Here is a 69591-nt window from a genome sequence, read left to right as displayed (position 1 = left end):
AACAAAATTTACTCAATTTTGATATTCACAATGTTTTCAGGCAAAGTACTTTGAATATTCAATTATTAGTTTCTTAATTAATAGTGGTAGAATTTATGATAATGTTGGTGTCACACTCATTTGCACAAAACCATCTTATTAAATGGTTGTGGCTAAGAATCAAGTTCTTACACTAATAAGAGTCACAATCAAATAGATCTATATACGTTTGCTTGTTGAAGTTAATGACTAATAAGATAAGTAGTATATGACACTTACTACGTATTAGGGCTTTAACAAGGACTTGATACTCGTCCCTTTTAACCTCTTAGCAGCCAAGTATGCAATATTCAGAAGAGGAAAATATGAGATCCAGAAGGTATTGACTTTGTTCACCCCAAATATCTAAATTAATGTGTAAGGGGTACAATTTCATGGGCCCCTACTCCTAGACAAAGAACTACAGGCTACTAATGACTGCTGTAGAAAGGACAATTAGCCACTCCCAGGGATGAGCCCCTTACTGATTGTCCAGTGCAGAGCGGTCATCCTTGAAATCATATACCCACAAACAACCTAAGCAAACTCAATGGATTGTATGTATGTGTGTATGTGTGTGTGTGTGTATACATATATGTGTGTGTGTGTGTGTGTGTGTGTGTGTGTGTGTGTGTGTGTATGAAAAAGAGGCTATGAATTTAAGAAGGGCATAAGAGAGGTTCAAGAAAGGGTAGCTGGGAGGGGCAGAAGGGGAGAAAGGTGGGGGTGAAATGATGTAACTCTTTTTCAATTAAAAACATATTTTAAAAAACTAACCCAGAAAAGCTTTGATTTAGAGACTTTGCAGCCAAGAGCTTTACTACTGTTTATACTAGCCTCCTACTTCAGTAGGAGGATACTGTTCTCAGAGAATATTTCAGTCACTGATTAAAAAGATAATGAAGAGATACGATTCTCATGTCCTATTTAAGGCACACATATACTTCAGTAGCACACTCTTGTGATTCACAAAACACTACATAGATATCTTCAATACTTTCACAAATATGTTTTAGAGAACAAATTGATATTCTAAGTCTACAAACTATTCAATGGCTTATCTACATGGTTATATAATCAGCAAATATTTTTATAGTTCTTCTTTTACAGTTCTCAATATGAACATAACAATGAAATATTTCAGGGTATAACCGGAGGCTACCCAATCATTTTAAATGTCCACATATTAGACACAGGCACAGAATCTATGCTGGAAAGACAGCTCAGCGGTTAAGGCCACATAATGCTCTTGCAAAAAAAAAAAAAAAAAAAAAAAAAACCAAGTTCAGTCCCCAGAACTCTAGGGGCTTACAACCACCTGTAACTCCAGCTGGTAAAGGGCAACACAACTATAAGGCAGTCCATGTACTCTACCTTCCTCTTCCTATAGGTGAACTGAAACACCAATGTATATGTAACTATTCGACAGGCTGTCATATCTGTCCAACCATACACAGGACTTTGTGTGAGTGTCAAAGTAAAGGCAAGGGAGTGATGTCATGGAGATACTTAGGCAACTCATCACACAGGAGGTGATGATGGCCCCTCTGGCCTTTTTGAACATCTGCACTCATGTGCATAAACCTACGACAGAGAGAGAGAGAGAGAGAGAGAGAGAGAGAGAGAGAGAGAGAGAGAGAGAGAGAGGAGAAGCATATTTAAACAATAAATCTTTTAAAGGCACAGATTCAAATTCCCTTTATTCATTTGTGAACAGTCACTTGTGTAATTTTAGAAACAACATAGATTTTCTAGTCTCTAGCTAAATGACACAGCATGGAAACTGTAATCAGGCAATAAAGGACTTCTTTAGGAGGGCTTAGGTGCATGAAATGTCTCCTAATGCCACATCCCAGAATCTATATACAAGATAGACACATGGCAGTCAGGAAACTGTTGAAGAAGCTATTGAACCAGAAGCCCTACTAGAAGAGCTCCGTGAATCCTGATTACACTTCTGCTGTGATCCACACAAGCAAGTCACCAACGGATCTCAGTAAGCATTCCATAAAGTCATCTATCTGTCTTGGACTAACAACATGTTCCATGCAATCCCAATGACTGGCATTGTATTGCACAAAGTAAATTACTAGCTCTGGTTGTGCTGTCGAATGCAGATCCCACCGCCAATGTGAAGGCGTGCAAATGGCCCATAGATTACAATGCTTTGAGAAATATGGCCACCGGGTAAGCAAAGTGAAATTCAGATGCAGTCAGTGTTCCAGTATGAACGAGTTGTGCTGCTTCTCCATCATGAAAAGGACCTAATCTAAGGAACCTGCTGCTGGACGGCTTTCAGAATTCAACTAAGTACACTACAGACTGATCAGCCTGCAGGGCATGGGCCAGAGGGAAGTAGAGTCCACACATCATTCCTATCCCTGACACCATGGTCTGCTCTTCATTAAACTCTTAGTCTGGTGTAAGTGACAGCAGCCCCAGGGAGTGTCATTTTGTTTACATGGCGGTTGAAAATCTCCTGTAAAGGAATGGTTTTCAGATTCACATGGAACCTAAACAGTTCTACCGTCCGGGATTATCCTTAGAGGACTCTTCATACAGTTCTCTAAAATCAGGACCAAGTCCCAAATCATGATTTTCCCCAAATTACTGGATCGATATCGCCAACCCACTGGCTTCTACTGCAAATTTATACAGATCCATGTTTGTTGCCATCTTTCCGAGAAAGATAGAAACAGAAAATATACTTGTAGTGGGTAGCCATTCCAGCTTTGATCTGGAAGTTCCAACCCCCACTGAGACTTCGGCAACTGTCATGCCTACAAGGCAGGGCCAAGGGAGGCGCCTGGAGACCTGAGATCTGGATGGGCGGCGCACTCACTTGGTTGCGGGACCTTGGAAGGTGAAGGTGGGCCAAGCAGAGCTCCAGAGAACACCGCTGGACTGCGATACACCTTCCCCAGACCCCGCGACCTACCGATCCCTTAACTTGTAAGTTACGCCATTAAATAAATCTCCTTTTAACTATGTGGAGTGGCCATAATATTTACACCAATATATACTAGTCAAATTTATGCCCACTGCCATTAGCCTCCTGGTCCACCTCTCTATGGAGTCAAAATACTCCAACAGGGAACTTGTACAATGCCGTGCTGTTGGCTAGAGCCACATGCAAATAAACCGGAACATTATTCTTCTCCAGCTGGTTAGGGAAACTGAATCTCAGGGCCACGTTCATGGCAATGTTGAGGCAGTTCTATAGCGGGAGTAAATATTTAGGAAATAGAAATCACTCATTCTTATAATTTATTATTACACATAACACCGACTTAGGCCTAGTCTTATATATGCCATTCCTATCTGATGGATTGCTAAATAACTCAGCAATTATATTATTTGCTGAATGGCACGAAAATAAAATGATATCACTGCCTAGCAGGGCAGAAAATCTCCAAGTCATTATTGGAGTCTGGGTTTATATGATCAGACAATCAATGTCTAACAGGGCATAATGGCAATTTCAGAGCCATTTTTTAACAGTATATTTCTTTCTTTTTTTTTTTTTTTTTTGGTTTTTTGAGACAGGGTTTTTCTGTATAGTTTTGTGCCTTTCCTGGGACTCACTTGGTAGCCCAGGCTGGCCTCGAACTCACAGAGATCCACCTGGCTCTGCCTCCCGAGTGCTGGGATTAAAGGCGTGTGCCACCATCACCACCCGGCTAACAGCATACTTCTTAATTCTAATTTCCACAACCTTGTTCTGATGCCCCTCACATTTCACTTTGTTCAGTGTGTGTGTGTGTGTGTGTGTGTGTGTGTGTGTGTGTACATGTTTGTGTGCATATGTGTGTTTCCTATAGAGACCTTCTAGAAGGTACTTGTAGCATCCCAAACTGAAATGAGTTCTTCCAGCACAACGGGATCTGCTGGGTCACAGGGACTGAATTGTAAAAGCCTTCCATACATTGTTGAAGAGTCACAGTGGCTTCCTTTATACTTGGCCCCACTAAACCCTAGGAACTCCATGACTTCCCTCAGTAAATGGATCAGAGCAGATTCCTCAAAAGGACCCACTCAGCATTGTGCCTCCCAGTGAACAACTTCGGAGAGACAATCCTCTCATCCTACAAATCACTGGTCTCCCAGAAACTTCAGCAGAATGGCCAGCCCTGGATTTTCATGAGATTTTTCTTCTGTTCTTGAATCGATGTTTTTTGGTTTGGTTTTGTTTGTTTAGCAGAGCATCTCGGGTGTCTGCACTGCCTCTTTACCAAGCCTTGCCGCCACGTGTGCTGTTGGTACCGAAATAGGTGATCATGCTTTCCTTTGGCATGGTGAGTAACTGAGACTCTGAACATGCTGGAGATCCTGTATCACTTCACTATAGCATCACACTGAGGATGCTGTCTTAGAATAGAAAAGATTCCATACCCACCATTCTTTCTTCAAGATAGACATTTTCTAAGGACCCACCTCTGGGTCCTGACCCTCAGGGATGAGCTCCCTCTCAGGGTATGGGTCGCCAGCTGGGCCAGTCATTAGTTGGCCACTCCCACAATTTCTGTGCCATCTTGACCCCAGCACATTTTGTAGGCAGGATAAATTGTAGGTTGAAGGGTTTGTGACTGGGTTGAAGGATAGAATCAAACATGGATGGGGGGAGGGGGAAGTCAATGAAATGATTCCTAATGATTTTCTGCTGTACTCATAGATTGGTGCCTAGCCCAGCTGTCATCAGAGAGGCTTCATCCAACAACTGATGGGAACATATGCAGAGACTCACAGCCAAACATTAGGCGGAGCATAGGGCATCCTACAAAAGAGGAGGTGGAAGGATCATAGGACCCAGTGGGTTCATGGGTAATACAAGAAAACCCACAGGACCAACTAACTTGGGTCATAGGGACTCACAGAGACTGAACTGACAACCAGGGACCCTGCATGGGATTGATCTAGGCCCTCTGCATGTATGATATAGTTGTGTAATTTGGTCATCGTGTGAGACTTCTAACAGTGAAGGCAGGAGCTGTCTCTGACTTTGGGGACCCATTCCTCCTACCAGATTGCCTCATCCAGCCTTGACAGAAGAGGAGGTGCCTAGTTTCATGGCAACTTGATATACCACGGCTGGCTGATATCCATGAGAGGACCGCCTGTATCTGAAGTGACATAGTGGAGAAAGAGTGGATGGAGCAGAAGAGGTAGGGGGACTGGGAAGAGGGGAGGGAGAGGAAATTTTAGTTGGGATGTAAAAAAAAATAGATATCTTCTTTTAAGATCTAAAATACTATGAAAAACTCCAGTGTATTCTTGAATGTGAGTGTAGGATATCCTAGAAATGAGTATAGTATTAAGCAGCTATTTATACCTAAGTAAAAAGCAACTGGTTATATCTCTTTATAGAAGTCATTAGAAATCACTGCACTAGAGATGACCGGCCACACTAGTGGAAGCCTATGAACTGTGGAATGATGGTTGTGGAGCCACCATGGGACTGGACTAGGTCCTCTGGATACGGAAGATGGTTTTTTGGCTGAAACTGTTTGGGAGTCCCCCTAGTGCATGGGCAGGCTTTTGGGAATCTGGTGCCTGTGGTGTGACACCTTGCACAGCCTTGGTGCAGTGGGAAGGACCTTGGACCTGCCTAGGCTCAGTGTGCCTGGCTCTGCTGACTCCCCATGGGAGACCTTGATTTGAGGGATATGGGGATGCGGAGTGGCTTGGGAGGGAGGGCTGGGGGGTGGGAGGAGAGGGGAGGGGTATCTGTGAGTGGTATGTAGAGTGAGTAGAAAATTTCTTAAAAAAGAAAAATAAAAAAAAAGAAATCATTGCACTAAAGTAAAGAAGAATCTTTGCTATTCTAGACACATACAGATATTATAGCCTGTATCTCTGTTTACCGATTTTAACAAAGCTAAGGTCTCAGAACCCTCATAATATTGAAGAGGGAAAATGAATAGTGATACAAATGTTTTCGAGGGTAGGTCTTTTTCTTGACCTTCATGGGATGAGCATCTCACTAGGGAAGAACTCTGCAGCTAGTGACACAGCCAAAGGAAGTTGAGTCTGTGTTAGCTGAGTGGACAGACACCCAAAACCTGGGGGAAGGGACTAACGTTCAATAGAGGCAACTATCATTTTGCAAACCAAAGTCATCCATGAGCACGGTTCCCTCCTCCCAAAGTCTTTCCCCAAATGCTTGACTTACTTTTTCCAGTTTAAAAAGTAAAGATTTTGGGGGGCTGGAGAAATGGTTCAGCAATTAAGAGCATTGACTGCTCTTCCAGAGGTCCTGACTTCGATTCCCAGCAACCACAACCATCTATAATGAGATCCGATGCCCTCTTCTGGCCTGTAGACAAACATACCAACAGAACACTGTATACATAATAAATAAATAAATCTTTTTAAAAAAAATTAAGTAAAGATTTGGTATTCTTTCTAATTCTTGACATATTAAATGATGTTACAGTGCTGGACCCACATTCTCGCACAGCAACTTGAGGGGAAATAAGTCACCAGCTGCCAGTTTGCGTGAGTTCACTCTAACTCCACCGTGCTCAGCAGTCTCTATTTCTGGCCCATCTTCCCCACTTAAGTAGTTTACAGTTGCTCTTGAAATCATATAAAGTTACTATGATCACCTCAGCCCTACTTAGTTTTCAATGGGACAAAAGACGGAATAGAGGATAAACCATTTATTCTAAGACATCTTGCTGGGCTAAGATGAAGAAACCCCATCTTCCAATTTGTTGCCAGTTGTTTTAGGGATCCATTTTACATGATGGTTTGGGCTTCTTAGAAGAACTGAAAAGCAGTCCTGTTGTATTCAACTATCAGTGCAACAGAATGAGTTATATGTAACTATAATGAACTCCATTTGCTCGAGACACTGAACTACCAACTACTGAACTTTTTTTTCTCCAAATCATAATAGCTCTAATTTGCACAATCCCCACATTTGTCCTGGTAGTTCTTCTGACTCAAATATGCAACAATGTAAGTCACTGCTGCTTGATTTCTGCATACCCTTGCTTTCTGGAAGAGCGGTATCAGGAACCATGACTGTTAATCAAGTTCGTCAAACATTAGCACATCTGTTCCTTCGGTCACAGCTTCATTCTGTTTGTCTTCATTATCCCCCTTTTTCTATTATTTACTTTCTATTACCACTTTGATTTTTCCCATGTACGGTATAGCCCTAAACTATTTTTACCTTTTAATATTTGAAATTTTTACTATTTAAATTTGAGGATACATTCTTATAAACAACAAAACTACATTTCTTCTAGTGAAACAGCCTGTGGCAGTTAAGAGCATTTTACATATTTTAATTATGGTGCAAATGCTAGATCTGCATTTTCATAAGCTGCCTGGGATGGCTAATTTGTGGACCCATTGTCTGAACTAAGGGATAGCTGGGGAAACATCATTTCTGTTTATATCTACGATGGTGTCTTCAGAAGGCATTAGTATTTAATACAGTAAACAAAGAAACAGAGAGGAAGGGGAAATCTTACTCGTTCTTTTCCTTCTGCTATTTCTCTTCCTGCTTCCCTCCCTCTACTTCTTTCCTGGGATTTCTCCATCTTCTCTTCCCCTCACATATCTGCACCCTGATTCTTGGGATTCTGTAGTGGGTAGCCATTCCAGCTTTGATCTGGAAGTTCCAACCTCCATTGAGACTTCGGCAACTGTCACGCCTACAAGGCGGGGCCAAGGGAGGCGCCTGGGGACCTGAGATCTGGATCGGCAGACACGCTCTCGGTTCCAGGACCCTGGATGGTGGAGGTGGACAAAGCAGAGCTCCATAAAACACTGCTGGACTGTGATACACCTTCCCCAGACCCCGCGACCTACCTATCCCTTAATTTGTAAGTTATGCCATTAAATAAATCTCCTTTTAACTACGTGGAGTGGCCTTAATAATTTCACTGTTTACATTTTCACACATATGCCCCACCTTCTCAGGCTTCAGTTAGACCAAATCACACCACTGGCTTTCCTGATTCTCCAATTTCCCAGTGGTGATGAGGAAACTTCTCAGCCTTCACCATCTCATAAGCCAGTTCCTATAACACATTTCCAGGTAGAGAGAACCTGCAGGAAAGGGGAAGTGAAGAGAGAGGACGGGAGGAGGGAGAGAAAGAGGGATTCTATCCTCTTAGTTCTTTTGTCCCTCTGAAGAATCCTCACTAATTCTGTGTGACCTTGACCATGTTACTGCCAAGTTCTAATTGTTTGTACACTAGAATAACACCGTCTACCTCACATCATGAGCACCAAAGTCAAGTGAGATAATAAAAAGCAAAACACGTTGCAAAGCATGAAGAATTAGCCCTATATGACTTTTAAAAATTGCTTCCATATCGAGAACTTCTCATACTGAATAGGAGAGTTCTGTTTTCCAGCTAGTGGACATCTTGCTGCTGATGGCACGGACATCTGTGAAGGAATTATTCCACCAAGACAGGAGCTTTTCTGAGAGTTGATCCTCTGCCTTGGTTCTTTCCTGACTACTGTGCCTAGTATTGTTTCTGTCACTTAACTGGTAAGATAAACTGAAAGCACCACTCTCTAGTCAAATCCTATCTGCCAGGATATTTAGACTCTAGTGGGATCTAATTTGAGCTGGTTCTGGGTAGAAAGAAGAGTCACCCATCATGTCCATAGTGATACATGTATTTTTAGAAGCCAGAGAACAGTCAAAAAGATTTTTAGTAAAATAATTCTGTTCCCTGATTTTCTTGTTGTTACAAGGTCAAATAAAATCCTTTACTCATTTGAGATAAATACTCAACTGTAAAATTTTGAGAACTCATGGTTAGGGTGCACATGGGCCCCGGGGGGGGGGGGGGGGTCAACCTACTATTATTTCTGCTAAATGTACATAGTCTCAAATGCCCTCCAAGTTCATGTTACTATACAAATAGATTAAGTTTTCTTTTTCTCTCAACAAATTTCAATAAAATTAGCAGAGGAATGCAAAATCATTCCACTGATCTAGAAGATGAACTCAAAGCCTTAAAGCTGGTGCTCTGTAAAGAATCATTGTTAGTGCCAATGACGGGGCATCTCTGAATAGAACGCATTTTTTTTTTAAAGACAGTGGTCCAACATTTCACTTCCCCACCCCTTCCTCCTGCTGGCCTTTAGTAAGAAGGGCCCACAGTCCACAAACTTGAATGATGCACCAAACTGAATTCAGAATATGAGTGGTAGCACATCACATAGGACCACCAGGAGAGAAGCCATTCATTCCTGCTCTGTCTACTTGACATTCATTAACAACATCATGCCCCTTCATGTGGGACTGTCTCTAGCACTTACCAGGTCATTGGCACTCCCATTTATTAAGGGTACGATAAGCAAACTCAAATAGAGGGTTTTACCGAAGCTGTGTGTTTCTTGTTCACGTAACACTCACGGGACAAAGCAGTCAGTAGAGTAGTTCTCATAAAATCAGAATCCTTTAAGAACCCACGTTTCCTTCTACTTGGTGGTTGTGAGGCTTATCTGCATGCCCCTACGAGGAGAAAAACAATGGACGAGGCTTCGTGGAAAGCGTGGGCAGAGGAGACATTAAGAGGTACATATGACCTCCGGTCCACTTATTGGCTGTAACTCAGGATCAGCTCACTCAGCTTCTTGGAAAGCCAAGAAATGATAGTCTGATTCTACACTCAGGACAAAGTAAATGAACTTAATGAATAGGTGGAGTTGCTGTCACGTCCCATTTCAGAAAGAGCTTTAAAATAAGGATAATTTTAACAGCTTAAAATGACCAGATAAAGAACATGAATGAGTGGAAAGGGCCTAGCAGGACCATTCAAAACCAGAGCAAGCTCTGTCTTAAGGAGCCTGTGCTATTCCAACATGATAGATAGTCATCATTAAAGAAAAAAATAGGGTGGTTATTGTCATATCTGATTTTTAAGAGAACCAAGAAATCAAGTTTTGCTTTTACTCTGAATACTCTCAATATCAAAGTGTTGCTAATTGTTTAATATTTTAAAGCAACAACATGCAGGTCAGACAAATATTTCTTCAGGCCTGATTTAGTTCAAATTTCTTAAAGCATTTCATGCTTTCAAACCTTAACTAGGTACTAAAAACACAATTAGGTTATATTTTTATAGGACCCCACTTAATGCCCAAATACATGTGTAGAAAGACTGAGCTAATAGACAGCTAAACTTCAGACTAGAAGCATGAGTATTAATTAGCATCTTTAATTAATATTACCTAATTAAGCATAATAGCAATTAGTAACTGAGTTGTACTAATTAGCTACCATGTGACACATAGAAATCGTAACTGTGATAAATCTCCTAAGGTCAGGGACTGATTGTACCTTTTTACACCCTGTAAATAACTAAAGGCATCTTGGAGCATTCTCAATCATATTTCCTAGTTTATTAACTATTTGGAAATTAAGATGCAACTCATTGATTCAATTAACAAATGCTTACTGTATGTACAAGATTGTGTTAGCTGCTGTAGCAAAAAAAATGACTTTGATTAAATCCTTCCCTTGAGAAAATTATTTTATTACCAAAAAAATGTAAGTACATAATTAGATGGCAGCAGTGAGGGGTGGGGGAGAGAACAAGGCAAAAGAGCCACAATGAATTATGACCACAGAGCTCAGTGAAGCAAGAGCTGCTGTCTGGATGATGTGGTCAGAAATGGCTTCCTGGAGAATGACGAAGGCATACAAAGGTAAGAATAATTTGTTTCTTTCAGTAATTTGAAAAATCCTTAAAAATATTCCAGAACACAAATCTTCTAAAACTGTTGCCAACAGTTCATCGAAAGTGGGTAAAATGTTACTGATAGAAAATTTAGTGACTTCAAAATTTTGTTATTGAGGCATGCTGCTTGTTTTCAAGTTCTATTAGGTTGGGTAGCCTTGTGATTTATCACAAGTTGTCCTGCGGCCGCTAGGTCTGCCTAAGTCAGAGTCTCCTGGCTGCGGGCTGCTTCCATTACATCAGTCACCGCCTGTTCAGACTTCCACTAGGTGACATTTGCCTGGTGCCATCTGTCTGATTTGTCTCTTCTTAAGACCATATTGTTACAGTGACATTTGAGAACCTTTGGAATTGTTGCTCCCGCAGACCTTCAATGGTAGAATTTACTCCTGGAGCCAATTTCTTAGGAGAAGCAGTCTCACAATTATTTCTTTGTTGACTTTACATAAATATTTTCATATCTCTTGCCTGGAACTTGGGATTTTATTTGCTTTCACAAGTTCAGATAAATTTGTACTCGAATTCAATTTAACAGTGCCGACCAGAGACATTCTAGCTTTCATCAGAGTTAGAAATGTCCTGATGTATGACAGGCAGCAGAAGGCAGCAACTTTTTAACCGATGCCAAGTGTGATGGATTCTCCAACTCCGTAAGATTCCCATTAGCCATTCTGAAACTACTTCATTCAGCTACAGAACTCTTCCTACTTTGATATCCCTCCACTTCCATCTCTCATCAAGTTTATATCAAACCCACGGGCTACACTAATTTTGCTCCCCTCTGTTATTGAGATGTTTCTATTTAGTGGGACACTTACCAGGCTTATGTTCCTTCAGCTTATTACTTTGGGAATACAAATGTCTGGTCTATGAGGCAAAATTTCTAATCTGATTTTATAGTTCTAAACCATTATATTTATTGCCATTATTTCTTTAGGAATTTGAAATTTTAGTCCTGATACTGTCGATGCTGTGATCATCATTGTTACTATGAAGATTATTATTTATGGCTGCTGTGTAGTGTCTGGCGATTCAATAGCTGGACCTGCACTTCCTAATCCACGGCACAATATGCTGCTTTCAGCACCATGCTGATAAACTAAGTCAGAGCAAACATGCCCTCCTATGTGCTTTTCAACTTAGAAACGGAGATCGTTTAATCAGAAAAGCTTGCAGATCAAGTCAGTGAGGGAAATTTATCAAAGCAAAGGTACAAACATTCCAATTAATGGTGCTTGACATCATACAAATTGCTCATTTTCTAAAAATGATCTGCAAAAATAAAAAGTACTTTAAAGTCCTTTTCATTTATGTGTTCCTCAATTCTAGCCCAGATTTGTCCCTCAATAGCATCTTGATGTTGTCTTCACAAAACAAGGGTACAGGATCACACTCCCCTGAAACAATATGAGGACATATTTTAGCTCCTTATGGCAAAACAAAATATGAACTTAGGTTAGAACATGGTTGTAAGTACTCAGATTTATTTTATCTTTTTCATAGGCTTGGTCATTACTTTTGAAAGTAAAATTGTTGTATAATATAAATATATAGGCTCTTACGACAGCTTCTCATTTTATATACTTTTGGGACAATTCAGTCACTATCTAAAGTTTCGGGAAGCCATGCAGTTCAGAATGATCATTTTTTTTTAAGCAAGAAAAAAATATTGTCCACATCTCATGATATCTCGTAAACCCAATTTTACTGGGGAAATGAATGTCATTTAGCTTAGGCCACATGTACAGAATTTGTCATGTAGATAATGCACACATATGGCACTATTCATAAAATTCTATAATTTTGGACTTATTGGTCATAGTGTCCTAGGCTGTGCTTTGAAGTATTTTCACTGTAGCAATTTATTCATCTTCAGGATGTGCTTCATATACATTCCTAGATAAATACCACTGAGTGGCCTGAATTGATTAGACTTTTGGGTATAAGTTTTCAAGGTATAATGTACATTTGCCAAACTCTATTTATGAAACCAAGTCTGAAAAGTACCTCATTCTCATATTTTTTAAGCTAACATACAATATTGTAGAATTGTTGCAAATGGAAGCCTTCCATGTTCAGTACTTTTGAAAGAACTATAAATATAAGCAATCCAATTTAAGCAATGATAAATGCTGCCTTCCAAATTCCAATCATATCTGTCCTTAGTTATAGCAATTTCAAATAAAAAAAAAACCTTTGGTAATACTCAGGCACATATCATTTTTAAGACCTAGAAATAAAGACCTGGACTCAGGCCAGTCATTTGAATTGTGGGCCTATCCATTCCAAGAATATCTTTTATGGTTATCACCGCTCACTTGTCGCCATGATCTATTAGACCGCCCCAGCTTCCTTACCATTGGGGGGAAAAATCTTTTTATTTTCCATTATTTATCTTATTCTTCTTGCATGCATTCTGCCTTGCTGTAAGGTATTGTTCAACCCATTCTTCTAGGTAAGTCCTTACAACCTTGGTATCAAAATATCAAAATGACCATTGAGGGTTTAGTATTAGTGTTAATATTGAACAACTAACTCTTTCAAAAGTCTAAAACTTAAATAAGTAACTTGACAATCCAGGAAATAACGCAATGAGAAAGGAATTTTCGTACAAGTTAATGATGACTTTTCATTTAACAATTCACTCTCAATTGCTGTATTTTCTTTTCATTCTAAAATGACATCCATCGGCTACACAGGCATTATAAATTTAATAACAGCTTTTTAGGAAAAGACCACTGTACACACACACACACACACACACACACACACACACACACACACATTCCATTTTAGCTGATTGAGCACAGAATTCACTAAGCACATTGACTGACGGAAATACAGAATACTCACTCAGTCTGGGTATATTGGTGAGGAAGAAACAAAGGTAGACAGCCTAGACAAAAAGACCATCAACAGACTTCCTGTACCTGTCAGCGACATCAAGGATCTGCCCCAGAAGCAGAGCGCCACTTTGTCTGGGCTCAAACCCATCTCAAACCAGACATCTATAGATTAAGTAGAGAACTTGTCTAGACAGAGGACACTGCCCGGGAAGGTGGCTTTGGTAGGACTGCTTCATAATTTCTCTGCACTCAATTCTGTTTCTTCTCTTTTCCTTTTGTAGACATTAATCCCTACTAAACATCTAGTACTCCAAACCTGATATCAGCAATTGCTTCTATAAAGCTCTGCCTTTGGGGCTAGAGAGATGGCACAGTGGTTAAGAGCATTAGCTGCTCTTCCAGAGGACCCAGGTTCAATTTCCAGCACCCACATGGCAGCTTACAATTGTCTGTAACTCCAGTTCCAGGGAATCGGACACCATCATACAGACATACATGCAGGCAAAATACCAATGCACATAAAATGAAAGAGAGAGAGAGAGAGAGAGAGAGAGAGAGAGAGAGAGAGAGAGAGAGAGAGAAAGCTCTGCCTTCAGACCAAAAGTGGTCCTTCATCATAATCAGACTCTACAATTGCTTTTTCAGACTGAAGCTATTTGTAGCATAAGAGGAGAATGCTTATCCTTATCATTGTAAAGCATAATCTTGTACACTGTTGTTGGTTTTTTTTTAACTCTTTTGGCTCTTTGGGGGGCCTGCCATCCAGCTCCCAAATAAATACATGCATGGAGTCTTTTTCTTACTTACGAATGCCAGCCTTAACTTGGTTTATTTCTAGCCAGCTTTTCTTAACATAAATTATCCTGTATCTTTTGCCTATGGGTTTTTATCTTTATTTCCATATACCTTTCTTTATTTCTTACTCCATGGTTTGCTGTATAGTTGAGTGGCTGACCCTTGATGTCCTCCTCTCCCTTTCTTGCTTTTCTATCTTTTCCTCCCAGATTTCTCCTCCTATTTATTCTCTCTGCCTGCCTGCCCCACCTATCTTTTCTCTTGCCTTGCTGTTGGTCATTCAGCTCTTTATTAAACAAATCGGGTGTTTTAGAAAAACAAAGTAACACAGCTTCACACAGTTAAAAAATGCAACACATCTTTGCACCATTAAAACAAATGTTCTGCAGCATAAACAAATGTAACTCATCTTAAAATAATATTTCCCAACCCAACAGCACACTTAAGTGATAGTTAGGCTGACATGGTGATGTATGTCTTATTATCAATTTTAGGTTGTGTATTAGGCATAGAATTTGAATCCTTTTCCAAATACCAGAAATCCTTCCCTAGAGCAAAGTTGAGAACTCACAGCAGGAAAGGCAGGGATGAGCTGAGACTTAAAGACACAGTTCTGTCACTCTTTACTGCTGACTGCTGTTGTCGCCAGGAGAGTGATCTGTCCAGTGCTCTCTCTACATGCTCTCACTGACATCTCAACTAACAGATTCACCCATAACCAAGAGAGTCACTTGATGCTGCATTTCCTGCATCCAAACTTCCATCTCATCTCTTTGCAAACAATATGCAGATAATTTTCCCACTGAGTAAAGGAAATCCTGAAATATAAGACAACATAGATGAACCCGAGACCATTCTGCTAAGTAAAATAAGCTAGCTATGCCAGGAGAAAAGTACAAAATAACATGTAAAAGATTTAGCTAAAATCGAGTCATAGAAGTAAAGAAGAGAATGGTAGTTGTCAAGAAGAGTTCAAGGCCAGCCTGGTCTAAAAAAAAAAAAAAGAGGAAGAAGAATGGAAACTGGGAAAGGAAGAAATTGCTCGCCACTGGGCACAAAAGTTTAGTTTTGAAAGAATAATAATTTCTAGGGACCTGCTAACCAACACTATGTTTATGGAACATAAAACTCTGTTCTTTACTTAAATATATACTTAGAGAGGAAATCTCATTTTACGTTTCCTTACAATTAATAGTATGTTAATAATATGGCATACTAAGACATAAAATATGTGAAATTACGATGGGGCCCTATAGATTATATACTAATAACAAAAGGAAATATCGTCTGACCACCGTTGAAACACAGATGAACACTACTTTGGAAGGACATCATTAATAAAGAAGTTACTACTCTGTACTTTATTATATAAATCACTGAGAAGGGAACAATGATAAGTCATCAGCCATGGGTAGGTGACAGTATGACTTAAACTATGACAAGGCATTCAAAGGAGAGGTCTTAGGGGGCACACGCCATGGAGTTCTTAGTGACTCTGACACCCTCTCCTGGAAAGCAGTGGCATGTGTCATATCTCTAGTCCCATTCTACTCTGGGGCATGGAAAAGGTATCCCTGTCATTGGGCCCTGTCCTCAGGCCACTCATTAGACAACTTCTGAACAGCAAAAGAAGTATGGGATGTGACCAGAAGTGGGATCAGGGCGCCTGTACCCAATCTCTAGCTCAATTCTGATGTCCCCCTCCTTTTATAGACTGACCTCCCCTATCTTGAGATTCTTCAGGGGGTTGCTGGCCCCAGAGGACACTATGTAAAGTAGGAAAAATGTTTAACTCATGACATTTCCCAATGATCTGTCAAAAAATAAAAATAAAAAACCCACCAGAATAATGCTTTAAGCGTTGGCTTGATTAGAAAGTGTATCCACTTGCTTTTGCACAAAGCAGAACTGGTACATTTACAAGACAATACCTTAGGCCTATCCCTTCATTAACATCAGATAGCCCTCATTCCACTGATATATTTTTTTGGAGGGGGGACACTTAGGTCTTTTTTTCCTCCCCTCGAGAGTCCTTCTCTCGATCCCTTGTCTTTCCTTTACAAGGAATCTATCCTTGGTGATTTAGAAGTTGAAAGGGAGCTGGGAGCAATCACACATTAATTCACACTAAATAATTCTGATAACACTCACCCTAAAAAGTGCCTGCGAACTCTTCCAAAGGCATGCTGCACTGTTATGGTGGACAGGCTTCTTTTGGCCTCTCTAGCTTCAGGGAGAAGTAATAACTTCTCAGTTAAGTGTTATTGGAAGGATTATTGCTTTCCTTTTCCCAGAGGCCTTCAGAGTAGATTAGCTTCTAGGGTGGCTACATAGCACCCTATCTTCCCTCTTCTAAGGTATTTTCCCACCCTCTGTTAGGTTTTTTTTTTTTTTTTTCTGAAATGCTTGTTGGGAAAGAAAGTTATAGAAACACACACACACACACACACACACACACACACACACACACACACACACACATTCCTTATGCTTTCATTATAAAGCATCTACACATAAACTGGCTACTGTATGTGAACAGGATTCACAATTCTTGTAATCACTAGCAGCAGTATGGGAAAACTTGTTACTGGTACAAACTCTTGCTCTACTCCACAGTCGGGAATGTTATGTGTTCAGAGTGGGGCTGACCAATCACCATGCTTGAGTGACTCCAGGTGACCCTGACACTCATTAGAGATGGAATAATCATTCTAAATTGTAGGCCAGAATGAGCCATATCACAGTAAAAACTAATTCTCCCCTGCAGCAACTGATGAGTCTGGCTAGTCGGATACCTCTGCTTTAATTACCTGTGGAGGTAATTCTCAGGTTCTGCTAAATCTCTAAAGTCTCCATGAATGGCTCAGTATGCTCTTTTTTTTTTATTCTCAGATGGTATATTTTTTAAAGAAATTTTTTTTATTTATTTTACATACCAACCACAGATCCCCCTCTCACCCCTCCTCCCGCTCCCCCCACCTCTTCCACCCAGCCTTCATCCCCTCCTCCAAAAGGGTAAGGGCTCCTATAGGGAGCCAGCAAAGCCTGGTACATTCAGTTGAGGCAGGACCAAGCCCCCTCCCCTTGCATCAAGGCTGAGCCATGCATCCCACCATAGGGAATGGGCTCCAAAAGCCAGCTCATGCACTAGGGATAGATTCTTATCCCACTACCAGGGGCCCCTCAAACAGACCAAGCTGCACAACTGTCTCCCATATGCCAAGGGTCTAGTCTGGTCCCATGCAGGTTCCATAGCTGTAGGTCTAAAGTTCACAAGTTCCTATGAACTTGGTTCGGTTGTCTCTGTAGATTTCCCCATTATGATCTTGACCATCCTTGCTCATATAATCCCTCTTCCCTCTCTTTGACTGGACTCCCAGAGTTTGGTGTGGTACTTGGCTGTGGATCTCTGCATCTGCTTCCATCAGTTACTGGATGAAAGCTCTATGATGACAGTTAGAGTATTAACCAATCTGACTACCAGGGTAGGCCAGTTCAGCAGCCTACAGAATGGGAAAAGATCTTCACCAACCTCACATCTGACAGAGGGCTAATCTCCAAAATATGTAAAGAATTCAAGAAACTAGACAGCAAAATACTAAACAATCCAATTTTAGAAAATGGGCTATAGATCTAAAAAGAGAATTCTCAACAGAAGAATCTCAAATGGCCAAAAGATATTTAAGGAATTGCTCGACATCCTTAGTATTAAGGGAAACGCAAATCAAAATGACTGAGATACCATCTTACACCTGTCAGAATGACTAAGACCAAAAGCACTGATGGCAGCTTGTGTTGGAGAGGATGTGGAGCAAGGGAAACACTCCTCCACCGTTGATGGGAGTGCAAACTTACACAGCCACTTTGGAAATCAGTATGGCCGGTTTCTCAGAAAATTGGGAATCAACCTACCTCAAGACCCAACGATAACACTCTTAGGCATATACCAAAGGCATGCTCAATCATACCACAAGGACACTTTCTCAACTATGTTCATAGCAGCATTATTCATAATAGCCAGAACCTGGAAACAACCTAGATGCCCCTCGACCGAAGAATGGATAAAGAAAATGTGGTACATATACACAGTGGAGTACTACTCAGCTGTAAAAAATCAATGACATCATTATGCTCTTGCAACCGCCAAAGCAACTTTTTTGGTTTTTACATAAAGTCAGGAACGTTTCCCTAAAAGGTGATTTGGGGCACAATGCATCCATTTTCTACAGGTCCTGCCTCCTGAAATTTGACCCTGATTCTCATACTCCTATTATTTACTTCAGTGCACGTGGCTTTAAGAGCGCCAGCCTCTAACGTATCTCAGAGTTGCTGTTCTGGGAAATGATGCCTCCAACACCTTGTGCCAGCTTGAAATGGTTTGGGTCTGCATCCCCAAACTCAGTGCTCTAACTAGATTCTGCTCTTCTGCCCATCCCCCACCGCATACTATTCCTTATTTAATATCATTTCACTCCATTCCACCCGGCAGGTGGCCATATACACTGAATGTGGTGACTGGTCTGCCTTTCCTAAGATCCAGCTACAAATCCAAACATAAGTCTATTAAAGCAAAGGTTATCAATGACCATTATTATGAAATTAATGGTGCCCCCCCCAAAAAAAATCCTCATACATTGAATTGTATTTAGAGACAGAGCCTTCTAATAGATAATTAAGGTTCAGTTAGGCCATAAGAGGAATGCCTATTCAGACAGGGGTGGAGTTCTCACAAGAAGAAGAGACAGCCAAAAGTTCTTTCTGTACGTACTATCACAGAAGAAAGGCCTCACGAGGGTGCAGTCAGGTGAGGGGAGCAATTGACAAGCCTGAACTAGAACCAGAAGCCAGCCCTGATGGCACAGTGGCCTTAGAGATCTCTCTCTAGAACTTTGAGCAATGATTCTCTGTTCTTGAGGACACTCAGTCTGTTGCATTTTGTCATGGCAACCTAAGAAGACTGCTACATCATTCTGACCCAGAATCATTGGGGAAGGTTTTTAAAACTACAAACCTCTTAGATGATTGGCTTTGCCTGAGCTATGGCTCCTCTATTAACATTTTTCAGAGGCTCCTTGGATTATTCTGTGTGGAGTCAAGGTTTAGAAGCAGGGAGACTATTTCTGATTTGGAGAATTCAATTCCTAGACCTGTTTTCTATTCACTAGTATAACTTCAGAGAGAATCTTTAAACTTAGATGAATCTATTTTTCTATTCCAAGGAATCCCCAAATAGATAAAGAAGACATGATTATAGCTTGCCAACTTGAGCAACAGAATATACTGAGCTTTAAATTAAAATAACCTAAGAATAAATTAGTTCCGCATTTTAAGGTAATGCTTTATTAAAGAGCTCTTTGTTTTTCTGTTAAAAGTAACTTTCTAAGAAAGAAGCAAAATGAGTGAAGTAATCATTATCAGCCCTATGACTGTAAATAAGACAAAGTCCAAACCTTAAAGTACATTTGAGATACAATGTCTAAATTTAGTCAAAATTAAAGGAGTTGGAAATGGGCTGTATAATTCAGCGGCTCAAGAACATAGTGCAGGGTAATTAGAAGTAAGTGGAAATTTTGTTGAGAAAGCATGCCACTAATATCTCCAAATTGGATGAAAGGTGTATTGGACAGGGATCAATTGCAGAAAATAAGATCTACCAAGGTGTTACTCAAAGCAAAACAGGATCTAATGTAGGAAATTGTGTGCTCACAAAATTGCGGAGAGTCCAGGAAGGGCAGAATAGAATCTGAACAGCTCTTAGAAACACATAGCCTCTTCTAGGGAAGCCAGTTCTATATGAGCCTGCTGAACTTGGAGCCACATTCTAAGTACCTAGCAGATACACCCAGCACCGCACAGCCTAATAAGCAAGCTGGTGTGCCCACTCCCTAAAAAGCACCCATGTGACTCAATTACTAATCAAAGTATGACAAACCCCCTCAGATTGGTGTACTCTCCACCATGTCCAGAGCTCTAGCTATTGGGGGGGGGTCTGGAAACTATGGTTTAAATTGTTTCTTTTTGTTTGTTTGTGTCAGCCTCTCATTCTAGAAAAAAATATAAAGTCCCGTTCTGTCTACTGAAATCCATCCACATCTTTCCTTGCGGCAAAGCAGCCTTCAAAATGAACAAATCGACTTCATTCTTCTACCGGCAGGCAGTCTGAAACATCCACAGAATTAATTGTGTCTTAAAAACATGCTTATTTCTGTTTCCCCATCATATTTATGATCAATTTTTCCATCAACACAGGATTGGTCTTCTTCACCTAAAATGGCCATTTAATAGTCTTATTATATTGGTTTTGTATGAGTATGTGATACTGAGCCGGGGCCTCACTCATGTTGAGCAAATGCTATATCCCTACACTTCCTACTAAACTTTTTATCCCCTGGAGAATGCAAACTTCTCTTACAATCTTAAGCCTCAGAAGCAGCAGAGCCTATAATTTCAGCAAGAGGAGGCAAGATTTTATAAGTAGACTATTTGGCATAATAATAAGATACCATTCCCAGGCCTCTCACTTTGTTTTCAGGGTCCATGAATTCCAACTATGGGAAAAATATGTTGGAGAATGGTTCCAAGTAAATACCATATCTGTAAGCCAGGACCTCAGTCTCACAAGGTGTTTCTTATATACTGCCGTAACTGAGTCTTCAATAGGCCGTTCCATCATTGGGCATGGGCAATTGCTTCTAGAAGGATATTACCAGTGAATCCCATAAGTACCAACCTAATGCCTCATTTCTTCTGCTATAAAATTAGTTTCTTTGGTCAAAAAAAGTATTGTGTGGAATACTGTGGGTAAGCTATTTAGAAGTCCTCAAATGTTCTCTGGCAAAAAGCATTGCATGCAGGGTAAGCAAATCCAAAACTAGACCGAATGAGCCATTTCTAGCAGAGAAGATGGCTGTCTTCTCTGTGATAGAAGCGACTTCATAAACTCTATCTAACCACTGAGCCATCTCACTTCATTTCTGGCATTTTGGGCACTCGATTGACATGTGACTGTATTGAATATGGTAGGAGAAAATCCACATTATTAAATCAACCTAGAACCTCTACCTGTTCTACCACATGCATGTTGTCCATTAATTTAATGAGAAGACACACAGAGCCAGAGTTTTCTTCCTTGTCCATCAAGTTATGTTTATTGGATTTTGAGATACCCATCTCAGAATACGACTTTTTGAGTAATAGTGATAAATGATGCATGACTCAGCCTCAGAACTCAGCATGAACTCAGCCCCATCAAAAAGTTTCTTCCTCAAACCTGTTAGTCACTAGTCCTCAGAATTCATATATTCCAACCCATAAACTACCAGCTATTGGTGTTGGTTATGTATTTGTGTATATATATATATATATGTATGTATGTATATGTGTGTATGTATTCATCTGTCTTTGATTCTATGAAAAAGAGAGCATTAGCTGCAGTATTGTTTGTTCTACTCAACAGGGGGATTTTCCTTTTCCCCTTTAACCAAAAGCCTTGAGTGGATCTGCAAAGCTTTAGTGGTAGATACACCTCCAATTCACACCATCTATTATGCAGAGCCATCTATACATAGATATGTATCTTGTTTGTTTGCTTGCTTGTTTTTCATGTCATGTGTATCTTCCCATCCTGCCTGTGGTGAGTTGAGGAAAAATTTCAATTCACTAGAACATAATGAGTCTTCTGGCATGTGTTATATTTCCACTTAAGGATGAAGTGCTACTGGATACCCCTGAATATATGTCCCAATGAAATAACCACCACCTGTAGCAGGAATCTGAAAAGGTCTTATTAATTAAATCAAACCTGAGGCCAGTTATTGGGGTGAATACTGGAAGATCAGAGAGAGAGAACAAGCCACAGCTAACCTCACCTGGCTAACTTCTCAGCTGATCTTGTTTTCCTCAGACTGGATGCCTCTGAGTCCTCATCCAGAATGAATCTCAGCTGAACTGTGCTGCTCGAAAGCCTGAAAGCTTAACCAGCCAAATGCCTAACCAGCCAAATGCTTCTAGTTTCTGGTCCTCACGCCTTATATACCTTTCTGCTTTCTACCATCACTCCCTGGGATTAAAAGCTCACTTTCTGGGATTAAAGGCATGAGTCACCATGCCTGGCTGTATCCTTGAACAGATGGATTTCTGCCTCTGGAATGCTAGGATTAAAGGCGTGTGCTACCACTGCCTATCCTAAGTATCTAGTGGCTTTTCTGTTCTCTGACCCCAGATAAGTTTATTAGGGTACACAATATTTTGGGGAACACAATACTACCACAACCACCTGCTTCATGAGAAATAGGTCAGATAGCTGGGGGTTCTATTGTTAACTACTTAGTGTCTGCCAGAGTCTAGAGCAGCCCACCCAAAGGGGGATCTCAAAGGGAAAAATTATTATATATGATAAAGCAAGGCATGTGTACATTCTGTTGGCTCCTGATACTCAAGAACTGCAGGAATTGGTCAGGTGGTGATGACACATGCCTTTAATCCCAGTACTCTGGAGGCAGAGCCAGGCAGATCTCTGTGAGTTTGAGGCCAGCCTGGTCTACAGAGTGAGTTCCAGGACAGGAACCAAAAACTATGCAGAGAAACCTTGTCTCAAAAAAAAAAAAAAAGAATTGCAGGAATTGGTGTGTGTGTGTGTGTGTGTGTGTGTGTGTGTGTGTGTGTCTGTCTGTCTGTCTGTCTGTCTGTCTGTCTGTCCTTAAAAATATACTGAGATATTCAAGATCCCAAACTACATTTGTCACTATAACCTTAAGCCAGACACACACATAAATAGGTGACCAGAGCAGTAGCTCGATCTCCAAGGATTACTGTTATCTCAAAACCATTATCAATAATTACAAAAAAAAAAGCCTAATTATGTTCCATAACCCCATACATTATCTTCTTGGCAGAAGTGCAAGTACAGTATGCTCGTGTGATATTTGGTAGAGTCTTTCATCAAGAATCATTCATTGTGAAAGAAAAGTTAATTGGTCTAATAAAGAAATAACTCATTATCATGGAGAGAAAGAGAAAAAAGAAAACAATGATTCTTAGAGGCCCTGGGCCTGTGCATCACTGGTAAGCTTGGAATTGGTAGTAAAGTCGGGATTATCTATAGACCTTGGAGTGTAAGTGAATGCTCATCTGTGTCACCCCAAGAGCCCCATGATCCATAAGCCACCACTCAGCATTACTGCTATTGTTCCTCCCCTGGAAATCGCTGTGCAGTCTTTGTGCTGATGTTAGTGCCCCATTTGGCCTTACTGCATAGTTTCATCATTCCCCTGAAGCTTTAGTGTTACCTCATGAGCATCGTGTTCTGCTTGCACCTCCAGCCTGTGCCAGACACCCATGCCCACCAAAATAAGTGCCTTAACCAGTGTATTCACCAAAGACTTTGGGTGCTCTCGTGAGACATAGGATGATTGAGCTGATCTGCATGCCAAGCCCCTTCTATCATTTTTAATTCCCTAAAACTGGTGATTCTCCTTTTCTAAAATACTATAGAATTTCTAGTATCCCAATTCCTTCTAGCTCAATCAAACATTATGTCTGGGAGTCAATCAGCCAGAAAACCAAACATAAATATACTCAAGTGTTAAGACTATACATGGAATGCCAAATCTTGGTAGTTTTGTCCATATCAATGACTTTGGCCATAACCTTTGATCTAGTGTCTTCAAACTCACTTCTCACACTTAGTCTCCCACTTTCTCCTATGATAAATTTATTACCAACAGCATTTAGCTCCTTTCATTATAGACCTTTTTCTCTGAGTCTTGACACTGCAAATGTTTCCTGGGATACATGAGGACCTGACTATGACTATGGTATGGAAGCAGTAAGAGTAGCAAATTTGCAAGTATATGTTTCAGGCAAGCCGAGATTTTAAAGAGTCTTCAACTACATCAGATACATGAAAACTGCTTCAGCTAGAGAAGGAGACTTGGCAAGGTTCAAGAGTATATCATATTGCACCTTTATCCAAATCCTCCTAAGTGACATTGTCCATGATGAAGGTCTAGCTGTTTGTGAAGCAATGCTTTTGATTTTTCAAAAACAAAAAATAATAAATGACAAAACTATAAATTCAGCATCCTGTAGCATCATACTTTGCTTCTGATTTCCATCTAAAATAATTATTGAAGCTACAGAACAGAGGAGAATCTTCAAGGGCAGTTGAAGAAATTACTGGTTCTCAGACAGTTCCTACACCTGAAACTTCAAAATAGTGAGTTTTCTTACTTGCTGTTCGCTTGTTCAATTTGAAAAAAGTGCAACCCAATTTGGCGTCCTCTTCTTCCTAGAATTCTCCAGAAGGGTCTATTTTAGTCATTTTCTATTCTGAACTCTTGTCTTCAGCAGGTAATAATATTTCAGATGACCAGACAGGTAAAATTTTAAGTTGTTGCTCACTCCACGTCATAAGAGCCTTAAAACATAATGGTTTTATCGTTTCTGTTTTCCATTGACAACAAACACTTGTGGTGCTAATTACTTTTGTTACTCAGAGCTCAGTTTCACATAACAGAATCCACTTTAACTAGTTTAAACAGAAAGGATTTTATGTAGGGGATTGTCTTCTTTTATAAACTCCAACAGCTGAAGAAGCAGGCTCCAGGCTACATTTCCAGACCCACTCCCAGGCCTCAGAACCTTTCTAACCTCTGTGACTGAGAAAGCAGGCATCACCACTGCAGAAAGATACACACACACACACACACACACACACACACACACACACACACACGCATTGCCGTGACTGCCAACTACAACGTCACCATAACTCTGACATATCTAGGACACCGCCCTCATTATGACAGAAAGCTATGGATCAGGAAGCCACCACCACGCTAGGATCTCAGCATTTTATATACTGGCTCCAGACCCACAATACCTTCCTAAGACCTGTGCCCTGATACTTCATCTCTCTCATCTAGGTCCTTTTATTTAATCAAAATCTAATGTAACACATCTGATTGATGAAGGCTAAATCGTATCTGAAAATGTCTCATGTCTAAGAACATATTTTAGTTTTCCACAGCTCGCCTACTCGAGATGGATATCAACTTAGCCCATTTCACCCACAGCCCCATTTCCTTGTTTCTTAGACATACTCCTAAGTGATAGGCCGTGAAAGGCCTCCACATCATGTTATATGTTTTCTCTGTCCCACAGATTGTAGAAAGGGGAGTCAAATATACTGAAAGCTGTCACAGGAGCCATGAATCCATACCCATAAATCCTGCCATTACCAAACTGCATTGGCACACTTAGAAAAGCCATGAGTCTTCTAAAATACACAGAAAATTACTCCAGAGATTCTAAATCAAGAGGTTTAGGAATAAAGCCCAAGAATTTGCCATGGATACAACATGGATACACTGTTTAATGTATAAATTTAAACCAGATATACAAAAACAATGAATTGCACATCGAGATAGTAAACATATTCATTAGCCTATGAGCAAAATGGAGAAAAGGAGGGTGAGGAAGATCTGCGAATTTGAAAGTGCCCCAGTGAAGCTCTTTCTTGTATGCTAATCCAAAAAAAGTAAAATTTTTCCAAAATTCCTTTGTAATAAACCCTATAGGTGTTTTTTTTAATTTGACATCATTTCAAATTAACAACTCAATCTTACACATGAGAGCAAACTAAACTTTCCTCTTCCTATGCCCCTGCCAAAAGAAAAAAATCAATTATTTATATTTAGTACAAAATCTCCAAGTCATCCATACCTAGAAAGTCCCCCTTATGTTGGTTCAGAGGCTTAGTTCTCTCCCCACTGACCACAAAAATCAATATGACTAGACACACAATACAAAACTTTGGCTCTTAAATGCGTATAACAGCATCCCCGTGGATTCCTAACACCACAGATGTCCCAGAAAATGCAAATCAATATGAAACAATTTTGTTTGCCACAATTGATAACACATACTATTTGTGCTGATACCAATCAGCAACTAAGATGAGCAAGTCATCCAATGCAGGTGCAATTTGCAGCCAATGAGATGTGACAGGGACCACAAATGGAGAGGCAAGAGGAACTAGAAAGGATTTTGTGTCCACTAAAACAAACCAAAATATTTCCCATATTGTGTATAAGAGAAACGATACCAGGGCAGTAGAGAGTTCTGTTCAGACAGCATATAACACTAAACACTGCCAAGGGACAGACAACAGTGCAATAAGCTTCAAATGCAATACCCCAAAACTCTAGGGTTTAGAAATGTGACGTAAATATAAATAGGACAGCTGCTGGAGAAGGGAACCCATTTAACCCAGTGGTTCTCAGACTTCATATGCTTCATAATTACCTGGAAAACTTTGTAAGATACAGAATGCCGGGGCCCACCTCCAAGACTTGGAGTCAAGATATTTAGGTAGAGCAATTGGGGCGGCGGGGGGGGGGGTGTATTTCCAATACATTTCCGGATAACAGCGATGGATAGAAGCTTACAGAGAAAGAACACTCAAAAGAGAAACAGATGCAGAAAGAGGCAGGCAGACAGCCTTGGTTTAATAATCTCGACCTGACTGACATACAGCCAGAGAGAACTTTCGTCAATGGAGGAATAAATTTCAAAGGCGAAAGGGATAAAAGCATGAATCTTATGTAAAAAAATTTTATCCCTTAAAGAAGAAAAACATTAAGTGTGGTATAAAATTAATAGAACGTAGGAAAAGATAATTCAGACAAGGAAAAACACTTAAGAAAATAACCTGTGTGGCTTTGATTTATTCTGTTAAGTTTGATGCCGTCATGTTTCGAGCATGAATGTTTAGAACTGTGACATCCTCTTGATTGATTTTTGATTGATTTTTCCTATCTAGTGTTCTTTCTTATATCTTCTGATGAGTTTTGATTTGAAGCCTATTTTATCTGATATTAAAATAGCCACACCTGTATATCTCTCCATTTCATTTGCTTGCGGTGTTTTTGTTTTGTTTTGTTTTGTTTTGTTTTGTCTCCAACCTCTTATCTAAGGTGGTGCCTGTCCTTGGTGGTGAGATATGTTTCTTGGAGGCAACAGAAAGTTGGATCCTGTTTTCTAATCCATCCTAGTCTATCTTTTTTATTAAAAGACCACTAATATTGGGGATTATTATTGAACAATGTTTATTAATTCCTGTTATTTTGTTATGATGGTTTGTGTTTTGTTCAACCTCTTTTGGTATTGTTTATTTTTTGTATCCATTTGGGTGTGGTTAACCTTCTCTTTAGACTACAGTCTTTCTTCTAGTGCTTTCCCCAGAGCTGGATTGATGCACGGAAATTAGAGAAATCAAGCACTCTGTAAATCAAAACTGCTTTCCTTTGAGAAGTAAAAGGGCAAGGTGTGTAAGGAGCATTTTTAACGAGATAAAGGTTGACTATCAAAGGAGAGACGGGTCCTGTCAGAAAAGAAGCATCACTGGAGGACTTAACTCACATTTTGAGCAGTGGGAAGAGAAAGAGCAAAATGATGATGTGGAGGACAGGTTAGGAAAAGCACATCCTAACAAGAAAAGGGATAATGAAGAAAATTAAATGTAGGTGAATTTCTAAACAGTCTTATTAAATAAGAAACACAGAGCCAAATACAGAGGTAATAGCCAAAGAGATCAGAGAACTAGTGAAGAGCCTTACCACCTCGTCTCAGAGCTTCTTCCTGTCTGACTTGTGTTTTTATTGCCTTGCTGTTCTGCCTTCTCATTGGCTCTAAACCCAGCCACATGACTTCCTCGTCACTGCCTGTCTATATCGACCTCCAAGTCTCTATGGTTAGTACTGGGATTAAAGGCTCATGTCACCACACTTGGCTGTGTCCTTGACCACACAGAGACTCTGCCTGCCATGTGGTCAGATTAAGGGCATGGGCTACTACCACCGGACTTCTGCTTATGACTCGCTATATGACCTCTGATCTCCAGGCAAACTTTATTTATTAACATATAAACAAAATATCACATTTCAGCACAAATAAAATATCACCACAATTAAAGACAAAATGATGGCTATGAAGTAAAAGTCATTTTCATCCTCCTGTTTTCAGGGCTGAGGCCAAATTCTCAGAAAGTTTTCAGCCCTTCAGAATGACTACAACACTCCCCACTTCTCAGCCCTTCAGAATGACTACCACTGCATTCTAGTTAATTGCTCTCTGAAAATTGTGGTTGCTTTAGGAAAGTTAAAGTTCTTTAACTGTCAAAACTATATTCTCATGTTACTTATATCTATAATTTCCCACGAGAAGTTAAGCTGCTCATAGGAACCATTTTGCATTCTTGACTCTTCTACAATGATTGATACACACAGTTAGTTTATAAATGCTGAATAAATTAATACAGTTCTTGTAATTAAGGCCACATAATTAGACTTGCAGGGGGGAAAAAAGAATGATCTAATGTTAGGTCAAAGAATGTATAAGGGTTCTGAACATATTAAAATAGCTGTAAAATACAAGAAAGATACCCAGCATCTAGCAAATGGATTGGCTAGTTGGGAAAAAAAATAGCATCCAATCTCTCATGTGAGTGACTTTTGAAGAGACCAAAGAATGGAAAACAAGCTAGCATAGAACAGAAAGAAAAGACCCGGAAGATCAGATGTACATGAAGTCAAGTTGGTGGCAAGAACTCAAAAAGTGTTATGCGATGTCAGCCACCAGGAGAAGTTTGCAAATACCTTAAGAAAGGCTCCCCTGACATGGAAACAGATGTTTACAGCTCTCACTGAGCTCTGAATAGAGCTAACATATGGGTTACATAAGTAATGGGTGCACTGAAGCAAGAACATAAAGAAGAAAGATGAATAGCTTAAATATACAATTGAAGACTCTTGTAATACCACTAATACCAATGGTAAGAGGTTGGCAAGGGCGACTGCTGTAGTGGGTACAGACCAAGCGTGATAAATACATGTGTGAAACTCCACAGAGAAACCCACGAACATGTATGTTTCATGTGCATTAATAATTACATTTTTTATTTTAAAAAAAATAAAAAGAAAGTTAGGTCCTCTCACAGAAACGTGAGATCAGACTGCTAAAATTTGATTTCTACTGTAACAATGAGGTAAAACCATAGCATTCTTTTCCAATGCAGATGTCCATGTGAATAATATAACCTTCTCCAGTTAATTTGAAAATCACTTTTTCATAGAGCAAGATGTCTGGCTTTAAAACTGTTCCCTTTGCTTCTGAGCCATTTATTTAATTCTGTCTCATTTTAACCCAAGTGAAAAGTTGTCACTTATTTGGTAAATGAGTGTTGTTTTTAAAATACAAAATAACGCTCATGAATCAAAGCTGAAAAGTTACTATAGGACACAGAGATAATCACAAACAGATCATAACAAACGATTCTGCTCTCCCACATATATTGTGTATGTAATCACAGACATGAAATATTTTGAAATTGTGCTTTTACCCATCAGATTAGCAAAGGATAAAAAGACAATACCCAGAGTTTTCCAGAGCAACAGGAATCTCAAATACTGGTACATGGCTCATTTAGAAATACATGTCATATCAGAAAAGTAATGCTTGGTCTGACAATTTAATGTTAAAGAATTCTCCTGAAAAGATAGCATGTAATTGCGCTCTCAAATTAAGCATGTCAAAACCAAAATTATTATATCTCAAAAAAAAAACTCATTTATCTTCCCATTTTCTCCCTATTTTACTAAATTATGTCACCAGATACTTAATTGCCCCCTAGAGAAATTTGGTCAACTCTGCAACCTTTTTCTCTTGTCTGTACTTTCCCCCTCAACTCTACCTCCAAATCTATTTTGAATTTATTCTCTTTTCTCTCCATAGTTCACAGTACTATTGAAACTGCTATTAGATTTTTCTATGTATTCTTATAATAGCTCCTTAAATTAATCTGGTTTCCATACTCATTCTATGAGAACTGATCACAGCCACAGCGACAAAGTCAAAACCAAGACCTTTAACCACAAAGGTTTACGTTTTAAAATGAATGCCTAAATGGGCTCTCAAAAAAAATACTATCAGGGATTGTGTGATGGCTATTCTTGGTTGACAACGTGTCAACAAATTCTAGGGCATAAAACATGGTTAACATGAGACTACTGTGCCATAGATATCTGGTGAATTACACACTTAATAACACGTGCTTCTTTTGTGTTTTCACCAAAAACCAGTACCTCGACACCTTTATACATCTTTCTGTCACTGTGATGAAACACTGATCAAAAGCACCTTTGCTGGAGGAAGAGGTTTATTTGGCTTCTAGGGTACACATTCCATCATTGAGGGAAGCCAAGACAGGACCTGGAGGCAGGAACTGTGGTAACAACCAACCATGTAGGAATGCTGCTTATGGGCTTGTTCTCCGTGACTTGCTTAACCTACTTTCTTACACAACCCAAATAACTTGCCCAGGGTTGGCAGTTCCCACAGTGGGTTCCTCATACTTTAATCACTATTCAAGAAAATGTCCCGAATAATCACGGGCCAGTCTGATGGAAGCAATTGTTCAATTGAGGTTCCCTCCTTGACCCAAAATTGTGTCAAGCTGACAAAAATCTAGCCAGCACAACATCTAAATTGCTCAGATAGCATTTCGAACTTGAGAAAAATATTCCCCTTAGAATAAAATCTAACTTTTATTCATGAATCCATGAATGTCCACGAAATCAAAATCTGCATGCTTTTCCATCACTGACTTCATCTTCCTACACCCTTCCCTGCAACTTACCACCCTTAAGCAACACCATCCATCTTGCTCCTTCTTCAACACGACAAAGTCACCCCAAGTCAGAGCTGAGACAACTACTTAGAAAATTCTCTTTCTAGATCACATTTCTGCTAAAATCTCTTTTCCTGGGAAAGGGCCTTTTGAAGGAGTTGGATGACTTTCTGAGGAGAAATGAACAAATTTCCTTTCACCTCAGATAAAACACCAACCACAGACCACAGAAATGATTCTACCCAAGTCTATCTTGATACATCAGTGAGTTTATTGGAGCATGTGTGATGTGACTCTAGGGCAGCTGCACGCTGCTCCTAGCATCCTGTATCCTATGCCTGGAGTCTGTGCAAATTTCAGGTAGCACCAAAAGAGAGCCTCCTTTCCCCCAACAATTGCTTGTATTTGTACAGCCTTAGAGAGAAGCCTTGTGTATCTTGTGGTGTTTCTAGGATCTCTGAGTTTTGTATGTTTTGGGGTTCAATGTTTCACAAATTTCCTGGGTCTGATAAGCTACCATCCAGGAATGAATGATTCTTAGTTTCTTTTCCTGGTACTGTAAATAAAATACCCTGGATAAAGCAACTTAAAGGACTAGGATTTATTTTAGTTCACAATCCAAGGGGAAATTCCATCATGATAGGAAAGTCAGCCAAGGCAGCATAGATTTAAAGCAGCTAGTCATTCCACAACCATAATCAGAAACAGAGCAATGATTGTGTGCTGATGCTCAGTGCCCTTTCTCTACTTATATAGTCTGAGATCCCAGCCAGGAAATGATGTCATCCTCAGTAGATGGGTTTCTCACACCTCAAGTAATTGATCAGTCAAGACAATTTTCCACAGGCATGTAGAGAGGCCCATCTACCACATGATTCTAGATTCTACGAAGTTGACAATTAAACTATCACAATTATACAACGTAAGACTAACAGTTAATGTTACCTAATGTTCTTGTTCAGTTACCATCACATTTACCTCCTTTGTCTTTTTCAAGCACATAATATTTTGTTATTATCTAGGTTATTTATTTGACTTCTTCTCAAGAATCTAAGGTCAGGGCTAGAAAGATGACTCAGTGGTTGAGAGCACTGGCTATTCTCCCAGATGACCCGTGTTCAATTTTTTAAAGAATGTAAAGTCCATAAAAGCAAAGGCCTTAAATGTCTCATTCACTGCTACATCACCAATTCCTGGAATAATATCTCACATAGAAAATATAAAGTTGTTGAATAAAATATACATGGATTCATATATGTTTTGTCTATGAACCTATGTTATTCTTTTTTTGTTTGTTTGTTTTTGAGACAGGGTTTCTCTGTGTAGTTTTGTGCCTTTCCTGGATCTCGCTCTGTAGACCAGGCTGGCCTCGAACGCACAAAGATCCGCCTGCCTTTGCCTCCTGAGTGCTGGGATTAAAGGCGTGTGCCACCACCGCCCAGCGACCTATGTTATTCTTAAAGGTTTAAAACAGAAAATAATTTAAATTTTATTAAAGTACTTATGAAGTATCTATATATCAAAACTCTTAACCAGTATAGTAATACAAAAATCTTTATTTATTAGTAATAAATAAAGTAGTCATAACAATGACTACAATATTTTAATGAATAAAAAAAGGATTACATATTTTTATCCAATTTTATTAAATATGCTTGTGAATGTATAATTAGATGTCTGGTAAAAAGTATTTGCCAAAATCTTAGCAATTGTTCTCCATAGCGAGTAATGTACATATAGTTTGAGATCATTGGTTATTTATAAATCAATATTATTTATAATTAGTTGCTGTTATTCTGAAGGAAGAAAAACATGGACATTCTTCTTCATGTATGGTCAAAACAACTCTAATCTTACTTTGAAATAACTTACCAATAGCAAGCTAGCTGACTTTGACTTTTAGAAACAAAAGAAATTCTAAAACATGTACTATGTTCTATTTTAAATTACATTGGCTTTTAAATTAAATAATTATTGAACAAACCATGTGTAATTCCTTTTTCCTAATTTATTTTAAATGAAGCATAGAATAACTTTATCATGGCAGTCTTTCGTCTTAGTCTTGCTATGTGAGAAAAAGAACTGTGAAGACTTCTCACCAGCCTTGAATGTTTTTACCTACTGTACATCTTATCATATACATAGTACCAAGAAGATTCAAAATGACTTTGGGAACAAACATTGTCCATTAGCCTCCTTCAGCCAAGACTACAGTCTAGTAAAATGTCACAGTAGTTATCTGTTTGATTTACGATTTTCAAGAAAGTTTTTAAAAAAAACCTAAGTAATCAAATGCTGCTTCTGCTCAAACACTCAATAACAACCATGTAATTACAAAAGCGTTTTAGAAAACTCGGGAAATTTGGGTGAGGCTCTTCTTCTGAAAAGTCATTTGCCCATACACACTGGAATATATAGAGTTGTCTGTTCATCACAGCAGCGACGGAAACCCCTATAAATCATACTGACACACTTTGTTCTCGTCCAGCTCACGAGATAGCTGCTTTCACAAACATCCTCAAATCACAAAATGAGTTGCAGCATGTAGTCAAATTACTTTCCTGACAAACAAAAACAGCATAAAAGAAACCTGCAAGGACAAATTCATGTGAGATTAAAACGTGCTTAGCAGATCAAGAACTGAGAGACCACTGTGATTCCAGGGGGCGCCGGAATATGCCAAATTTGTTTTATGACACTTAGCCATAATTACAGCTAACCACACTGTTGGGGCTCCTATCTTGGCAGGATCAGAGGCAATGAATACGCATGTGTATTTGTGTGTATGTATAAATTAATTTCCTTCTGAAGATATGATTGCTCCACCTGTTATAGTCTGTCTACATCTTAAATTTTCATCCAATATTGCCAATTAGTTCACAAAACAGAACTGAAGGGTGAAAATTAAGGTGCAAAATGCCTGACTTATGGATAAAATTGGCTATGCCCAATTATGTGTTACCGCTTTAAATATTCTGTTATCAAATTGATTAAATAATTAAAGCTGTTACAAACATGTCAGATGGAATTTCACATCAAATTTCAACTAGTGCTTTAGAAATGTCACATATTTTCTAACACTGTGGGATTCTTTCCATTTCAGGAAGGTCACTTGGGGTTCTCACCTTCATTCAAGGAACAGTTGTAGCAGGATGAAAGAATTATAAGAGTTAGAAGTCTTGAGTTTTGTAATTTATAAGTATCATGATCCTGAATAAGAAGCTCACCTCTCTGAGAGTTTTTTTGTCACATCAAAGAAATGGAAATAAGATTTGTACTGCCCATCTTATAAGATATTTTAAACATGAAGTAAATTAAATCATGTCATTTGGGATGCAGTTTGTATGAGACAAATTTAATGTCATTATTATTTGAGAGGAGTCGCTGAGCCAGGAGCCAGTTTGCAGTAACCAGGAAAGAGCTGCTTAGCATTGTCCATGTCTGCTGAGCAGTCCAGGTACTCTCACTGGAAAGCATCTCATATGTTCAAAGACATCCATAACAGTGTCTTTCTCCAACATGTTTACCCTCTGATGAAGACTGCACACCTAAACTAAAAGTATAACAACAATAATAATAATAATGCATACATATGTACATACATAGCAACAAATAAAGTCAGATGATGGACCCTGATGCATAGTTTGGGAGTCAGATTTCACCATGACCTTCAATGGTAACAGAAGTCTTGAGCCTCAGTGGACAGAAATTTTACTTTTTGTTTGTTTGTTTGTTTGTTTGATTGATTTCTTAAGTTTGGGACTCATGTTTTATAGAGTGATAAATGTTTGTGTTTTTCCTTACTCTATGTTGAAAACCAACTAACAAGTACAAGTTGTGTTTAAAGATATGCAGGTTTTAAATGAGTTTTATTGAAAACAAAACTAGATTTTACAATGAAGCAGAGCCTGTTGCCGCCATCATATTCAACTGAGCAAAGTTAGCATTCAACAATATAAATTTAAACAACTGCTGCCTGTAGCTTGAGTTTTCCTGCCTGGCCCACAGTCAGGACAAATCTCTCTCACCTGCCAGTCCCACAGCCACTCAGACCCAACCAAGCAAACACAGAGACTTACATTGCTTACAAACTGTATGGCCGTGGCAGGCTTCTTGCTAACTGTTCTTATAGCTTAAATTAATCCATTTCCATTAATCTATGCCTTGCCACATGGCTTGTGGCTTACCGGCATCTTCACATGCTGTTTGTCATCGTGGCGGCTGGCAGTGTCTCTCTAACTCAGCCTTCCACTTCCCAGCTTTATTCTCCTCCTTGTCCCGCCTACACTTCCTGCCTAGCCAATGGCCAATCAGTATTTTATTTATTGACTAATCAGCAACACATGTGACATACAGAACATCCCACAGCACTTCCCCCCCCCCTTTTTTTTTTCAAAAAGGAAGGTTTTAACCTTAACAAAGTAAAATTACATATAATTTGGGATTTGGTCGTAGCTTCTCTTACTACTTCCTGCTGGAGGGGGGAGCTGTATTTCATGGGGAAACAAAAAAAATTTTAGAATTATGTAGTAGTCCATGAGGGTGTATCGTCTGAGCCAGTTGCCTTGAAACCATTCTGGATGTTGGATCATCTGGGCCATGGTGTCATCGGAGACCTTCAGGGGGTCTTGGTTGGTCAAACCTGATGTATCTTAATCTTGAACAAATCCATAGCCTTTGGCTTTCTGTGGGAACAAAAGCAGAATCTCCTTTCCAAAGCAACATATCCTTACATCCAAATTTTGAAGTCAAGATATCTTTAAAATATGCATATTGGTTTAACTCAGCTTCCTTTACAATCAAATATCTCTCTGAAGTTAAGAATCCCAAAGACAACACAATCCAGATTCTCCGTGTAATATTCATCTTTATGTGGCTTATTTTATATATTAATTTTACTGTCTCTTCAAAGACTTTATTTTTTTAAAACTATATATTTGTTTCTATAACTGTATATATCACCTTTTTTGTCTCTTTCAAGCCTACGTATCTTTTACACACATTGTAAACTATTACATCTGAATCTGTCTTATTGTGAATCTACTCCTTTAAACTGCAGCAGCTGTGGCTGCTGGCTCCACCCACCTCAGCTTCCCAACATGGCGGTGTTACGTTTTCCACCAGCTCTGGGAGCTATCGTGGGTCTATGCCTTTATCCAAGAAGTGTGCAGCCCAGAAACCTCCCCTTTTGCTCTGCACCAGCAAAGGCTAAATCCACCACGCAGCTCAAAGTGCCACTTGCAGAGGCCTCATTCCCGCCATACTGCAGGTCAAGCATGCACGCCAGGAACCCGCCAGTAGCTCAAACCAGCAGCTGCCGCTCATTTGAGAGAGACAATTAGGAAGCTGTTTTTAGCTCTGTTTTAGAATCTTTTTTACTCAGGTTTTAGGTGGAAACTCTTGCCAACACGTTGGGTGCCATTTGTAGCTTGAGTTTTCCTGCCTGGCCCACAGTCAGGACAAATCTCTCTCACCTGCCAGTCCCACAGCCACTCAGACCCAACCAAGCAAACACAGAGACTTACATTGCTTACAAACTGTATGGCCATGGCAGGCTTCTTGCTAACTGTTCTTATAGCTTAAATTAATCCATTTCCATTAATCTATACCTTGCCACATGGCTTGTGGCTTACCGGCATCTTCACATGCTGTTTGTCATCGTGGCGGCTGGCAGTGTCTCTCTAACTCAGCCTTCCACTTCCCAGCTTTATTCTCCTCCTTGTCCCGCCTACACTTCCTGCCTAGCCAATGGCCAATCATTATTTTATTTATTGACTAATCAGCAACACATGTGACATACAGAACATCCCACAGCAGCTGCCACCCTTTTCATGTATTTATTATGGGAGGAATGACATGGATACATGCCAGAGCACACATGTGGCAGTCAGAAGACAAGTTACAGGAGTCAGTTCTCTCCTTCCCCTATGTGGGTCCCAGGGATTGAACTCAAGTCACCAAGCTTGATGGCAAGTGCCTTGACCTGCTGAGCCATCTCACTAGTTAAGAAAATTGATTTCAAAGAGAAATTCTAGAACCAAAAGACTAAAAAGGTCTGATGAATTACTAGGTTGAAACTTTGAACCTTTGCTACTCGAATGATCTCAACTAAAAGACTCTTTGAGGAGGGACATTGAATAAAATGGATTATACAGGAAGAAAGGGCCTTAGTCTTTGACCTCAGTAAAGTAGATATGGAACTTAACATTTATAATACAGAACTGATTTCATGAAAACAGAATTTGAGAAAGTTGATATTTTAGCACCAAGCCCTTGTAGAATAAGCCCTTAGTGAGAATCCAGCCAAGCAATAAGTAAGAATCCTAAGTAAGAATCATCTATCCACAAAATACATACCGTCTACAAAAGAGCACATCCCCGGAAAGTATTTAAGGATATGTAAAAGTAAGATGTACTGGTGACAAATGTAGCATATTTATAGGATTGTAGAAATTAAGATCCTCACAATGAAAACAAAGACTGAACTGTACTCATCTTGGAGCTGCAACTGATGACACATTTTTTAATAAAATACTACTTAGTGGTAGTATACAGATCTCTTTCTCCAGCAAAACAATCATCACTGGGGAATATTACATTTCTAGAAATAGCAATAACAACAGTTTAAAGCCACTGGAAGATAGGCATATAGAAGGTGGAGGGATATTTATTCAAGAAAACACTTAAGAACAGCTTGGTGTGGTAGATGCTCTACTCCAAGCAGGTGCAGCAAGGTGACAAAACCCATCATTTCTCTAACTCCCAGGCCAGGATGATGGCTTCTCCCTGGCAGGAGTCTACCAGTACTGTTCATGCCTACCTTAACTACTGTTACAGAAGCTCTATTCCAACCAAGACTGGAACATATGGTGTCCGATGCCTGTAGCCGAGAAGTCTCTTACTATAGTAGATGACAATGAATGGAGAGGCACTAGCTGGCCACAGTGCTAAAAATAAGTGATGGCAGAGTGCTTGGTCCTCAGGAGGACAGCTGTATGACCCCTTCCAAGGTTCTGAAAACATCAAAAAGGATCAGAAAGAGCAAGTGTAAGAGCCAGAGTAGGAAGAATGTGCAGCTCAAAGACGGCTTCTGAGTATGACATAGTTGTTGCCCTCATGACTCACTGTAGTTGTGGTTTTCTGCACAAGATTGGGCACAAAGCATGGCGAGAGAAGGACCTATGAGACTCTACCTCTCCCAAACCAGTGAGATGGCTCAGCAGGTCAAGGCACTTGCCATCAAGCTTGGGTGCATTGGCAGTTAATGGTCTCTGGGAAAGGAGTATCATTTTCTTTCAGTGGCCTAGCCTTTGATATGTTGCTCTTGCTCCAGTGAACAACCTCCCACCCATTCTTGTTCAAGAAACCTAAATAAACTCAGTGGAACACACACACACACACACACACACACACACACATACACACACATAAATAAGGCATGAAAAGAGAAGGGAGACTTCTTGGGAAGAAATGCTCCAGCAAGAAAGGGAGAGGGGAAGGAATAATAGAGAAAAAAGGGAAATACAAACAACTGAAATTCATTTTATACACACACACACACACACACACACACACACACACACACACATATATATATATATATATATATACATATACATATATGAACAGTAGATTATCGGGCTAGAGAGCAGCTGAGGGAAGAAGAGAGTCAAACACTGGGTCCTGGTTTGTTGGCACTGTTTGGGGAGACTGTGGGACCTTAAGGAGGTGACTCTTTGCTGGGGGAAGCACGTTCTGAGGGCAGATTTGGGGAGTTCATACCCTGGTCCCCACTTTCAGTGCCTGCTCTTTGCTTCGGTTTACAACTGAATATGTGATCTCACAGATTTCTACCCTGACCACCTGCTGCCATGCTTTCCTCCAACACTTCTGGACTCTCCCTCTGGAACCCTAAGCCAAAATAAACTTTTTCTTCCATAAGTCACTCGCCATCATGGTGTTCATCATAGCAACAGAAAAAGTAACTAATATAGGTTAGTTCGTATGAGTTTCTTCCAAGTGTTGAATGAGGTATGCTTTCAAAAGATTATTTATCTAAAAAGGGTTGTTTTTCCTGTAAGAGTCTAATTTAACATGAAACCCTGTGCTCTTCTTTGGAGGAAGGAGAAAACCTTTCGAAAAGAACATTATACACTACTACAACATAGGAATTTGCTGATTGATTTTGGCTTAGCTCCTTATATGAGCAGTTAGTTCTTCATTCTCTTCTTGGCTGGTTTCGTTTGCTTGAGAACAGTATTCCAGCTGGTGATTTACAACTCTTTTTTTATTGACTATTCTGTCAAAACCCCATGACAACCATTGAAATACTTCCTCAGCACATCACTGAGAAAGCTGATGCCCAAGAAAGGTGGACAGCAAAGGTGATTCCAGAGCCAGCCAGCTCCTTAACACACTCAGTCATTTGCATTATGGCTGTGACTAGTTACAATAAAAATAATTATATTCTCATTAAATCAGACTATTTCTCATAATAGCATAATTTGATTCAAATAAGGAACTGATCCAGCAGGGCCTTGGAAGGCCTGATGCTGTTTCTCTCAATGGCAGCTGACTTGGCAGAAGGTCCATGGGAATTTATTTTTGTGTTCCAAGCGAAATCACCACCTGTGACATTCCTAAGATTTCTTTTGGTAAAAATTAAATCTCCTGCACTGGCTGGAAACATTTCTACTCATAATGACTTCATATGGACACTGAGGTGGATTCAATAATCTCCAGTTTTTCCCCTAGTTAGCTTTTCTGTCTTTCTTTTGACATATTTTATATGAAACACACACCTTGGTGGGGTTTTTTCATTTAATTAACATTGAAGTCATGCAAGTAGGACTATTATGATCTTTCTAAGCTTTTTATTTATTTGTAAATTTTTTAGAAACAATGTTTTCTGGGAAAAGAAGTATTTTAATTTATACATAAAAGCCATTTTAGCACATTTTAAAAAAAAATCAGTTCTGCCATTTAAAATTTGATGGTAAAAAAGTTAAAATCTTGTGCACATCTTCATTTGTATTTTTCCTTTAACAGTTAAGTCTACTAATTATAATTTTAAATGTTCATTTTATTTGAAAAAAAAAAGATACTTCAATTTTACCTAACTGGCAAGTTAAACCCTAATGTATACTCAGGTACTTCAAGTATTGTTTCAAAGATCTCCATGGTAACCTCTTGCTAGAAGAGGTTGTGCTCACACAATTCACCTTCTTTGTAAAGTAAAGCCAATGCCCATCATTTGATTTTTTTTTTAGCTAAACCTTCTTCATATAAGCCTTCTTCATATAAAAAGGAATGACTTTCAAAGGAGTCAAGTCCCTTCTGTCTCCTGCCAAGTTCAGATGTTCCATTTTGTGAAACATTGTTCTTCAAGATGTTAAGGGCACTTTCCCTCCGTTTGATGGCTATTGAAAATGGTAATGTCCCCTAAGACAGTTTAAACAAGATACTGCACTCTCCTGGCACAGATCTGTTCCATTTCCACTGGTCAATTCTGGATGACATACAAGTGCAGGACTACAGAATGTCCTCCCCAGAGAATGTGGAACATGGCCCATTTGAGTCCTCCTAGTCATGTAAACAAATGATGATGTCATTGGCCTCAACTCTGTGGCGATATTTTATTTGTGCTGAAATGTGATTTTATTTGTACTTTAATAAATAAAGTTTGCCTGGAGATCAGAGGTCATATAGCGAGCCATAAGCAGAAGTCCGGTGGTGGTAGCACATGCCCTTAATCTGACCACATGGCAGGCAGAGTCTCTGTGTAGTCAAGGACACAGCCAAGTGTGGTGACATGAGCCTTTAATCCCAGTACCAAGCATAGAGACCAGGAGATCTGTATAGACAGGCAATGACAAGGAGGTCATGTGGCTAGACTTAGAGCCAATGAAAAGGCAAAACAAAAAGGCAATAAAAACACAAGTCAGACAGGAAGAAGTTCTCTCTGGGGACACTACTGCTGTTGGTAAGCTAAAGCTAGTTGTGGCTCTTGCTCTGATCTCTTTGGCTATTAACTCTGTATTTGCCTCTGTGTTCCTTATTTAATAAGACTGTTTAGAAATTCATCTACACAACTCTTTCACTGCTAGTAATGTCATCAATAGATGGGGTTAGACCATTTTAAAACTAGAAACAGCCTCCTCATGAGGAATATCCAGACCTTTTTATCTTAATGCTAAACTCCATCTCCACATACCCGCCTCTTCTCCTCTTGCTTCCCACATCTAAATGGTTGAGTTTTCCCAGTTGCAATTTTCCCAGTCTTTTGTGCACATTAGGAAAGTCAAGGAGTTCTGTTGGCTTCGTTGGAGTTTTACTTGTTTTTTAGTTTTTAGAGCTGGTGCCCAGTGACCTTCCTCCTGGATTCTGTTTCAGTTGGCCAGGAGTAAAGCCTGGGTACCTGCGTTTAAACAGCTTCCCCGTGTGATTCTACTGTGTGCTGGTGTTCAGAAACACAGCCACTTTCTCATCTATAGCTCTAGCTCAGACTGTATGTCAAGCTCTCTTCGAGGTCCTCTCTTTAAATCTCCAGATGCCTGTGTTAGTTTTCCAGAAGTCACCTCTTGAAACTAAATAGATTTAACTTTCACAACAACCATTTCTCACATGGATTTCAAGGCCTGGTTATGGAAGTCACAACGGCAACACTGGGTATGCTTTTCTTTGTCTCTGCCTTCCTGATACCACCATCCTAATTCTCCTGTAGGTGAATAACTCTGACTTATCTAGAAACATATATCATCAAGTGGGAGGGGGCCTCAAAGATTCAATATACAACATCATCCCTCCTGTTTCCTGCCTCCTCCCTTTGAGCTCATTTTTTGTTGAGATCAGAATCTCTTGTTGCTATTCTTCCCAGGAAGAGGTTAGGAGCACAGTTATGGTTCTCTACAAAGGACAAATGAAATGGCAGGTGTATAGGGACTGTCTGGGACCTTGTGCTTACAGCTTGTTAGATTCTACACGGATACTGCAAAAAGAAAATAAAGACCTTATTACCAGCACAGAGTTAATCCTACCCCAAAAGTGATCTCATCTACTCCGTGGCACATGGTGAGGATAATTATGAACAGGATGCCTCTCAGACACGGATGTGTTTACAATGCCGTGTCCCATGTTCAGTGTTCAAAACAAACAAGTTCTCCTAGAACAAACAACTTAAATGATTTAGAGTCCTCAATTTGTTACCTTAGGAATATCTTCCCATGATGAACCTCAAATCATTATGGAGATTCTTCTCATGGGGCAGAGATCTCAGAAAGAAAATAGACAATCGGCTCATTCATTCATGGTGGCTGTTATGTTGCCCAATGATGTCACAGTAGAGAACAGGGGCTTCAAAAACTTTGACAGGGAGCAAAGTGTACTCTGCTGTCTGGAGCATGGCAGTACACTCTTGAACTTCCCACAGGTGTTATCATCAGCAATAACCAAGCCAGAAAACACCCCACAGCATCAAATGCCGTAAAACAAGATAGTTGACAACTTTCTCCTCCAAAGAACTAGCCTTCCCATCCCCCACTTATCAAGGAACCATCGTTTTATGTTGTTTGTGATGTGGCTTCAAATTAAACAATTGGTCAATTGGTTATCACCAACACGTGAGTACCATTTACTATACTTTTATGAATATCTTGCCATGCTGGTCATTGTGATTTATAGGTGTCACAGGTAGGTAGAACTATCAATTGACTTCCTCCTTTGGCAATTTGCCTTATTTTCTGGTACTATGGAAGCTATATGGGGACCCACAGAGACTCCATAGTGTGGCCTTATTCCATCTTGACTCAAGGTCAGAGAGTCTGAGCTTGTTTTGCCCCACAAGTATGCATAATAGGATGTTTTGGCTAAAGACATACCAGGTGTCTTATACTTCAAGGCCTAATTACAGAGTGTTTTGCCATAAAGCATGGCTACTAGATGTTTTCAGAATTAAGGAGGTGTTTTGTAATATGAATCTTAAAAGGTCTTATAATAAAAATCTCAGAGCCAGATATTGGAGTGAAAGCTGAAACATCAGAGAAGCAGAACAGCCAGCCACTAGCTTACCTCTACAAAATCCTCAGCCTCAAGAGAGTGAGTTCCTGTTTCCTCACACCTTATATACCTTTCTGTGTCCTGACATATTACTTCCTGGGATTAAAAACATGTGTCACCACTGCCTGGTTCTGTTTCTCTCATGTAGCCCATTGTGGCCTTGAACTCATAGAGATCCAGATGGATCTCTGCCTCCTGAGTGATAGGATTAAAGGTGTGTGCCACCATTGCCTGATCTCTATGTCTAATTTAGTAGCTGGCTCTGTCCTTTGATTCCCCAGGTAAGCTTTATTATTTATTGGGGTGCACAATAGATCACCACAGTGTTTACACTTGTTTGTATTTTGAACCATTGTGTCCTTGAGACAGGGAGGTCTTTTGCCTCTCCCTTTGCTGGTGTATAAAATGCTCATGAGGCATAAACTCGGGATGACTGCAGTATTGACCCAGAGCCCTCCAATGCTATTCTGTGTCTCTGTCTCTTTTCTTTTACGTCTCTATTTTTCATAGCTATTGTTTCTTAATCCTTACTCCTCCCTTCAAGGACTGTTTGATAGTCAGGTGGGACCCGGCAAAGCTAGACCTTAGGAAGGAGGCTTTCAGGTTAGATCCAACTCAAATCAACTAAGTCCTGTGTCATGAGTATGTGACATCTTCAGAAATAGGAGCTTACCCACAACCCTTTCCTCCTTGAGAGGCAACCAAGGGCTACATCAATAGTCCAATAGTCTATATTGTTTGGGGAGTCACTGAACTACCCTGATCAACCATTTGAAACAGGGCTTCTTGTGCCTCTGGGTCACATTGTCAGCCCAAGTATCATAACTTGTGTGTGTGTGTATGAGTGTTTATGTGTGTATATACTTGTAAGTATTGTCTATAATTTTGGGTAAATATAAAATAATATGATTCCTTGAGACTTTATCAAATAGCCTTAATGTTATTTGTCCCGTATCCCTCCTCCTTTTATATTGACCACCCTCTCTCCTCCCCAGTTGAAGTGCCATCCATGTTTTTCCATTTCTCACATCGTATCACCTGTATTCTACTATTCCCCTCCCAAGACCCACCTATGGTCTCTTTATACTTTCCTGGTTTCTGTAATTACTCCATGTTGTATATTCACATCTGAAGATTCAGAGCTAGCTAGGAGCCACAGATAACAGAGAAAATTCAACATTTGTCTTTCTGGGTCTGGGTTACCTCACTCAGTATAATCTTTTCTGGTCTACCCATTTACCCATGAACTTCATTTTTCTTTACAGTTTAATAGTGCTCCATTGTATATATGTACCACAGTTTCATTATCAATTCAACTATGGAAAGACATTCAGGTTAGCCTTTCACTGGGATGAGCCCCCTTTTTGTTATCCAATACAAAGTGGTCAACCCTGATACTATATATATATTATATACTATATATAATATATACTATTGATATATATATAATATATACTATTGATATATATATCAAAAACAAACTCAGAAGATTGTATTTGTAGAGTTATGTGTGTATGTGTGTGTGTGTGTATATATATATATATGTGTGTGTGTGTGTGTGTGTGTGTGTGTGTGTAACAATAATAATCAAAGAAAAAGAAGCTATCCGTTTGAGGGTAGGAGGATGGAGTGTGAAGATTTATAGGGAGAATACCTGGGAGGGACTGGAGGAAGATAGGGAGGGGAGGAAACAATGTAATTCTGTTTTAATTAAAATGTATTTTTTAAAAAATTAAAAATAGCCAGGCGGTGGTGGCGCAGGCCTTTAATCCCAGCTCTCGGGAGGCAGAGCCAGGCAGATCTTTGTGAGTTCGAGGCCAGCCTGGTCTACAGAGCGAGATCCAGGAAAGGCCCAAAACTACACAGAGAAACCCTGTCTCGAAAAACAAAAATTTTTTTTTTTTTAAATAAATAAATAAAACACACAAGGGGCTGTTTCCTTAGTATAAAGCCATAGCGCAGAGCACTAGGTCAGAATCAGAAGACCCTTTGTACTTCATGTGCTGCAGATACTCCCACAGCCTCATCCAGACTCCCACAGCCTCAGAGAAGGCTCTGTGCCATCCCTGGGAATAAAGAGAGATTCTCTCTGAACTGTCTCAATTCCTCCTCCACTGGTATCCAGCAGCGGAAAACTCAATAACACTAGTGATGACATTCACCCCAGATCAGCCTTAAGAGGTCTTGCTTCCCCCAAATGTCTGCCTCGTCGATACCCGAATCATGTCCCTAGCCCCAGAGCCGCTGCTACCCATCACCCTCCCCGCAGCCATTCTGAGTTTTGGCCCCGGAACGATGAAACTCGTTATAACAAGACCTCAACAAAGAATCATCACAAACATCTGTTTCGTTTCACGAGATCCACGCTAGTAAATTACCCATGGCTATTATCTCAATGTGTGTCCCATTAATGATCCCATAACATGAAGAATGGGGAGAAATAGGGGTTTTGTTCAACCCCCTTTAAAATGTAGAAAACTGGCGCTCGGGACTCTATAACAGTGCATGAAAATTCACTCAACTAAATGTCATTCCTCATCTAAATATAGAACTACATGTCTGGAAGAACATTTTCCTTCACACGGACATCCCCTCACATTAGAATGTGGAGGGACCGAAAGTCTTACTGCTATAACCAAGGTTTGCTTGGCTGGAGCACACTGAATGTTAACCTGGGAAACTTTCCCACAGGCCTGAAGTATGACTAACAGTATTTGTACCACGACTGATTGGTCATGTGCAAGGCGCACAATCCATGAAATCATTTTCTTTCTTTCTTTTCAGTTTTCATCCTCTTAGGGGTCAGTGAACAGAAGAATCACTCACTTCATTCTGTTACTTTGGACATGCCTACCTCTACTTCTTATCATTTCAAAGGAGCCTATTTAATTGTAAATTACGGGTTCTATGAAGAGAGCTTTATTGCATTTCCCATTTGCAGTTGTTTACACTTTGCTATCAATATTTTCCCACCAATATGCAATTCGGAGGCTGTTACGCTGACACTAATGTTAATGGTTATATTCTGCTTCTGTTCCACTACAGTGCACGTTTTTTAAAAAGCATAAAGAGCCCATTTTGCAGATGTTCATATAGCCTCACAGCACAGAGATGCTCATATTCTGCACCGAAAAGAAGCCTCCTCGGCATCCTGTCTCCCGAAGCCAGTTGCAATCCAGAATTATCTGAATTAATTGAAACCTGACTCCATCAGTACATATTCATGATCCAGATGAAGGATGAGCTCTGGTAGTCCTGTCCATGCAAATGAGCAGCATGCTCACAGCATTGCCCAACCAAGGAGCAAAAGCAGAAGAGCAGATGTCTCCAGAAAGAATGAGCCCCAAGATCACCATTACTGAACTGCCCAGTGTCGACATGTCAGTGGTGATCACAAAGAAGGGGTTGTAAAAAAGTCACAGCCACAGGGGCCGCACATCTGTCCCAGTAGCATAACTCAGCCTGAGACCTGAATGGGAGTGTGGCAGCTTGCTCCTAAAGGGAGAAGAATCCTCAGTGGAGGCAGAACAAACTTAATCTCCTTGGAGTTCAAGCGCGCTAAGTCTAGAGAACACTACTTATTGATCTCATCCCACAACAAGGCACTTGTATTTTATCACCAGTCAATAGCCCTTGTGAGTCTTCTCAGGATTCGAGGCAGCTAAGATAAGAACACATTTTCCTCAGCTCTTTTCACTTAAAAATAATTTGCAGGTGGAAAAAATACACATTGTGAGGAAACCACAAAAGCAGAGTGTCTGGGAAGCCAGGTACAGGGCTAGCAAGTCTGCCAACCATGGCTGAGCCTTGTCCCTGGCATTGATCGAATATGAGACCTAAGGCCAGCTTCATCTCATTCTCTATCAGTGTCACCCAGGGAGAGGAGAGAGCAGGCGGAGGAAGCTGACCTCATACCCCATGGGGGTCCTGCAGAACTCATAATGAACGGAAGTGTGCTTCGAACAAGAGGACTGTGCTGAAATGCTGCAAACAACATGACAATTTAATAATAAACAGAACAGAATCAACAAAGCTGAAGAGCCTACGGAGACCTGGCCTCTCTGATTATGCCTCTGGAAAATGACACTCCGGTGCCAATTTCAAGTGGCTGAAGTAAGGTCCAAAACCCCACAAGCCTTGGGCAAGCTGCCAGCTTTCCTGTTTTTATGAGGGGCTTGGTGCACTTTTGCATTCATACACCCTTAATTTTTTTTCTTTTCCTTTTTAGACTGTTTTACATATTGTGGTGACTAATTTTAAAGCTCACATATATATCCAAAATAGAGCAAGCATAGCCATGTAGCATCAAATGACACATCTCTATTTTGTTGGCCTCAAATAATTAAGGCAGCATCACAATAACTAGGAGTCATTGTTTTCCTCATTTGTTTATTCAGAATCATGCAAATCATGGAACAGAACTGGCAAGCTGAAACCAGTCTCCCACCCTCTCCTCCACACCCAACCCCTCCGCCCCAAACTTCCCTGCTTTGAAGATAGCTGAATTTAGAATTGCAGGGTGTCAATGAGCCAGACAAAAACCAACGCTGAGCAGAAAGGGAAGACAAAAATCTTCATATTAGAGTTTTTCTTTCTTTTCTATTTTATGAACACAAGAATAGAACCAGGATTTGTGGAGTCTACAGCTTAGACAACTTGGGAGCCCCTTTGAGAAGAAAAATAAACTTTTCCCAGAATATATATTCAAGGCATCACTTTGCTAGGTAGAGCCCCTCTCAGAACTTGGGTGGAGCCCTTGAAAGTAAGAAGACATGACAGACACTTAGCCTATATGATGAGGCTGCCACAATTGTTTGTTCCTATCTCTTTTTCCTCATAGGGTCCTCAGTCTGTTTCCCACAGTCCTCTAATGCTTTGGTATCCATGATCTTTTCCGTCTCCTCCTTCTTTCTTAAGCCCAGACTGTACATAAACTCAGGAAATATCTCAGTACACACAGTTTCTGTGGCATTTCTAACGGGAATTAGTCCTCTCCAGAATATTCAAAGATACACATTTCAGAGGAAAAAGACCAAGGACAATGAAATTATTTCCTTGGATTGAATTCCCCAATTAGTCTTATTCTTCCAGTCCTACAGGGAGGAAAATCAGAGCTCAGCAGGCCCAGTAACAGAGAAAGCTGTCCGTCCCATCACAAGATATTCACGTTCATCCCCAAGAAAGACCTGACCAAGGACCTAACAAACTCTGACTTTAATTAGAGCGAGGGGTGAATTAACAACTCCAGCTGCCAGCACAAACAAAGGCCCAGAGAAGCCTCACTCACTCTCACATCCAGCAACATCGCCCACCTCCAGTGTGTGCTATCTCTCTGCATATAGAGCAGACACCCAGGGAATGTGGAGGTGGAGGTGAAGCTAGGCACGATACCTGTGAGGAAAAGGATGCTGCACTCTTTTGCAGTCGGAGCAGTATCCTAGGCCAGGGCCAACCATGACAGGAAGGCACTTCAATACTCTGTAAAATAAATATTAAACCTACACTTATAAGTTTTTGGTTAAAAAAAAAAAGACTACACTTATTACAGTATAGGTGAGGAGATGCCAGCTTTTGGAATGTAGCAAGGGGGCACCTAAGTGACTCAGTCTGGACTTCTCTGTAACAGCATCTGCATCACAAGCTCAGCACAAAAACTATGATGTCGATATAATTTTAGTCCACATTAAAATTCAACCAACAGATGCTAAAATAACCTAGTATAATGGGAAACTGGGGGGTTGTTGGAGGTTTCAGCCCAAGTAGCCTAGATTATCACTCCTGGGATCCCATCATCTTCCTCGTCTTCCCCTTTTCTGAGCCTGCTAACCAATAGCACCACCCATGATTGATTCCTGCTTGCTCCCCACACCCAAATTGTCAAGCCATGTCAGTTCTACCTCTGAAATTCCCTTAAATCTGTCCCTGATTTCCTACTTACATGATACTGCTTTCATGGGGACTCACCACTGTATGTCATTAGCTCCCACTGGCTTCACAATGTCCACACTCCCTTCTCTAACCCTTCTTCAAATTGTCAAGATCTATTTCTTGAAGTACAAATCTCTTCTCTTTGCGACTATATATACATTACAAAAGCTTTCAAAAATCTCTCCATTCCATAAAAATCCGCTCTGTTCATCACGGTCCCAATCTCCCATGGAGACGCATCTTATACAAATGCCATCTTTGGTCCCCTATTCTCCAACCACATGAGGCTCTTTGCTGTTTTCCTCAGACCCTTGCCCATGTGCTCTCTGCTTAGGATCATTTCCTTGTCATCAAGATCAAATTCAAGAGGTTGAGGGTATATATAGTTCAGTTGGTCAAATGCTTGCCTGACATGCACCACTAATACCAAGTGTGCTGGTGAATACCTATAAGCCCAGCACTAGAGAGTTAGAAGTGGGAAGATCAGAAGTTCAATATAAACCTCATTGAGGCCAGCCTGGGATATGTTGAGACCCTATCTCAAAAAGAAAAGAAGGAAGGAGGGAGTGGGGGAGCAAGAAAGGGTGAGGAGGAGGGAGGGAGGGAGCAAGAAAGGGTGGGGAGGAGGGAGGGAGGGAGCAAGAAAGGGTGGGGAGGAGGGAGGGAGGGAGGAAGGGAGGGAGGGCAGAAGAAGAAAGGAAGGAAAAAAGATCCAGTTCAGATGCCATTTTTCCTATGAAATTTCCTCTTACCCTCCTCTAGGCTGAATGGCTATATCCTTCTTCTGGACTCTCTTATGATAACTCTCAGTCTCCTTAAAATAAAATTATCTATGTCCTCATCCCAGCTCATTAAGTTCTATTCATCTTGGTATCTCTAGCACCCAGCACAGATCCAACATGCCAACTCATTTTACTAAAATTGGAAATAAAGAATCCGCCTAACATGAAATATTAGAGCAAGGGTAGACTTAGAGCTAAGAACTGTTACTTATTTTTCCAACCCCAACTACTTTTAGAATACTGATTGGCTTGCAAGGGTACTGTGGGAAGGTCAGATGCACACATAAACTTTCCAGAGCCCTAGAAAAGGGAAGTGTTTGTCTCCTGGATTCAGTGGTTATTTTGTTTGTCGGGGGTTGGGGAGGTTGTTTTAGTCCTGAGTGTGCCTGACTTCACTTTTTTGTGTTGTCCCTGTCGGACATACAAAATTTCTAAAACACAATGTCTCCTAGAACAGGGAGGACGCTGTTGTCTCTTAACGTTGTTAGATGCTTTCAAGCCTTCAGCCCCCTTGTTGGCTCTGCAATGCTAGCTCTTCCCTTCGGGATTTATTAATTACCAGGACTGCTACAGACCGGCAGCAAGCTGCACCAGCCTCCAGCAGGCAAACCAGCAGGTTTACCATATTTCCCCTTTCAATTAAACCATTCCAGTTAGCTGCAGGCTGCAAGCTCCAAAAGTTAGCACAGAATACTTTCCCAAGGATTATTCTTATTGTTCAACTACGCTTCCCTGAGACACTGATTCTATTGCCAATATCATCATCATAGGGCAAGAATAAAAGGATTTATACAAAAAAATGATCTGCAAATAAGCCCTGTAGTAGGCTGTATTCTTGTCCTTGATCACCCATGACTGTATTCCCAGAGAGAGGATTATCCATTCCCACCCACTTACATTTCACTTGTTGAGCATACTGCAGGGATAGGGTATTTCCTGGCTTGGCTTGGCTTATGATATGCGAAAAGCTTTAAAAGTCACTATATATTTTCATGAGACCTCTTGATTTTTTACCATTCACACACAAACCATGTCCTGGAGTGGGGCTGCTCCCTTGGATTGGGATCCTGGAATAATTAGAACAAAATGTAGCAAATTCCAGGAGAGCTGCTACTAACAGCCAACATATAACTGATATTTGAGGGTCATTTGTCACGGTAACATGCATGATTGATGCAAAAGCAACCTAAATATTTTTAATACAAATGTATGAAGAACACTTTTTATGTGTAAGACAATTTGAATCAGTAAGAGGGAGAGGCTATGTTCCCACGAGATATATATTGGCAAAGGGGAAAATAACTTACAAAAGAGGAACTCTAGTAGTAACTAATAAGTTATAAAAATATTCAGCTTTGCTATCAATTTAAACATTAAGTAAGTATAATAATAATTTTAGCAAATTTAAAACATATATATTAAATAGTAGAAGGGATAGTACATAAAGCAGTGGACTTTGGAGAGAACAATTTGGTGGTGAGTATAAAAAGCTATAGATTTTGTGTGTGTGTGTGTGTGTGTGTGTGTGTGTGTGTGTGTGTATCTGTCTGTCTCCATCTCTGTCATCTGCCTGCCTGTGTCTGCATGTGTTGCATGCATGGGAGTGTGCAAATATATTCATCCATGGACATGTATGTTGAAGCCAAAAGAGAACATCAAGGGACTTCTGTCATTCTTGACCTTATTACTCTGAGACAGGGTCTCTCGCTGAATTGAAAGCTCACCATTTCAGCTAGGCTGGATGGCCCACAAGCTCCAGGATCTGCCTTCCTCTCATCCCAATGCTGGGTACTAGGAAATCAAACTCAGGTACTCACACTTGCACAGCAAGCTCACTTACTCTGAGACATCTCCTACATGCCGTAGGGTCTTGTTTTTGCCACCATGCTTTCCAAAAGGACTTCTCCGATTGATGAGCCCCAAGCAGTGCATAAAGGCTCCACTCTCTCCTCACCTTTTGCAGAAGTTGTCTTTGTCTCGCTCTCTATGTTTTTGTCTAGTGGCATTAAGTTGCTCTCATATGATTTATGCTCTTCAGTTAATAGGGACATTGAAATATTTTATATACTTACCAATAAATGCTCTGTCCATTTTGCCATAGCATTTCTCAAGCTTTTTTGCATTATTTCATAAATAGTTTCTCCTCAGTCTGTCACCCAGCTATTATTAACTTTTTGGTGCTGTTCAATAGATGGAGAACTGGTTATGACGGAGACAAAGTTATTGGGACTGCTTGTGGTGATTGTTTTTGTTTGTTGGTTTGTTTTTTCTTTGTCTCATTTAGCAAATCCAGATTCCATGTTTTTCTTGTTTTGTTTGTTTGTTTGTTTCATCTACCTGGAAATTTTATGCTAAATAATCATTGTCCCTTTTCATATTAGCCTATTTGCGGGTCTCAATGTCAGTACCACACTGTAGTTGTAAAAATGACTTTGCAGTATGTGTTACTATTCAGTGATATCTACCATACCTACTATTTTTCAGAACTACCATTGGATTCACAATTTGAAGTAAAGCTTACTTTTTAATATGACTTTTTACTCCAACAATAACTATGACATATCTCTGCATTTGTTATTATTTTAATTCCCTTAACACATTTCTCCACTAAAGCCATATGTTCACTTTATCTGCAATTTATTAACTACTTTATAATCTTTTTTATTTAAAAGCTTTCCAGTTTACATACCAACCACAGTTCCCCCTCCCTCCCCTCCTCCAGCTCACCCTCCACCTTCTCCCCACCCCACCCCCCATACTTTATAATCTTTGTTCCATTGTGAATAATATCTATTTTAATTGATTCCTACAGTCTACATGGAAATACTATTGAATTTTTTATCACTCAGTCTTATAGGCCTCTCCTAGGCTTCATATAATTATTTTGTCTGTAAACAATAAAACTTTTACCTATTTAAAAAGCATATTCACCAGTTCCTTATTTCCAATATATAGGACCTGTGATACTATATTGGCCATTAACTGTCACAGTGGTCCTTCCTGTCTTGTCTTAAATCAAAAGAAGAATACAATCAAAGTATCTTTCTGAAATATTATAGTATATAATATTTATTATATATTATATAGTATATATAATATGGATATATAGTATATTATAATCTTGGGAGATGTTTTGTCATACAGATATATTCTTTCAATGTCAGTTGGACAATAAGTATCTATCCTTGGGAAATACTGCACAGATGCACAAGAGGACACAAGGAGGGTTTTCCAAATTTCTGTTGTTGGTAGTGTGCTGGAGCTCATACAGGAACTCACCACTGGCTGTGAATATGTAAGCATGGCTCAACAGTGTTTAATAACAATGCTCATATCTGCCACGCCACTCTCCCCAGTGCTCTCCATTTCTTCTTCTATATCTATATTTCCATCTGTTGTCATTTCCTTCTGCCTGAAGAAATTCCTTCAACATGTCACTTACTGCAGGTGTGCTAGCGGATAAATCTTTCCAGGTTTGTCTGTCTGCAACAGACTTCCATTTGTTTGGAAGAGTCATGTTTGCTGGGTATAGAGTGCTAAGTGGACATTTTTTGTTCAGTACTTTAAAGATGTTTCTAAAGACAAATCTGGTGTTACACTTGTCTCCATTCCTCCATATATACTATGACATTTTTCTCTCCCTGCTTTTAATATCTCCTCTTGAACACCTGTTTGGGGCAATGTGGATGTGATGTACCTTGAAGTTGTTTTTCTTTCTCTTCCCATCATAGGTGTTCTTTGAAATTCTGTGGATGGATACTGCATGTTGAGTTTGGAAATTCTTTGCCCATTATTTCTTCAGATATCTCTTCTGTTTCTCCCTGTGTTACTGATTCCAATTACATGCTCATTGGGTTACTTGAAAGTGTCCTGCAGACAGCTGATGCTGTTTTCATTTTTAATCCCCTTTCTTCTATTTTCTTTTGTAGTTTCTATAGTAATGCTTTCAAAATCACTAGTTTTTTTTTTCCTTTGCAATGTCCCGTCTGGCATTAATTCCATGCAGGGAAATTTTTATCTTACATACTTCAGAGTTTTAAACTCCATTTTTTTTCTATATAATCCACACTCTGATTTCTCTGCAGATCATATAAATCTTTTTCCTTTAAAAAGTTATCTACATCTCTACTTAACTTTTAAAACATATGTCATAATTTAATACCTACTTTAAAGTCCCAATGTGGAAATTTATAATCTATGTCGGGTCTTGTCCAGATTTAAGAGAATAATTGTCGATCATATCATTATGCTTCTATGAATGCCTGGTGATCTTCGAGGGCCAGCTCTTTCCTTTTACCTTGTTGAGTCTTCTGTATGCCTATATATGTTGCATTTGTTCTGGAATGCAGAGAAGTCACACTTCAGTTATTTCTACCAACAAGGTGGTAAAACCACTAAGTGATTGCTAGGAAACAATAGGACCATGGTATTTCCAGGGCTATGATTCTCCACTACTGAGAAAAGAGCCTTCTCTGTAATCTTCTCAGTGTGCCATGGATTATGAAGTATTCCGGGTGGGTGGATAGGAACAGACACTGTGTTCAGCCAGGAAAGAGTGCAAAGCATGGGCTCTCCTCCTTATCTCTGAAGGTTCTTTCCCTGAATCCAGCTAGTCTTTCACACTCACATACTGACTACCAGTCCGCTGCATATCATGGAGCTTGCTCCCACACATCAGTGCTTGCTCCTCTCCAGCTGCTCTCCCTGGCTTCTCTTTCCCAGATCCTCAAAGCGTAGTGTTTCTACTGTGGTTCCTGGTGCCTTGTACCCTGGAAAGTTGAGGAAATGTTAGGGATCATCTCATTTGTTTCCTATCTCTCCAGGGCCAGCCTAGTCTTATCTGATGCTCACTGTATTGAGAGCCATTGGCTAAATACTTTGTCTGTCTTATTTGTTTCCAGCCATTACTCCTGAAACTCTATCTAGTTCCAGAATCATATATATATATATATATATATATATATATATATATATATATATATATTCTATATAATCTCCAAGCAGAAAAGCATAGTCGCATGTTATTCAACAGCAGAGATGCATTTATCAAGTGACTACCAAAGGGTTGTTACATGAGCCAAGATGACTTTGACATCAGTAGGCAATACAATTGTACATAGCTAGGTCATATACATCACTCATCACTGACTGAAATGTTCCTATGTGGTGCCTGACTGCACATAGATGCACAGACAATGAGTGGAAGATCATAATCAATGCATAGGAATAGATGACAGAGGGGAGGAGAGAATTGGAGACAGTAGATAAAGACCAAGCGATTCTCTGGGTCAAGTACTTCTTTGGTAACACGAACTTGTTTTAATTCCAAGAATGTGATCCAAGAATATGATGGGCTCCTGGTGTCCAGTTTTTATGAGATAAGCATTTAGCTCAAGTAATTAGAGAAGTAACAGGAACAATGGCAAAGTTATAACTAAAAAATAATAATAAATATAATCTGAAAGAAATCTCTTCTACCATAATGAGTTGGAAGATAAGATATTTGTAGAACAAAGTACTTTCAAAACAGTAAAACTATTCCAGAAAACATAAAAATAAAACAAACTACTCATGAATTCATTCTAGAGTGAGGGAGTTACTGCAGTTTCAGTGATAAAAAAAAATGAAGCACTAGAAAATAAATTATATCATTTTAAGATATATAAAGTCCTAAATAAAATATTAACAAATTGAATAGCAGTATTTTAGGAAAAATAATCACCTGAGGAAGACTTATATTAAGCATACCATCATGATTCAACATTTGAAAACCTTAAAAACATAAAAATGCTTATCCTTATTAGGATAATTTTGCTTCCTAATGTCTAACCTATGTAAGTAGGTGGAGTGGTACACTCCAATAATGATAACACTTGGAAGGCAGATGTAGGAGGATCATGGGGTTGAGTTGATCCTACCTACTCCCCTCCAAAAATATAATCCTAAGTAAACATTAGACAATTCAAAATCTGTATAACAGTCACGGCACTGCTATAAATAGCAGTAATTAGAATTTCCCTAAATGTTTCATGATAGTGCTAATAAGAAAAAATATATATATAATTTCTCAGTTGAACGTGACATAGACACATGAGGTTTACATTGGTTTACACTGAAAATGCTGTGATAAATAGATCCATGGCCTGTTCAGATTTTAAATCCCAGGGAGTCCTAACCTGGTGACTCTCTTTAACCTCTCCACCTACGTATATGTATGAATTCTCCTCTCTCTTGATCGGCCGTCCTACCCAGATCTAGTCTTCCTTTTTATGTGTAATCTTCATCTAACAAGCCCAATAACTTGTGTGTTCATCTTCACTGCTTATTATAAACAAAGTTTCTCTTTACAATATGATCTCAGTAAGAAAATGTACAGTTTAGAGTTGTGTGTCAAGTACTTTGAACAAACCCTAGAAACTATTTTATATTTTATATTTCAAATAAATGAGTAAACATTAGCAGTTCTAATTAAATAACCTCCGTGATACAAACCCCGTTAGGTGTGTTTGTAGGTTGATTCACAGGCACTATGTATCAGATGTACTGAAGGTTAATACACACAAGATCTCTACCATCTGAATATCAGTGGTTTGTTATTCTCTGCATGTTTATGGGTAACTTACATGCTGTACAATAGCATACTTTTCTGTGATGAGAAAGAAACAAACCACTGATACATGTAGCATCTTGATGAGTCTCAAATGCATTATGATTACAGAAATATAAATAGACAGAAAGAGGTGTGTGGGAGTGTGTGTGTGTGTGTGTGTGTGTGTGTGTGTGTGTTTCTACCATATGGAATTCCAGAAAAAGTGCACAATGCTATAAAATAAATCAGTGGCTGCTTGGGAAAGAATGGTTGTATCAAGACATAACAAAACTTCGGAGGTGGTAAAAAAAAAATGTTCAGTATCTTGATTTTAATAGTAATTCCACTGGTATGTATGCATATCTCATCAAATGTTTCATGTGATACCTGATAAATACATAATAAATAAGGAATTGGTCATAACAAAACAAGCCCTAAGTAGTCTTAGCAGCTATGAGTTCTGCCTCTGGGACTGAGTTTGAAGTACACAGGACCAATAGTCCAGAAGAAAATGTGGTTGTGAAGTAGAACTTCTGAGGATGAAATGGAGGACAAACTGAAGGTCTCCTTTCTTTCCATCCTTTCCATGTTTGTGGGGTAGGGGTGACATTCACAATATATGAATTCTTCACCATAGAGCCGAAGCTAAGATCAAGAGACTCTACAGAAGGGTAAGGAAAAGAAATGGGAAAGGTGGCGGCTGCCTCGGCATCAACTTGATCCTGTCCCATACCAGCCAGGTCAGATGGCAAGTCATGAGAGAACATCTGTCCTTTCACTAACATCTGGCTACTGCCACACTTCTGCTTTGAAGATCCTGCCAAGTTTCTCTTGTATTAGCCCTGACACTGCAGGAATACGTCATCAAAATAATTCAAAGGAACATAGCCCACCATCAGTAGACTGTTGGGAAATGCGAGCATAGACATACACACCTGGACCCCTTTTCCCTCCTTGCTTCTTAAATTCCTCACTGTCTCCACATTTTGCACTATTTACAGATCTCTGAATTTAATCTATATACATTTAGAATGTTCTTGATGTGCCTATGAAGTATTTGGTAGAAAGCTTAATGTTGGAATCCAGAAAAATACACATAGAGAAAGACTTGGAGGCCTCAACATTGATGAGATCCTTCTCTGTGGACATAACAATGGGCTCTCCCAAGAAGGATACGCACCCTAGAAAAGACCAATGAATCTTAAAGAATAACCTTGTGAGATACATAGGGACAGGAAATGCTCTGTCCTGCAGAATAAAATTTACATCTATATTTGGGGGTTCACTAGGGAATGTGTTCTGGCAGTTGGACCTCATGACATCTCCCTAAGGTGGACAAAAATCATTTCCTACATTTAACAAATGTTTGCAGTGAATGTGAGTACCTGTGGATTCAACTCCCCACCCCAACCCCTAACTCTCAGTTCTTTTAAAAGTACTGTTGTGGATAGGTACAAGGGAGAAAAAAGATGGGATCAACGGTTAGAATCACAACATACTCCATTTTTTGTTCTTCATCCTACAAAACAGTAGCTCCAAGAGTGCCTGTAATAAAACTTGGAAGAAAGCATCACTCCTGACTTCTAACTTCTCCAAATATAAGAGCTACAACTCACCCTGGTATAATAAGCTAACCATGGGGACTGGGAAAGCCAGATGAGATCTTGATCCCAAACCTCAAGGCAGACCTTCTTCACAAACAACAATCTGCTTTGGAATACAGACCTTTAAAGCTCAAAGAATCTGGTGTCAATCATATTCTGAGCAACAACAAAGCACTGTAGTGACTTAGAATCAGCCCAGGTCATTAGAAAGTTGATGCTACCTTTAAAGAAACATGACATCAATCATATAGTACCACAATACAATTAATAACTATGTATTTGGTCTTACTCCTGAGATCACAGCACAGTCTAAATTATAATAAGCCCTGTTCAAATATATCTAAATTATGTTAACTTGGGTAACTCCTGGTTGGCCTCTAAATAGCTTCAGGATGGGGCTGCTTATCAAAGGAATCAACCTTGTGAGTCAAAGGATGAAATTTTTAGCCCCTTCCCTAGCCTCTGGGAATGGGGCAGCAGGAGCTAGAGAATGAGTTATTCATTGGTGGTTAATCATACCTACATAATGGAACCTTTAAAATCCACTAAATGATGAGATAATGGAAGCTTCTAGATTGTCAAACATCTTCCCCACATCTCTAACTTTCATTTCTGGTCTGGTTTTGTTTTCAAACAGGCTTTTGCTCGGTATCCAGGCTGCCCTGGAACTCACCATGTAGTCCTCACACTCACAGCAAAACTCAGACATCCTCAGTGCTGGGATTGGAGGCATGAGCCACTATCCAGCCTAACTTCAAAATCTACCCGATTCAACTTCTCTTTGGAACCAACAAATGAGCCATACAGCTTGGCTTCCTATACCACAATAACCAATTGGGGTTACTGTTTCCCATGAGGTCACGTAGATCAGAAAGCTGATTCAAAGTGCAACGAAGTGGGAAGAGAACACAGAGTTCAGTTAAGAGACACAGGGAACAGGGTCTCTTGAGCAAATCAGCTTCCACACAACACAGTGGGAGCCAAGCAGCCTTTAGTGCGAGGACCAGCTTGCCAAAGAGAAATGAAAACACATTCATTACAATGAATTTCTTACACTGGATTCTTCCAACATTAGCAACATCAAATTAAGTCTGGTACAATGTGAATGAGGGTTTGTTGTTTTTTTTTTTTAAATATCTGTGAGAGTGCATTGCAAGGAATTTACCACCATACAAAACATGAGGACCATTACCAGGAAGTCAAAGCTTTGCTTTTTCTCATTTAATACTACCTACTGTGTGTCAAGCACTGCACTGCTTGGGGAAAGCAGTCACTTTTTGAAATTCCATGGATCCCAATGCTGTGATGCATGTGTCTTTTTAAAGCAATTAAATAATTCCATTTCTTTGTGAATGAAATCTGAATGGCTAATCACAGTTGCTTATCAGCTCCGAAAATCTAAATAGCAAACATGGCCAGTCCTCGTGAGGGGCTGCTATGGAAAACAGCATGCTACAGAAGGCGCATTGCCAATTCGATGAAGTGGTTTACACTGCTTTACATCCTTGTTGAATGGATGCCCTAATACAGCATCAGGAAGCTTGGCTGCTGACAGCAATGTATTTCAAAAGATATTTTAAGACTGAGTTCACAATCCCCTCCTAGCTCCAGAAACTCTGGGCCTTATATATTAGGAGCAAGAGTAGGTATAAGCCGAACAAATGCTTTGGTATACACACACATTCATGCCTTCCAGATTTTTCCTACAGCATTAACATAGGGTTTTCAATCTTTTTTTTTTCCATAACGTTATACTCAGCTCCCCAACACCGTACAAGATTATACTGAACAGCTGCAGTGTACTACCCAGTGGGGTTACTGAAATGACTGTGTAGACACATATTCACACATGTAGAGATAGAAAAATTGTTTAAGAGCCAGGGGACTCACTGGAATGAAAGACGCCGGCTAAGTGCTAAACATTATTATTTCAGCTGAAAAAAGAATGAGGCTGAGAAAAATAATTTCTGGTAAGGCCGAAAATCCCTCAGAAGTATTATGTTAATTATTATCTCAAAAGTTCATCAGCTGCCTCCAAGCTCAGCAAACTTGACCAGAAATCCATTTCCCTTCTGACAACCTTCCAGCCAGGGCTCGCATTCTTGCTTCTAATTACTTAATTAAAAGTGCTTCATAATAAAATGTTGCCATTTCTCTTCCACAGGCTTTAGAGCAATGGAGATAATTGTCAATTGTTCTTTCATGCTCCCAAATGACAGTCCCTTCCCAGGACAGTAAGCTAGATCATTCTGCTTTCTACTTATAAGAAAATACATGTGTAGCTTTTCTGAATCCTGAAGAATTTTTTTGTGTGTTTCCTTTCTCATTAAAGAGTAGGAGAAACTGAGCAGAGACCATTGTGACACAGTAGACTGCCCTTCAGCTTTCCTTCTTTTTTTCACCGATCTGAGAAAGCCATGTGCACAATCGTGTATCTATCATAAGTTGTCAGAGTGTGGAAATTGCATTATCAATAGAGGCAGTCTCCTCGTTCTCTGAGATAGGCTACTTGTTCCTATCACATCTGTAACATGAGTTAACGTTCAACACCCAGGAAACAATTGTTGCCTGGAAAAAGGACTCTGATAACTGGTTTGTGGCTCAGATGCCTCACAGAGGACAGGGAATGGCTGGTAATGACAGGCACTGACTAGTGAAGTTGACTTGGTCAATTACCCTCTGCTGTACTGAGGTCTGCACAAAGCATCCCACAAAAACAGATTGTTCCAGACTGATGGGAAAAGAGACATACTAAAACTTGCCAACATCATAGGACATAGTCTCATTGGAGCAAGTTGGGATTTCACCCTATTCTCAATCATCTCCCCCACTTAAAACAGTGACATAAATCTTTACTGGCCATTTGGGCTCATTTATGGGATATCAGGTCCTATTATAGTTACAGATCACTACTCCTTCCCTCTTTGTATATGCAAATCATTTACACACAGTGCATAGAAAATGTACTATTCTACAACAACAGTGATAACATCCCCTAGAGCCCACATGCGTACTGCTTATCTAAGAGCCCGAGTTACTTAATTAATTATATTTGATAGATGGAGTTCTCAGGTTTTCTTCCAGGGATGGGACTCTTGCCAGACAATTTTAATTTCTCTTCCAGGGACTGCGCTCCTGTCAGAGATAGGCTATCCAGAACTTAACATCAAATAACAAGGAAATTCGGAGTGCATAGAAGACCCCTGACAGCCTCATCCTCAGGTTCAAGTGATCTTAACTTCTGAGTTTGAAAGGAAATGGAGGTCAACGAAAACTAAGATCAGAAGGAACAAGAGTCTAGGTTGCTCAGAAAATCAAAGAGCTGCTGCACTAGCAAAGAAAATTGCTAATTATGTGTATTAAGTCACACACAAACGTGTGTATGTGTGAGTGCATGTATGTGTGTGTGTATGTGTGTGTATGTGTGTGTGTATCAGACATTTGTCAAGTATTATGTTATTTGCAAGCCAAGCATTTGCTTCTTCATAGGTACTTTAACTTTTGATTATCCCTAGAGACCACAAAATGAAATCACCAAAACAGAAACTAAGTCTAAAGGTTGAAAAGTTAAGCTAGTGGGCTTAGGAGATGGCTGAGGAAGAGTGTTACTTTCTGAGCCACTAAAACATCCTGAGTTCAAATCTATAGCACCTATTTATAAGCCAGGTAGGGCTGCACATGCTCTTAATGTTTGCACTGAGGAGTAAAAACAGATGGAACCCAAGAGCTCAGTGAACATCCAGTCTCGTTGAATCAGAGTGTTTCAGGTTCTGGGAGAGACCCTGTCTGAAAATAAACAAGATGAAGTACTTTATATTTTCTAGACCATAACCCTAACTCTTTAATACAGTTTCTCATGTTGTGGTGACCCCCAACCATAAAATTATTTTGTCGATACTTTGTAACTGTAATTTTGCTACTGTTATGAATCATAATGTAAATGTCTGATATACAGGGAGGGTATCTGATGTGCAACCCCAAAGGGGTCATGACCCACAGGTTGAGAACTGCTTGCTCCCCTGTCAGATGGACAGGTGGAAAGATTTTTCCCACTGTATAGGCAGACTCTTATTCAAGTAATGGTGTTCTGTAGTGTGCAGAAACTTGAGATTCATGAGGTCCCATTTATCAGTTGTTTGTCTTTGTGCCCGCTGTGATGAGGTACAATTCAGAAAATCCTTTCCCATGCCTACAAGTTCAAACATACCCTCTGTTTTCCCTGATTCAAGATATCCCATCTTACATAGCGGTCCTTGATCCATTTGAATTTTGCACCAGGGGAGAGATAAAGATTTAGCTTCGTTCTTCTACATGTTAACTCGCTTTCATCAGCACCATTCACCGAGGATATTGTCATTTCTCAAATACGTGTTCAATATGCATAAATAAGCTTTTTGTCAAAAATCAGATAGCTGTAGGAATGAAGGGTTACAGGTGGGTCCTCAATTCTATTCCACTGGTCATTGAATCTGTTCTGTTTTTATGCCAGTAGCATGCTCTTTTTATTACTACAGCTCTGTAGTATATCTTGAAATCTAGCCTGGTAGTATCTCCAGCAGTGTTTTATTACTCAGGATTGGTTTGGCTACCTTGGGTCTTTCACATTTCCAAATAGAAGTTAAGATGTTTTTTTTCAATTTCTTTGAAGAAGTGTGCTCAAATTTCCATGAGTATTGCATCAAATCTGTATGTTGCTTTTAGTAGGATGGCCATTTGTACAACATGACTACTACCAATCCATGAGCATGGGAGATCTTTCCATCTTCAGGTGTCTTGTCAATTTCCGTCTTCACTGTCTTTGGGTATTCATTGAACAAGGTCTTTAACTTCCTTAGTGCGATTATTTCCGAGACTTTTAGGCTATTACAGACGGAACTGTTTCCCTGATTTCTATTTCCATGTGTTTGCCTTGTGTACATAGGCATGCTATTCTGTGTCCTCCTACTTTGCTCAATGTGTTTGTCCACTGTCAATGTTCTGCAGTAGAGTCTTGAGTGTCTTTTATGGATAGAATGTATCAACTGCAAATAAGGATACTTTGACTCTGTCCTTCCTGCTTGCATCCCCTTATTTCCTTCACTTGCAATACTGTCTTAGCTAAGACTTCAAGCCGTGTCCTGAGGGGAGAGAATGAACATCCTTGCAAAGGAAACAAACAACTCAGCTTTAAAAATGGGCCCTGCAACCACACAGAGGGTCCTCAAAAAGACGAAATACAAGTAGCTGAGAAATTCTTCTAAAATATGTTCGACCTCCTTAGTCATCAAGGAAATGTAAATCAAAACTAATTTGAGATTTCAACTTACCCAAGTCAGATGGCCAAGACCAAAACCACAAATGGTAACAGATGCTGGTGTGGATGTGGGGAAAGGAGAACACCTGTTCATTGTTGATGAGAGTATAAATTGGTGCAGCCACTATGGAAATCAGTGTGGCAGTCCCTCAAAACGCCAGAAATACATCTACCTTATGATCCAGCTATACCATTCTTAGGCATATACCCGAAAGACTCTCCAGCCTACTACAGAGACACTTGCTCATCCATGTTCATTGTTGCTCTATTCAAAAATAGAACAAATAGAAATAGAAACAACCTGGATGCACATCGAATGATAAATCAGCAAGAAAAATATGATATATGTTCACAGGGGAATGTTAACCAGCTTAAGAAAAACTAAATTTAAAATGCACAGATAAATGAACAGAGCAGGAAATAATCATGCTGAGTGACGTAACACAGACTCAGAAAGACAAATGCTTTGAATTATTAGATACATGTGTTTCTTTGTAACACACATGGAGGTTAAAAATTAGTAGGAGGCCATGGGAAAGGGGTTATTTCAAGGGACTGAAGATGGAACATGGTAATACAAAGTGGGGAAAGAGAATAGTGGAATAGGAAGGGTTAAATGGGCTGGGATGGGAAGGCAGTGCTAAGGCACTGACAGGGAGGGATAACGAATATTAAAGACTTTCTGAAAATGTCATATGAATAACTACTCCTGCAGAAGCATCCTAAAATAAAACATGTACATAAATAAAAAGTTCAAATTTAGTTATCCTATAACAGGGCTACTAGATACCTCGGGCGAACAAATAAAAAATCCAGTGTCAGGAATGAGCTATTTTTATTGGAATTGTTTGCAGATGATAGCCCACAGCCATCCAACAACACAGGTTATTTGCTGTTGGTTATCCTGTAGAACTTGACAAAAACCTATTATTATCATGACTGCCATGGTGTTCAGCCACGCAATCACCAGAGCAGGTCAGCTCAGGCACTCTTTTGACCATTGCCGGTAGTCTACAGTGGAGGTATCTTTGTGGATTTCTGGGGACCTCCCTAGCACTCTGCTTCTTCCTATTCCCCTGGGGTTTTCATTCTTCATGGTATCTCCTTCTCCATTCTCCCACTCTGCTCCTGATCCAGCTGGGACCTCCCTCTCCCCTAAGCTCTCTTTCCCCCGACCCTTGCCCTCCATTACTCCCCCCAACCCCAGTTTGCTCATGTAGATCTCATCTATTTCTCTGTCATTAGGCAATCCCTGTGTCTTTCTTAGGGTCCTCTTTACTAGGTAGCCTCCCTGGAGTTGTGAGTTGCAGTCTGGTTATCCTTTGCTTTACATCTAGTATCCACTTATGAGTGAGTACATGCCATGTTTGTCTTTCTGAGTCTGGGTTACCTCACTCAGGATGATTTTTTCTAGATCCATCCATTTGCCTGCAAACCTCATGATGTCATTGTTTTTCTCTGCTGAGTAGTACTCCATTGTGTATATGTATCACATTTTATTTATCCACTCTTCAGTTGAAGGGCATCTAGGTTGTTTCCAGGTTCTGATTATTACAAATAATGCTGCTATGAACATAGTTGAGCATGTGTCCTTGTGGTATGATTGAGCATTCCTTGGGTATATGCCCAAGAGTGGAATAGCTGGGTCTTGAGGGAAGTTGATTCCAATTTTCTAAGAAAGCGCTATATTGATTTCCAAAGTAGCTGTATAAGTTTGTATTCCCACCAACAGTGGAGGTGTGTTCCCCTTGCTCCACATCCTCTCCAGCATAAGCTGTCTTCAGTGTTTTTGATCTTAGCCATTCTGACAGGTGTAAGATGGTATCTCAGAGTCGTTTTGATTTGCATTTCCCTGATGACTAATGATGTTGATCAATTCCTTAAATGTCTTTCAGTCATTTGAGCTTCTTCTGTAGAGAATTCTCTGTTTAGCTCAATAGCCCATTTTTTTATTTTGGACTGTTGGGTATTTTGGTGTCTAATTTCTTGAGTTCTTTATATGTTCTGGATATCAGCCCTCTGTCAGATGTGGGGTTGGTGAAGATCTTTTCCCATTCTATAGGCTGTCGCTTTGTCTTGTTGACCATGTCCTTTGCCCTACAAAAGCTTCTCAGTTTCAAGAGATCCCATTTATTAATTGTTTTTCTCAGTGTCTGTGCTACTGGTGTTATATTTAGGAAGTGATCTCCGGTGCCAATGCATTCAAGACTACTTCCTACTTTCTCTTCTATCAGGTTAAGAGTAACTCTCATCCAGGGTCTGATGGAAGTGGATGCAGAGATCCACGGCCAAGCCCCAGGTGGAGTTCCAGGAGTCCAATCGGTAAGAGAGAGGAGGGTTTGTATGCATGAAAGATGTTGAGACCATGGTTGGAGGAAGCACAGGAACAAATAGCCAAACTAGTGGAAGCACATGAACTGTGAACCAGTGGCGGAGGAACCTCCATGGAACTGGACCAGGCCCTCTGGATAAGTGAGACAGTTGATTAGCTTGAACTGTTTGGGAGGCCCCCAGGCAGTGGAGCCAGTACCTGTCCTTGGTGCATGGGCTGGCTTTTTGGAGCCTGAGGCCTAGGCTGAGACACTTTGCTCAGCCTTGGTGTAGGGAGGAGGGGACTGGACCTGCCTCAACTGAATCTACCAGGCTGGGCTGACTCCCCAGGGGAGACCTTGGCTTGGAGGAGGTAGGAGTGGGGGGTGGATTGCGGGGGAGGGCTGTGGGGTATGAGGAGGGAGGACAAGGGAATCTGTGGCTGATATGTGAAATTAAGTTAATTATAAAATAAAAATATTATTAAAAATATGAAAAAAAACAAAGATGAACAAAAACTGAACAAAGATAACATCAACAGACATGCTGACATGAAGTGGGGAAGCTCAGGGAGCCTGGACCTAAGACAAAAAATTTTCAGACAACTAAGGAATGCTGAGAGCGGAAAAAATTGTCTTCCCCGAGGAAGAACATGCTGTGGGATGTTCCCTATGCTGTGAATGTGTTGCTCTGATTGGTTAATAAATAAAGTGCTGATTGGCCAGTAGCCAGGCAGGAAGTATAGGCAGGACAAAGAGAGGAGAATTCTGGGAAGTGAAAGGCTGAGTCAGGAGATGCTGCCAGAGGCTGCCATGAGAAACAGATGTTAAGATACCAGTAAGCCACGAGCCACGCAGCAACTTATAGATTAATAAAAATGGGTTAGTTTAAGATATAAAAACTAGATAACAAAAGCCTGAGCCATTAGGTCAAACAGTTTAAATATAAACATCTGTGTGTTCATTTGGATCTGAGTGGATGCAGGCCCCGGCGGGACTCTGTGTGTGTGTGTGTGTGTGTGTGTGTGTGTGTGTGTGTGTGTGTGTGTGTGTGAACAAATTTAAGAAAAAGAGGCCATGAATTTGAAAGACAGCAAGGTTGAGGGTACATGGGAAAGTTTGGAAGGAGAAAAGGGAAAGGGAAAATGCTTTAATTATGTTATAATATTGCAAAATAAGGAAATCTATTAATAGAGAAATACTAGCTTCAAAGGAAAAATACATTCATTAAAAAAAAAAAAGATGGGACCAAGTTGATCACGATTCCTACACTCAATGGAAACATCTCTGAAAGGGTATGAACTTTATCTTACTTAGATTTCAAGCACATGGCCAAACAGCTGATTCATGAGGGGCAGTTAGGAGTATTTGTTGAACGGCTGCATGAACATCGTGCAATGAGTCATCTCATTTTGTCATGGCTTTCTATTCCTTTGTGTTATGAGGGCTGACAGACCTCTCTGTGAGTGTTCGATGTGGCAATAAAGCCAGAAACAAGAATGGCTTTCTATGCTCCACGATTCTGCTGCAAATAGCACTATACTGTGGGCCCACAACGTAAATGCTTAGCCTCCCCCACTGTCCCAGCTAAAGCTGATTTTTCATTACCTCTCTATTCTTGAAAAGCCCAAGACTGAATGTATGTTTTTCTTCCTGTTGACTGTAGGTTTTGATGTTGTTGCCAGCTCCCTTCTCACACTGTCAAATTTTGTTTTATATTCCCTCATTCTTTCAACCATTTTAGGGGGGGCAGTGCTAATTATCACGGGCCTAATAGCAGTTCTGAACTGCGCCGGAACACGGGGGTCTCACAAATACCTGTCAGCGCAGAAGTCTTCAATTACCATAATTCCATTCCTAATTCAAATTACCATAATTGCCCTCCATTAATGCAACTTTCTTAAAGCAAAAACATCAGAGAAGCCGGCGCTCACATTAGCTGAGTTGACGACTTGCAAAAAAAATAAACAGTGTCTGTCCATTTTGCAAATAGGATGATGGTATAGTCTGGGGGAAAAAATGTGGACCAGTGCTCCGAGTTCATAAGAGCTATCACATTATACGACGATTGTTCTGTAAACACCTGTGCAAAGCCCTCCGTAACCTCCTCCTTCTCTCCTCTGTACTGGATAAAGCATAAGGTCAACTAACTCTTCTGATTGCCATAGCAGAGATCCTTAACTGAAGTTACTGTTACAAATCCATCTATTATAGATGAAACATACTTCTACCAATCAACTCCACTCCACAACTGATTATTTTTAATCAGCATATAAGATATTACGTATCCATATGGCACTTTCAAAGGAAGTGCGTTTTAGTAAAGTCTCTTTTCGCCAGAGTCCTTTCTACCACCATGTTACCTGTGATCTTTTGCCTGCCCACTTCCTCGGTACTTTTTATCTTCTCTTGCTCTGTGGTCTAGTTTTTCAGACCTTACCTCATTTATATCCACATACAGATAGATAGAGACATGGGTAAACATAGACATATTAGAAATGGAATTATGGTCATTGAAAACTTCTGCACTGACAGGTATTCGTGAGACCCCCCATGTTTGGGTGCAGTTTAAGATCCCCAGTAAGCATGTGGTGATGAGCATTTCCCCCAAAAAAATGGTTGAAAGAATGATAGAATATAAGACAAAATTTGACAGTATGGGAAGGGAGCTGGCAACATAATCAAAACCTACTGTCAACAGAAAGAAACACGAACATACACTCAGCCTTGGGTTTTTCAAAAATAGAAGGGTGGGGGGATGTCTGTGTGTGTCTGTGTCTGTGTAGGCTATGCTTATAAGAGAGAACATGCAGTTTTGTCTTTCTAAGTTTGAGCCACGTCGCTTAATATTACACATTCTAGATCCATCTATTTTCCCGAAATTTTTGTAATTTCATTTTTCTTTACAGATGAATAAAATTCCATTGTGTATATGTACCACATTTTCATTATCCATTCATCTGCTCCTGGACCTATAAGTCAATTCCAATTCCTTGCTATTGCGACTAGAACAGCAATAAATCTGGATGTGAATGTATCTCTGTGGTGGGGCTTGAGGTCCTTTGGATATACATCCAGGTGTGGTATAGCTAGATCACGTGGTAGTTCTGTTTTGAATTTTTGAAGAAACCCCCTTAATAATTTAAGAATTAGCTGTGCTAGTCATCAAGGAAATGAAAATCAATTCCATTTCTAATGACTTTTATTTTCCTGAAAAATCATACTTGTTTTTCTGTTACTGACATGGGACAAGACATCTTACCAGAGTCAGACCAACTGAATATTAGTGCTATGCCATCTCTAGACTATGCCTGGCATTTCACCAGGAGGCCATAATTTTGTGATTTGGAATACTGGCACTTCCTTGTACTTGAACTCTGAGACACTGCCAACGGAGAACAGCCAAAATAAAAAGGTCATGTCATTAGTTGAACTATTAAAGTACCTGATTCCAGGTAGTCCTTTAACAAATAAAGCAGCAATACATTTTTCAATAAATTTAAGTCAATTCATAAAATAGATTTCAAAAAAAATTGTTTAAATAGGCCTTGTAACAATAGGTTCCTTTTAGCTTCCTAAAATACGATCAAAGTCATTGGCATGCCTCGGTCCTGCAGAGTCTCTCTGTGGTATGCAAAACTTCAGTCAGTCATTCAAGAGCCACAGCAGCTTTGAAGGTTGAAAATTTGGCATTTTCAAATGCCACAGGCACCTTTAGGATTTAGCTCCAGGCAAAACCAATATAGAAGATAGGAAATGGGGAGGTGCAATTTGTTCCCTCTGGAGGCTTCAGTGAGAGAGCATTCATCTAACTCCTTACATTTAATCAAAAAGATCTAGTCCAGTGAATGAAGACACGGTTACAGTTATACCCTGGGGACTCTCACAATTTCTGTGTTCCTTAGGTGTGTCACTATTTCCTCTGAATTGAAGCATTGCCTATTGGAAGGAAGATGAAGGTTCATAAGACT

The 69591-nt window shown here is 39.9% G+C and overlaps 1 long non-coding RNA gene across 1 annotated transcript; it reads right to left on the bottom strand.

Annotated features, from left to right (window-relative positions):
- Positions 1-37881: 37881 nt before the first annotated feature.
- On the bottom strand, positions 37882-42366 carry LOC131895175 (uncharacterized). The gene is made up of 2 exons (XR_009375115.1): positions 42267-42366; positions 37882-38074 (listed from the first exon to the last, which is right to left on the bottom strand). It is a non-coding gene; the product is annotated as an uncharacterized LOC131895175 (long non-coding RNA).
- Positions 42367-69591: the final 27225 nt, after the last annotated feature.

This window comes from Peromyscus eremicus, chromosome 18 (assembly GCF_949786415.1).
Source record: "Peromyscus eremicus chromosome 18, PerEre_H2_v1, whole genome shotgun sequence".
Classification (NCBI taxonomy): domain Eukaryota; kingdom Metazoa; phylum Chordata; class Mammalia; order Rodentia; family Cricetidae; genus Peromyscus; species Peromyscus eremicus.
This window is presented reverse-complemented; position numbering and strand designations above follow the sequence as displayed.